This window comes from Apium graveolens, chromosome 7, assembly GCF_009905375.1.
Source record: "Apium graveolens cultivar Ventura chromosome 7, ASM990537v1, whole genome shotgun sequence".
NCBI lineage: Eukaryota > Viridiplantae > Streptophyta > Magnoliopsida > Apiales > Apiaceae > Apium > Apium graveolens.
The window spans coordinates 6,781,308-6,853,396 of record NC_133653.1 but is presented as its reverse complement, the minus strand read 5'-3'; positions in this window follow the sequence as shown (position 1 = coordinate 6,853,396).

Genomic DNA, 72,089 nt, shown 5'->3' with positions numbered 1-72,089 from the left:
TGAGGTCGCCCATTTTTTGGATTTCTTTTCATAATTCGTCCCTATGGATTTATGAAATTGCATTCACGTCCATTGGGGTTCATCCGGAAGTGAATCGGAGCTGATAGTAATGGCACTCGGTTTCCGAATAATCCTCGTAGGGGGTAGTACACGAGGTATGGAGCAAAAATTTAGGCGGCCCATTAATTCGATTTTTTTTCATAATTTGTCCCTATGGATTTATGAAATTGCATTCGCGTCCATTCGGAGTCGTCCGGAAGTGAATCGGAGCAAAAAGTAATGGAACTCGGTTTCCGAATAATCCTCGTAGGGGTTAGTACACGAGGTATGGAGCAAAAATTGAGGCATCCCATTTTTTGGATTTCTTTTCATAATTCGTCCCTATGGATTTATGAAATTGCATTCGCGTCCATTCGGGGTCGTCCGGAAGTGAATCGGAGCTGAAACGTATGGAACTCGGTTTCCGAATAATCCTCGTAGGGGGTAGTACACGAGGTATGGAGCGAAAATTGAGGCGGCCTGTTTTTTAGATATCATTTCATAATTTGTCCCTATGGATTTATGAAATTACATTCGCGTCCATTCGGGATCGTCCGACAGCGAATCAGAGTTGAAAGTAATGGCACTCGGTTTCGGAATAATCCTCGTAGGGGGTAGTACACGAGGTATGGAGCAAAAATTGAGGCTTCCCATTTTTTTGATTTCTTTTCATAATTTGTCCCTATGGATTTATGAAATTGCATTCGCTTCCATTCGGGGTCGTCCGGAAGCGAATCGGAGCTAAAACCGGTAGGAACTCCAGTTTCCGAATAATCCTCGTAGGGGGTAGTACACGAGGAATGGGGCGAAAATTGAGGCGGCCTATTTTTTGGATATCTTTTCATAATTTGTCCCTATGGATTTATGAAATTGCATTCGCGTCCATTCGGGGTCGTCCGGAAGTGAATCGGAGCTGAAACGTATGGAACTCAGTTTCCGAATAATCCTCGTAAGGGGTAGTACACGAGGTATGGAGAAAAAATTGAGGTGGCCTGTTTTTTAGATATCTTTTCATAATTTGCCCCTACGGATTTATGAAATTACATTCGCGTCCATTCAGGATCGTCCGGAAGCGAATCAGAGCTGAGAGTAATGGCACTCGGTTTCCGAATAATCCTCGTAGGGGGTAGTACACGAGGTAAGGAGCAAAAATTGAGGCGGCCCATTTTTTGGATATCTTTTCATAATTTGTCCCTATGGATATATGAAATTGCATTCGCTTCCATTCGGGGTCGTCCGGAAGCGAATCGGAGCTAAAACCGGTAGAAACTCCAGTTTCCGAATAATCCTCGTAGGAAGTAGTACACGAGGAATGGGGCGAAAATTAAGGCGGCCTATTTTTTGGATATCTTTTCATAATTTGTCCCTATGGATCTATGAAATTACATTCGTGTCCATTCGGGATCGTCCGGAAGCGAATCGGAGCTAAAAGCGATAGGAATTCGATTTCCGAATAATCCTCGTAAGGGGTAGTACACGAGGTATGGAGCAAAAATTGTGGCAGCTCGTTTTTTGTATTTCTTTTCTTAATTTGTCCCTATGGATTTATGAAATTGCGTTCGCGTCCATTGGGGTTCATCCGGAAGTGAATCGGAGCTGATAGTAATGGCACTCGGTTTCTGAATAATCCTCGTAGGGGTAGTACACGAGGTATGGAGCAAAAATTGAGGCTGCCCTTTTATTTGATTTCTTTTCATAATTTGTCCCTATGGATTTATGAAATTGCATTCAAGTCCATTCGGAGTCGTCCAGAAATGAATCTGAGCAAAAAGTAATGGAACTCGGTTTCCGAATAATCCTCATATGGGGTTGTACACGAGGTATGGAGCAAAAATTTAGGTGGCCCGTTTTTTGGATTTCTTTTCATAATTTGTCCCTATGGATTTATGAAATTGCATTCACGTCCATTCAGGGTCGGCCAGAAGTGAATCGGAGCTGAAACGAATGGAACTCGGTTTCCGAATAATCCTCGTAGGGGGTAGTACACGACATATGGAGCAAAAATTGAGGCGGCCCATTTTTTGGATTTCTTTTTATAATTCGTCCCTATGGATTTATGAAATTGCATTCACGTCCATTGGGGTTCATCCGGAAGTGAATCGAAGCTGATAGTAATGGCACTCGGTTTTCGAATAATCCTCGTAGGGGGTAGTACACGAGGTATGGAGCAAAAATTTAGGCGGCCCATTTTTTCGATTTTTTTTCATAATTTGTCCCTATGGATTTATGAAATTGCATTCGCGTCCATTCGGAGTCGTCCGGAAGTGAATCGGAGCAAAAAGTAATGGAACTTGGTTTCCGAATAATCCTCGTAGGGGTTAGTACACGAGGTATGGAGCAAAAATTGAGGCGGCCCATTTTTTGGATTTCTTTTCATAATTCGTCCCTATGGATTTATGAAATTGCATTCGCGTCCATTCGGGGTCGTCCGGAAGTGAATCGGAGCTGAAACGTATGGAACTCGGTTTCCGAATAATCCTCGTAGGGGGTAGTACACGAGGTATGGAGCGAAAATTGAGGTGGCCTATTTTTTAGATATCTTTTCATAATTTGTCCCTATGGATTTATGAAATTACATTCGCGTCCATTCGGTATCGTCCGGAAGTGAATCAGAGTTGAGAGTAATGGCACTCGGTTTCCGAATAATCCTCGTAGGGGGTAGTACACGAGGTATGGAGCAAAAATTGAGGCTTCCCATTTTTTTGATTTCTTTTCATAATTTGTCCCTATGGATTTATGAAATTGCATTCGCTTCCATTCGGGGTCGTCCGGAAGCGAATCGGAGCTAAAACCGATAGGAACTCCAGTTTCCGAATAATCCTCGTAGGGGGTAGTACACGAGGAATGGGGCGAAAATTGAGGCGGCCTATTTTTGGATATCTTTTCATAATTTGTCCCTATGGATTTATGAAATTGCATTCGCGTCCATTCGGGGTCGTCCGGAAGTGAATCGGAGCTGAAACGTATGGAACTCGTTTCCGAATAATCCTCGTAGGGGGTAGTACACGAGGTATGGAGAAAAAATTGAGGTGGCCTGTTTTTTAGATATCTTTTCATAATTTGTCCCTATGGATTTATGAAATTATATTCGCGTCCATTCGGGATCGTCCGGAAGCGAATCAGAGCTGTGAGTAATGGCACTCGGTTTCCGAATAATCCTCTTAGGGGTAGTACACGAGGTATGGAGTAAAAATTGAGGCTTCCCATTTTTTTGATTTCTTTTCATAATTTGTCCCTATGGATTTATGAAATTGCATTCGCGTCCATTCGGAGTCGTCTGGAAGTGAATCGGAGCAAAAAGTAATGGAACTCGGTTTTTGAATAATCCTCGTAGGGGGTAGTACACGAGGTTAGGAGCAAAAATTGAGGCGGCCCATTTTTTGGATATCTTTTCATAATTTGTCCCTATGGATATATGAAATTGTATTCGCTTCCATTCTGGGTCGTCCGGAAGCGAATCGGAGCTAAAACCGGTTGGAACTCCAGTTTCCGAATAATTCTCGTAGGGGGTAGTACACGAGGAATGGGGCGAAAATTAAGGCGGCCTATTTTTTGGATATCTGTTCAGAATTTGTCCCTATGGATCTATGAAATTACATTCGCGTCCATTCGGTATCGTCCGGAAGCGAATCGGAGCTAAAACCGATAGGAATTCGATTTCCGAATAATCCTCGTAGGGGGTAGTACACGAGGTATGGAGCAAAAATTGCGGTGGCTCTTTTTTTGTATTTCTTTTCACAATTTGTCCCTATGGATTTTTGAAATTGCGTTCGCGTCCATTGGGGTTCATCCAGAAGTGAATCGGAGCTGATAATAATGGCACTCGGTTTCCGAATAATCCTCGTAGGGGTAGTACACGAGGTATGGAGCAAAAATTGAGGCTGCCCTTTTATTTGATTTCTTTTCATAATTTGTCCCTATGGATTTATGAAATTGCATTCAAGTCCATTCGGAGTCGTCCGGAAATGAATCGGAGCAAAAAGTAATGGAACTCGGTTTCCGAATAATCCTCGTAGGGGTTAGTACACGAGGTATGGAGCAAAAATTGAGGCGGCCCATTTTTTGGATTTCTTTTCATAATTCGTCCCTATGGATTTATGAAATTGCATTCGCGTCCATTCGGGGTCGTCCGGAAGTGAATCGGAGCTGAAACGTATGGAACTCGGTTTCCGAATAATCCTCGTAGGGGGTAGTACACGAGGTATGGAGCAAAAATTGAGGCTGCCCTTTTATTTGATTTCTTTTCATAATTTGTCCCTATGGATTTATGAAATTGCATTCACGTCCATTCGGAGTCGTCCAGAAATGAATCTGAGCAAAAAGTAATGGAACTCGATTTCCGAATAATCCTCGTATGGGGTTGTACACGAGGTATGGAGCAAAAATTTAGACGGCCCGTTTTTTGGATTTCTTTTCATAATTTGTCCCTATGGATTTATGAAATTGCATTCACGTCCATTCAGGGTCGCCCAGAAGTGAATCGGAGCTGAAACGAATGAAACTCGGTTTCCGAATAATCCTCGTAGGGGGTAGTACACGACGTATGGAGCAAAAATTGAGGCGGCCCATTTTTTGGATTTCTTTTCATAATTCGACCCTATGGATTTATGAAATTGCATTCACGTCCATTGGGGTTCATCCGGAAGTGAATCGGAGCTGATAGTAATGGCACTCGGTTTCCGAATAATCCTCGTTGGGGGTAGTACACGAGGTATGGAGCAAAAATTTAGGCGGCCCATTTTTTCGATTTCTTTTCATAATTTGTCCCTATGGATTTATGAAATTGCATTCGCGTCCATTCGGAGTCGTCCGGAAGTGAATCGGAGCAAAAAGTAATGGAACTCGGTTTTCAAATAATCCTCGTAGGGGTTAGTACACGAGGTATGGAGCAAAAATTGAGGCGACCCATTTTTTGGATTTCTTTTCATAATTCGTCCCTATGGATTTATGAAATTGCATTCGCGTCCATTCGGGGTCGTCCGGAAGTGAATCGGAGCTGAAACGTATGGAACTCGGTTTCTGAATAATCCTCGTAGGGGGTAGTACACGAGGTATGGAGCGAAAATTGAGGCGGCCTGTTTTTTAGATATGTTTTCATAATTTGTCCCTATGGATTTATGAAATTACATTCACGTCCATTCGGTATCGTCCGGAAGCGAATCAGAGTTGAGAGTAATGGCACTCGGTTTCTGAATAATCCTCGTAGGGGGTAGTATACGAGGTATGAACAAAAATTGAGGCTTCCCATTTTTTTGATTTCTTTTCATAATTTGTCCCTATGGATTTATGAAATTGCATTCGCTTCCATTCGGGGTCGTCCGGAAGCGAATCGGAGCTAAAACCGGTAGGAACTCCAGTTTCCGAATAATCCTCGTAGGGGGTAGTACACGAGGAATGGGGCGAAAATTGAGGCGGCCTATTTTTTGGATATCTTTTCATAATTTGTCCCTATGGATTTATGAAATTGCATTCGCGTCCATTCGGGGTCGTCCGGAAGTGAATCGGAGCTTAAACGTATGGAACTCGGTTTCCGAATAATCCTCGTAGGGGGTAGTACACGAGGTATGGAGCAAAAATTGAGGTGGCCTGTTTTTTAGATATCTTTTCATAATTTGTCCCTATGGATATATGAAATTGCATTCGCTTCTATTCGGGGTCGTCCGGAAGCGAATCGGAGCTAAAACCGGTAGAAACTCCAGTTTCCGAATAATCCTCGTAGGGGGTAGTACACGAGGAATGGGGCTAAAATGAAGACGGCCTATTTTTTGGATATCTTTTCATAATTTTTCCCTATGGATCTATGAAATTACATTCGCGTCCATTCGGGATCGTCCGGAAGCGAATCGAAGCTAAAACCGATAGGAATTCGATTTCCGAATAATCCTCGTAGGGGGTAGTACACGAGGTATGGAGCAAAAATTGCGGCAGCTCGTTTTTTGTATTTCTTTTCATAATTTGTCCCTATGGATTTATGAAATTGTGTTCGCGTCCATTGGGGTTCATCCGGAAGTGAATCGGAGCTGATAGTAATGGCACTCGGTTTCCGAATAATCCTCGTAGGGGGTAGTACACGAGGTATGGAGCAAAAATTGAGGCTGCCCTTTTATTTGATTTCTTTTCATAATTTGTCCCTATGGATTTATGAAATTACATTCACGTCCATTCGGAGTCGTCCAGAAATGAATCTGAGCAAAAAGTAATGGAACTCGGTTTCCGAATAATCCTCGTATGGGGTTGTACACGAGGTATGGAGCAAAAATTTAGACGGCCCGTTTTTTGGATTTCTTTTCATAATTTGTCCCTATGGATTTATGAAATTGTATTCACGTCCATTCAGGGTCGCCCAGAAGTGAATCGGAGCTGAAATGAATGGAACTCGGTTTCCGAATAATCCTCGTAGGGGGTAGTACACGACGTATGGAGCAAAAATTGAGGCGGCCCATTTTTTGGATTTCTTTTCATAATTCGTCCCTATGGATTTATGAAATTGCATTCACGTCCATTGGGGTTCATCCGGAAGTGAATCGGAGCTGATAGTAATGGCACTCGGTTTTCGAATAATCCTCGTAGGGGGTAGTACACGAGGTATGGAGCAAAAATTTAGGCGGCCCATTTTTTCGATTTCTTTTCATAATTTGTCCCTATGGATTTATGAAATTGCATTCGCGTCCATTCGGAGTCGTCCGGAAGTGAATCGGAGCAAAAAGTAATGGAACTCGGTTTCCGAATAATCCTCGTAGGGGTTAGTACACGAGGTATGGAGCAAAAATTGAGGCGGCCCATTTTTTGGATATCTTTTCATAATTTCACCCTATGGATTTATGAAATTGCATTCGCGTCCATTCGGGGTCGTCCGGAAGTGAATCGGAGCTGAAACGTATGGAACTCGGTTTCCGAATAATCCTCGTAGGGGGTAGTACACGAGGTATGGAGCAAAAATTGAGGTGGCCTGTTTTTTAGATATCTTTTCATAATTTGTCCCTATGGATATATGAAATTGCATTCGCTTCCATTCGGGGTCGTCCGGAAGCGAATCGGAGCTAAAACCGGTAGAAACTCCAGTTTCCGAATAATCCTCGTAGGGGGTAGTAAACGAGGAATGGGGCGAAAATTAAGGTGGCCTATTTTTTGGATATCTTTTCATAATTTGTCCCTATGGATCTATGAAATTACATTCGCGTCCATTCGGGATCGTCCGGAAGCGAATCGGAGCTAAAACCGATAGGAATTCGATTTTCGAATAATCCTCGCAGGGGGTAGTACACGAGGTATGGAGCAAAAATTGCGGCGGCTCGTTTTTTGTATTTCTTTTCATAATTTGTCCCTATGGATTTATGAAATTGCGTTCGCGTCCATTGCGGTTCATCCGGAAGTGAATCGGAGCTGATAGTAATGGCACTCGGTTTCCGAATAATCCTCGTAGGGGGTAGTACACGAGGTATGGAGCAAAAATTGAGGCTGCCCTTTTATTTGATTTCTTTTCATAATTTGTCCCTATGGATTTATGAAATTGCATTCACGTCCATTCGGAGTCGTCCAGAAATGAATCTGAGCAAAAAGTAATGGAACTCGGTTTCCGAATAATCCTCGTATGGGGTTGTACACGAGGTATGGAGCAAAAATTTAGACGGCCCGTTTTTTGGATTTCTTTTCATAATTTGTCCCTATGGATTTATGAAATTGCATTCGCTTCCATTCGGGGTCGTCCGGAAGCGAATCGGAGCTGAAACGAATGGAACTCGGTTTCCGAATAATCCTCGGAGGGGGTAGTACACGACGTATGGAGCAAAAATTGAGGCGGCCCATTTTTTGGATTTCTTTTCATAATTCGTCCCTATGGATTTATGAAATTACATTCACGTCCATTGGGGTTCATCCGGAAGTGAATCGGAGCTGATAGTAATGGCACTCAGTTTCCGAATAATCCTCGTAGGGGGTAGTACACGAGGTATGGAGCAAAAATTTAGGCGGCCCATTTTTTCAATTTCTTTTCATAATTTGTCCCTATGGATTTATGAAATTGCATTCGCGTCCATTCGGAGTCGTCCGGAAGTGAATCGGAGCAAAAAGTAATGGAACTCAGTTTCCGAATAATCCTCGTAGGGGTTAGTACACGAGGTATGGAGCAAAAATTGAGGCATCCCATTTTTTGGATTTCTTTTCATAATTCGTCCCTATGGATTTATGAAATTGCATTCGCGTCCATTCGGGGTCGTCCGGAAGTGAATCGGAGCTGAAACGTATGGAACTCGGTTTCCGAATAATCCTCGTAGGGGGTAGTACACGAGGTATAGAGCGAAAATTGAGGCGGCCTATTTTTTAGATATCATTTCATAATTTGTCCCTATGGATTTATGAAATTACATTCGCGTCCATTCGGGATCGTCCGGCAGCGAATCAGAGTTGAAAGTAATGGCACTCGGTTTCCGAATAATCCTCGTAGGGGGTAGTACACGAGGTATGGAGCAAAAATTGAGGCTTCCCGTTTTTTTGATTTCTTTTCATAATTTGTCCCTATGGATTTATGAAATTGCATTCGCTTCCATTCGGGGTCGTCCGGAAGCGAATCGGAGCTAAAACCGGTAGGAACTCCAGTTTCCGAATAATCCTCGTAGGGGGTAGTACACGAGGAATGGGGCGAAAATTGAGGCGGCCTATTTTTTGGATATCTTTTCATAATTTGTCCCTATGGATTTATGAAATTGCATTCGCGTCCATTCGGGGTCGTCCGGAAGTGAATCGGAGCTGAAACGTATGGAACTCCGTTTCCGAATAATCCTCGTAGGGGGTAGTACACGAGGTATGGAGAAAAAATTGAGGTGGCCTGTTTTTTAGATATCTTTTCATAATTTGCCCCTACGGATTTATGAAATTACATTCGCGTCCATTCAGGATCGTCCGGAAGCGAATCAGAGCTGAGAGTAATGGCACCCGGTTTCCGAATAATCCTCGTAGGGGGTAGTACATGAGGTAAGGAGCAAAAATTGAGGCGGCCCATTTTTTGGATATCTTTTCATAATTTGTCCCTATGGATATATGAAATTGCATTCGCTTCCATTCGGGGTCGTCCGGAAGCGAATCGGAGCTAAAACCGGTAGAAACTCCAGTTTCCGAATAATCCTCGTAGGGGGTAGTACACGAGGAATGGGGCGAAAATTGAGGCGGCCTATTTTTTGGATATCTTTTCATAATTTGTCCCTATGGATCTATGAAATTACATTCGCGTCCATTCGGGATCGTCCGGAAGCGAATCGGAGCTCAAACCGATAGGAATTCGATTTCCGAATAATCCTCGTAGGGGGTAGTACACGAGGTATGGAGCAAAAATTGTGGCGACTCGTTTTTTGTATTTCTTTTCATAATTTGTCCCTATGGATTTATGAAATTACATTCACGTCCATTCGGTATCGTCCGGAAGCGAATCAGAGTTGAGAGTAATGGCACTCGGTTTCTGAATAATCCTCGTAGGGGGTAGTATACGAGGTATGAACAAAAATTGAGGCTTCCCATTTTTTTGATTTCTTTTCATAATTTGTCCCTATGGATTTATGAAATTGCATTCGCTTCCATTCGGGGTCGTCCGGAAGCGAATCGGAGCTAAAACCGGTAGGAACTCCAGTTTCCGAATAATCCTCGTAGGGGGTAGTACACGAGGAATGGGGCGAAAATTGAGGCGGCCTATTTTTTGGATATCTTTTCATAATTTGTCCCTATGGATTTATGAAATTGCATTCGCGTCCATTCGGGGTCGTCCGGAAGTGAATCGGAGCTTAAACGTATGGAACTCGGTTTCCGAATAATCCTCGTAGGGGGTAGTACACGAGGTATGGAGCAAAAATTGAGGTGGCCTGTTTTTTAGATATCTTTTCATAATTTGTCCCTATGGATATATGAAATTGCATTCGCTTCTATTCGGGGTCGTCCGGAAGCGAATCGGAGCTAAAACCGGTAGAAACTCCAGTTTCCGAATAATCCTCGTAGGGGGTAGTACACGAGGAATGGGGCTAAAATGAAGACGGCCTATTTTTTGGATATCTTTTCATAATTTTTCCCTATGGATCTATGAAATTACATTCGCGTCCATTCGGGATCGTCCGGAAGCGAATCGAAGCTAAAACCGATAGGAATTCGATTTCCGAATAATCCTCGTAGGGGGTAGTACACGAGGTATGGAGCAAAAATTGCGGCAGCTCGTTTTTTGTATTTCTTTTCATAATTTGTCCCTATGGATTTATGAAATTGCGTTCGCGTCCATTGCGGTTCATCCGGAAGTGAATCGGAGCTGATAGTAATGGCACTCGGTTTCCGAATAATCCTCGTAGGGGGTAGTACACGAGGTATGGAGCAAAAATTGAGGCTGCCCTTTTATTTGATTTCTTTTCATAATTTGTCCCTATGGATTTATGAAATTGCATTCACGTCCATTCGGAGTCGTCCAGAAATGAATCTGAGCAAAAAGTAATGGAACTCGGTTTCCGAATAATCCTCGTATGGGGTTGTACACGAGGTATGGAGCAAAAATTTAGACGGCCCGTTTTTTGGATTTCTTTTCATAATTTGTCCCTATGGATTTATGAAATTGCATTCGCTTCCATTCGGGGTCGTCCGGAAGCGAATCGGAGCTGAAACGAATGGAACTCGGTTTCCGAATAATCCTCGGAGGGGGTAGTACACGACGTATGGAGCAAAAATTGAGGCGGCCCATTTTTTGGATTTCTTTTCATAATTCGTCCCTATGGATTTATGAAATTACATTCACGTCCATTGGGGTTCATCCGGAAGTGAATCGGAGCTGATAGTAATGGCACTCAGTTTCCGAATAATCCTCGTAGGGGGTAGTACACGAGGTATGGAGCAAAAATTTAGGCGGCCCATTTTTTCAATTTCTTTTCATAATTTGTCCCTATGGATTTATGAAATTGCATTCGCGTCCATTCGGAGTCGTCCGGAAGTGAATCGGAGCAAAAAGTAATGGAACTCAGTTTCCGAATAATCCTCGTAGGGGTTAGTACACGAGGTATGGAGCAAAAATTGAGGCATCCCATTTTTTGGATTTCTTTTCATAATTCGTCCCTATGGATTTATGAAATTGCATTCGCGTCCATTCGGGGTCGTCCGGAAGTGAATCGGAGCTGAAACGTATGGAACTCGGTTTCCGAATAATCCTCGTAGGGGGTAGTACACGAGGTATAGAGCGAAAATTGAGGCGGCCTATTTTTTAGATATCATTTCATAATTTGTCCCTATGGATTTATGAAATTACATTCGCGTCCATTCGGGATCGTCCGGCAGCGAATCAGAGTTGAAAGTAATGGCACTCGGTTTCCGAATAATCCTCGTAGGGGGTAGTACACGAGGTATGGAGCAAAAATTGAGGCTTCCCGTTTTTTTGATTTCTTTTCATAATTTGTCCCTATGGATTTATGAAATTGCATTCGCTTCCATTCGGGGTCGTCCGGAAGCGAATCGGAGCTAAAACCGGTAGGAACTCCAGTTTCCGAATAATCCTCGTAGGGGGTAGTACACGAGGAATGGGGCGAAAATTGAGGCGGCCTATTTTTTGGATATCTTTTCATAATTTGTCCCTATGGATTTATGAAATTGCATTCGCGTCCATTCGGGGTCGTCCGGAAGTGAATCGGAGCTGAAACGTATGGAACTCCGTTTCCGAATAATCCTCGTAGGGGGTAGTACACGAGGTATGGAGAAAAAATTGAGGTGGCCTGTTTTTTAGATATCTTTTCATAATTTGCCCCTACGGATTTATGAAATTACATTCGCGTCCATTCAGGATCGTCCGGAAGCGAATCAGAGCTGAGAGTAATGGCACCCGGTTTCCGAATAATCCTCGTAGGGGGTAGTACATGAGGTAAGGAGCAAAAATTGAGGCGGCCCATTTTTTGGATATCTTTTCATAATTTGTCCCTATGGATATATGAAATTGCATTCGCTTCCATTCGGGGTCGTCCGGAAGCGAATCGGAGCTAAAACCGGTAGAAACTCCAGTTTCCGAATAATCCTCGTAGGGGGTAGTACACGAGGAATGGGGCGAAAATTGAGGCGGCCTATTTTTTGGATATCTTTTCATAATTTGTCCCTATGGATCTATGAAATTACATTCGCGTCCATTCGGGATCGTCCGGAAGCGAATCGGAGCTCAAACCGATAGGAATTCGATTTCCGAATAATCCTCGTAGGGGGTAGTACACGAGGTATGGAGCAAAAATTGTGGCGACTCGTTTTTTGTATTTCTTTTCATAATTTGTCCCTATGGATTTATGAAATTACATTCACGTCCATTCGGTATCGTCCGGAAGCGAATCAGAGTTGAGAGTAATGGCACTCGGTTTCTGAATAATCCTCGTAGGGGGTAGTATACGAGGTATGAACAAAAATTGAGGCTTCCCATTTTTTTGATTTCTTTTCATAATTTGTCCCTATGGATTTATGAAATTGCATTCGCTTCCATTCGGGGTCGTCCGGAAGCGAATCGGAGCTAAAACCGGTAGGAACTCCAGTTTCCGAATAATCCTCGTAGGGGGTAGTACACGAGGAATGGGGCGAAAATTGAGGCGGCCTATTTTTTGGATATCTTTTCATAATTTGTCCCTATGGATTTATGAAATTGCATTCGCGTCCATTCGGGGTCGTCCGGAAGTGAATCGGAGCTTAAACGTATGGAACTCGGTTTCCGAATAATCCTCGTAGGGGGTAGTACACGAGGTATGGAGCAAAAATTGAGGTGGCCTGTTTTTTAGATATCTTTTCATAATTTGTCCCTATGGATATATGAAATTGCATTCGCTTCTATTCGGGGTCGTCCGGAAGCGAATCGGAGCTAAAACCGGTAGAAACTCCAGTTTCCGAATAATCCTCGTAGGGGGTAGTACACGAGGAATGGGGCTAAAATGAAGACGGCCTATTTTTTGGATATCTTTTCATAATTTTTCCCTATGGATCTATGAAATTACATTCGCGTCCATTCGGGATCGTCCGGAAGCGAATCGAAGCTAAAACCGATAGGAATTCGATTTCCGAATAATCCTCGTAGGGGGTAGTACACGAGGTATGGAGCAAAAATTGCGGCAGCTCGTTTTTTGTATTTCTTTTCATAATTTGTCCCTATGGATTTATGAAATTGTGTTCGCGTCCATTGGGGTTCATCCGGAAGTGAATCGGAGCTGATAGTAATGGCACTCGGTTTCCGAATAATCCTCGTAGGGGGTAGTACACGAGGTATGGAGCAAAAATTGAGGCTGCCCTTTTATTTGATTTCTTTTCATAATTTGTCCCTATGGATTTATGAAATTGCATTCACGTCCATTCGGAGTCGTCCAGAAATGAATCTGAGCAAAAAGTAATGGAACTCGGTTTCCGAATAATCCTCGTATGGGGTTGTACACGAGGTATGGAGCAAAAATTTAGACGGCCCGTTTTTTGGATTTCTTTTCATAATTTGTCCCTATGGATTTATGAAATTGTATTCACGTCCATTCAGGGTCGCCCAGAAGTGAATCGGAGCTGAAATGAATGGAACTCGGTTTCCGAATAATCCTCGTAGGGGGTAGTACACGACGTATGGAGCAAAAATTGAGGCGGCCCATTTTTTGGATTTCTTTTCATAATTCGTCCCTATGGATTTATGAAATTGCATTCACGTCCATTGGGGTTCATCCGGAAGTGAATCGGAGCTGATAGTAATGGCACTCGGTTTTCGAATAATCCTCGTAGGGGGTAGTACACGAGGTATGGAGCAAAAATTTAGGCGGCCCATTTTTTCGATTTCTTTTCATAATTTGTCCCTATGGATTTATGAAATTGCATTCGCGTCCATTCGGAGTCGTCCGGAAGTGAATCGGAGCAAAAAGTAATGGAACTCGGTTTCCGAATAATCCTCGTAGGGGTTAGTACACGAGGTATGGAGCAAAAATTGAGGCGGCCCATTTTTTGGATATCTTTTCATAATTTCACCCTATGGATTTATGAAATTGCATTCGCGTCCATTCGGGGTCGTCCGGAAGTGAATCGGAGCTGAAACGTATGGAACTCGGTTTCCGAATAATCCTCGTAGGGGGTAGTACACGAGGTATGGAGCAAAAATTGAGGTGGCCTGTTTTTTAGATATCTTTTCATAATTTGTCCCTATGGATATATGAAATTGCATTCGCTTCCATTCGGGGTCGTCCGGAAGCGAATCGGAGCTAAAACCGGTAGAAACTCCAGTTTCCGAATAATCCTCGTAGGGGGTAGTAAACGAGGAATGGGGCGAAAATTAAGGTGGCCTATTTTTTGGATATCTTTTCATAATTTGTCCCTATGGATCTATGAAATTACATTCGCGTCCATTCGGGATCGTCCGGAAGCGAATCGGAGCTAAAACCGATAGGAATTCGATTTTCGAATAATCCTCGCAGGGGGTAGTACACGAGGTATGGAGCAAAAATTGCGGCGGCTCGTTTTTTGTATTTCTTTTCATAATTTGTCCCTATGGATTTATGAAATTGCGTTCGCGTCCATTGCGGTTCATCCGGAAGTGAATCGGAGCTGATAGTAATGGCACTCGGTTTCCGAATAATCCTCGTAGGGGGTAGTACACGAGGTATGGAGCAAAAATTGAGGCTGCCCTTTTATTTGATTTCTTTTCATAATTTGTCCCTATGGATTTATGAAATTGCATTCACGTCCATTCGGAGTCGTCCAGAAATGAATCTGAGCAAAAAGTAATGGAACTCGGTTTCCGAATAATCCTCGTATGGGGTTGTACACGAGGTATGGAGCAAAAATTTAGACGGCCCGTTTTTTGGATTTCTTTTCATAATTTGTCCCTATGGATTTATGAAATTGCATTCGCTTCCATTCGGGGTCGTCCGGAAGCGAATCGGAGCTGAAACGAATGGAACTCGGTTTCCGAATAATCCTCGGAGGGGGTAGTACACGACGTATGGAGCAAAAATTGAGGCGGCCCATTTTTTGGATTTCTTTTCATAATTCGTCCCTATGGATTTATGAAATTACATTCACGTCCATTGGGGTTCATCCGGAAGTGAATCGGAGCTGATAGTAATGGCACTCAGTTTCCGAATAATCCTCGTAGGGGGTAGTACACGAGGTATGGAGCAAAAATTTAGGCGGCCCATTTTTTCAATTTCTTTTCATAATTTGTCCCTATGGATTTATGAAATTGCATTCGCGTCCATTCGGAGTCGTCCGGAAGTGAATCGGAGCAAAAAGTAATGGAACTCAGTTTCCGAATAATCCTCGTAGGGGTTAGTACACGAGGTATGGAGCAAAAATTGAGGCATCCCATTTTTTGGATTTCTTTTCATAATTCGTCCCTATGGATTTATGAAATTGCATTCGCGTCCATTCGGGGTCGTCCGGAAGTGAATCGGAGCTGAAACGTATGGAACTCGGTTTCCGAATAATCCTCGTAGGGGGTAGTACACGAGGTATAGAGCGAAAATTGAGGCGGCCTATTTTTTAGATATCATTTCATAATTTGTCCCTATGGATTTATGAAATTACATTCGCGTCCATTCGGGATCGTCCGGCAGCGAATCAGAGTTGAAAGTAATGGCACTCGGTTTCCGAATAATCCTCGTAGGGGGTAGTACACGAGGTATGGAGCAAAAATTGAGGCTTCCCGTTTTTTTGATTTCTTTTCATAATTTGTCCCTATGGATTTATGAAATTGCATTCGCTTCCATTCGGGGTCGTCCGGAAGCGAATCGGAGCTAAAACCGGTAGGAACTCCAGTTTCCGAATAATCCTCGTAGGGGGTAGTACACGAGGAATGGGGCGAAAATTGAGGCGGCCTATTTTTTGGATATCTTTTCATAATTTGTCCCTATGGATTTATGAAATTGCATTCGCGTCCATTCGGGGTCGTCCGGAAGTGAATCGGAGCTGAAACGTATGGAACTCCGTTTCCGAATAATCCTCGTAGGGGGTAGTACACGAGGTATGGAGAAAAAATTGAGGTGGCCTGTTTTTTAGATATCTTTTCATAATTTGCCCCTACGGATTTATGAAATTACATTCGCGTCCATTCAGGATCGTCCGGAAGCGAATCAGAGCTGAGAGTAATGGCACCCGGTTTCCGAATAATCCTCGTAGGGGGTAGTACATGAGGTAAGGAGCAAAAATTGAGGCGGCCCATTTTTTGGATATCTTTTCATAATTTGTCCCTATGGATATATGAAATTGCATTCGCTTCCATTCGGGGTCGTCCGGAAGCGAATCGGAGCTAAAACCGGTAGAAACTCCAGTTTCCGAATAATCCTCGTAGGGGGTAGTACACGAGGAATGGGGCGAAAATTGAGGCGGCCTATTTTTTGGATATCTTTTCATAATTTGTCCCTATGGATCTATGAAATTACATTCGCGTCCATTCGGGATCGTCCGGAAGCGAATCGGAGCTCAAACCGATAGGAATTCGATTTCCGAATAATCCTCGTAGGGGGTAGTACACGAGGTATGGAGCAAAAATTGTGGCGGCTCGTTTTTTGTATTTCTTTTCATAATTTGTCCCTATGGATTTATGAAATTGCGTTCGCGTCCATTGGGGTTCATCCGGAAGTGAATCGGAGCTGATAGTAATGGCACTCGGTTTCTGAATAATCCTCGTAGGGGTAGTACACGAGGTATGGAGCAAAAATTGAGGCTGCCCTTTTATTTGATTTCTTTTCATAATTTGTCCCTATGGATTTATGAAATTGCATTCAAGTCCATTCGGAGTCGTCCAGAAATGAATCTGAGCAAAAAGTAATGGAATTCGGTTTCCGAATAATCCTCGTATGGGGTTGTACACGAGGTATGGAGCAAAAATTTAGGTGGCCCGTTTTTTGGATTTCTTTTCATAATTTGTCCCTATGGATTTATGAAATTGCATTCACGTCCATTCAGGGTCGGCCAGAAGTGAATCGGAGCTGAAACGAATGGAACTCGGTTTCCGAATAATCCTCGTAGGGGGTAGTACACGACATATGGAGCAAAAATTGAGGCGGCCCATTTTTTGGATTTCTTTTTATACTTCGTCCCTATGGATTTATGAAATTGCATTCACGTCCATTGGGGTTCATCCGGAAGTGAATCGAAGCTGATAGTAATGGCACTCGGTTTCCGAATAATCCTCGTAGGGGGTAGTACACGAGGTATGGAGCAAAAATTGAGGCTGCCCTTTTATTTGATTTCTTTTCATAATTTGTCCCTATGGATTTATGAAATTGCATTCAAGTCCATTCGGAGTCGTCCGGAAATGAATCGGAGCAAAAAGTAATGGAACTCGGTTTCCGAATAATCCTCGTAGGGGTTAGTACACGAGGTATGGAGCAAAAATTGAGGCGGCCCATTTTTTGGATTTCTTTTCATAATTCGTCCCTATGGATTTATGAAATTGCATTCGCGTCCATTCGGGGTCGTCCGGAAGTGAATCGGAGCTGAAACGTATGGAACTCGGTTTCCGAATAATCCTCGTAGGGGGTAGTACACGAGGTATGGAGCGAAAATTGAGGCGGCCTGTTTTTTAGATATCTTTTCATAATTTGTCCCTATGGATTTATGAAATTACATTCGCGTCCATTCGGTATCGTCCGGAAGTGAATCAGAGTTGAGAGTAATGGCACTCGGTTTCCGAATAATCCTCGTAGGGGGTAGTACACGAGGTATGGAGCAAAAATTGAGGCTTCCCGTTTTTTGATTTCTTTTCATAATTTGTCCCTATGGATTTATGAAATTGCATTCGCTTCCATTCGGGGTCGTCCGGAAGCGAATCGGAGCTAAAACCGGTAGGAACTCCAGTTTCCGAATAATCCTCGTAGGGGGTAGTACACGAGGAATGGGGCGAAAATTGAGGCGGCCTATTTTTGGATATCTTTTCATAATTTGTCCCTATGGATTTATGAAATTGCATTCGCGTCCATTCGGGGTCGTCCGGAAGTGAATCGGAGTTGAAACGTATGGAACTCGTTTCCGAATAATCCTCGTAGGGGGTAGTACACGAGGTATGGAGAAAAAATTGAGGTGGCCTGTTTTTTAGATATCTTTTCATAATTTGTCCCTATGGATTTATGAAATTACATTTGCGTCCATTCGGGATCGTCCAGAAGCGAATCAGAGCTGTGAGTAATGGCACTCGGTTTCCGAATAATCCTCTTAGGGGGTAGTACACGAGGTATGGAGTAAAAATTGAGGCTTCCCATTTTTTTGATTTCTTTTCATAATTTGTCCCTATGGATTTATGAAATTGCATTCGCGTCCATTCGGAGTCGTCTGGAAGTGAATCGGAGCAAAAAGTAATGGAACTCGGTTTTTGAATAATCCTCGTAGGGGGTAGTACACGAGGTTAGGAGCAAAAATTGAGGCGGCCCATTTTTTGGATATCTTTTCATAATTTGTCCCTATGGATATATGAAATTGCATTCGCTTCCATTCTGGGTCGTCCGGAAGCGAATCGGAGCTAAAACCGGTTGGAACTCCAGTTTCCGAATAATTCTCGTAGGGGGTAGTACACGAGGAATGGGGCGAAAATTAAGGCGGCCTATTTTTTGGATATCTTTTCAGAATTTGTCCCTATGGATCTATGAAATTACATTCGCGTCCATTCGGGATCGTCCGGAAGCGAATCGTAGCTAAAACCGATAGGAATTCGATTTCCGAATAATCCTCGTAGGGGGTAGTACACGAGGTATGGAGCAAAAATTGCGGCGGCTCGTTTTTTGTATTTTTTTCACAATTTGTCCCTATGGATTTATGAAATTGCGTTCGCGTCCATTGGGGTTCATCCAGAAGTGAATCGGAGCTGATAGTAATGGCACTCGGTTTCCGAATAATCCTCGTAGGGGTAGTACACGAGGTATGGAGCAAAAATTGAGGCTGCCCTTTTATTTGATTTCTTTTCATAATTTGTCCCTATGGATTTATGAAATTGCATTCAAGTCCATTCGGAGTCGTCCAGAAATGAATCTGAGCAAAAAGTAATGGAACTCGGTTTCCGAATAGTCCTCGTATGGGGTTGTACACGAGGTATGGAGCAAAAACTTAGGTGGCCCGTTTTTCGGATTTCTTTTCATAATTTGTCCCTATGGATTAATGAAATTGCATTCACGTCCATTCAGGGTCGGCCAGAAGTGAATCGGAGCTGAAACGAATGGAACTCGGTTTCCGAATAATCCTCGTAGGGGGTAGTACACGACATATGGAGCAAAAATTGAGGCGGCCCATTTTTTGGATTTCTTTTCATAATTCGTCCCTATGGATTTATGAAATTGCATTCACGTCCATTGGGGTTCATCCGGAAGTGAATCGGAGCTGATAGTAATGGCACTCGGTTTCCGAATAATTCTCGTAGGGGGTAGTACACGAGGTATGGAGCAAAAATTTAGGCGGCCCATTAATTCGATTTTTTTTCATAATTTGTCCCAATGGATTTATGAAATTGCATTCGCGTCCATTCGGAGTCGTCCGGAAGTGAATCGGAGCAAAAAGTAATGGAACTCGGTTTCCGAATAATCCTCGTAGGGGTTAGTACACGAGGTATGGAGCAAAAATTGAGGCATCCCATTTTTTGGATTTCTTTTCATAATTCGTCCCTATGGATTTATGAAATTGCATTCGCGTCCATTCGGGGTCGTCCGGAAGTGAATCGGAGCTGAAACGTATGGAACTCGGTTTCCGAATAATCCTCGTAGGGGGTAGTACACGAGGTATGGAGCGAAAATTGAGGCGGCCTGTTTTTTAGATATCATTTCATAATTTGTCCCTATGGATTTATGAAATTACATTCGCGTCCATTCGGGATCGTCCGGCAGCGAATCAGAGTTGAAAGTAATGGCACTCGGTTTCGGAATAATCCTCGTAGGGGGTAGTACACGAGGTATGGAGCAAAAATTGAGGCTTCCTATTTTTTTGATTTCTTTTCATAATTTGTCCCTATGGATTTATGAAATTGAATTCGCTTCCATTCGGGGTCGTCCGGAAGCGAATCGGAGCTAAAACCGGTAGGAACTCCAGTTTCCGAATAATCCTCGTAGGGGGTAGTACACGAGGAATGGGGCGAAAATTGAGGCGGCCTATTTTTTGGATATCTTTTCATAATTTGTCCCTATGGATCTATGAAATTACATTCGCGTCCATTCGGATCGTCCGGAAGCGAATCGGAGCTAAAACCGATAGGAATTCGATTTCCGAATAATCCTCGTAGGGGGTAGTACACGAGGTATGGAGCAAAAATTGTGGCGGCTCGTTTTTTGTATTTCTTTTCATAATTTGTCCCTATGGATTTATGAAATTGCATTCGCGTCCATTGGGGTTCATCCGGAAGTGAATCGGAGCTGATAGTAATGGCACTCGGTTTCTGAATAATCCTCGTAGGGGTAGTACACGAGGTATGGAGCAAAAATTGAGGCTGCCCTTTTATTTGATTTCTTTTCATAATTTGTCCCTATGGATTTATGAAATTGCATTCAAGTCCATTCGGAGTCGTCCAGAAATGAATCTGAGCAAAAAGTAATGGAACTCGGTTTCCGAATAATCCTCGTATGGGGTTGTACACGAGGTATGGAGCAAAAATTTAGGTGGCCCGTTTTTTGGATTTCTTTTCATAATTTGTCCCTATGGATTTATGAAATTGCATTCACGTCCATTCAGGGTCGGCCAGAAGTGAATCGGAGCTGAAACGAATGGAACTCGGTTTCCGAATAATCCTCGTAGGGGGTAGTACACGACATATGGAGCAAAAATTGAGGCGGCCCATTTTTTGGATTTCTTTTTATAATTCGTCCCTATGGATTTATGAAATTGCATTCACGTCCATTGGGGTTCATCCGGAAGTGAATCGAAGCTGATAGTAATGGCACTCGGTTTTCGAATAATCCTCGTAGGGGGTAGTACACGAGGTATGGAGCAAAAATTTAGGCGGCCCATTTTTTCGATTTTTTTTCATAATTTGTCCCTATGGATTTATGAAATTGCATTCGCGTCCATTCGGAGTCGTCCGGAAGTGAATCGGAGCAAAAAGTAATGGAACTCGGTTTCCGAATAATCCTCGTAGGGGTTAGTACACGAGGTATGGAGCAAAAATTGAGGTGGCCCATTTTTTGGATTTCTTTTAATAATTCGTCCCTATGGATTTATGAAATTGCATTCGCGTCCATTCGGGGTCGTCCGGAAGTGAATCGGAGCTGAAACGTATGGAACTCGGTTTCCGAATAATCCTCGTAGGGGGTAGTACACGAGGTATGGAGCGAAAATTGAGGCGGCCTGTTTTTTAGATATCTTTTCATAATTTGTCCCTATGGATTTATGAAATTACATTCGCGTCCATTCGGTATCGTCCGGAAGTGAATCAGAGTTGAGAGTAATGGCACTCGGTTTCCGAATAATCCTCGTAGGGGGTAGTACACGAGGTATGGAGCAAAAATTGAGGCTTCCCATTTTTTTGATTTCTTTTCATAATTTGTCCCTATGGATTTATGAAATTGCATTCGCTTCCATTCGGGGTCGTCCGGAAGCGAATCGGAGCTAAAACCGGAAGGAACTCCAGTTTCCGAATAATCCTCGTAGGGGGTAGTACACGAGGAATGGGGCGAAAATTGAGGCGGCCTATTTTTTGGATATCTTTTCATAATTTGTCCCTATGGATTTATGAAATTGCATTCGCGTCCATTCGGGGTCGTCCGGAAGTGAATCGGAGCTGAAACGTATGGAACTCGTTTCCGAATAATCCTCGTAGGGGGTAGTACACGAGGTATGGAGAAAAAATTGAGGTGGCCTGTTTTTTAGATATCTTTTCATAATTTGTCCCTATGGATTTATGAAATTACATTCGCGTCCATTCGGGATCGTCCGGAAGCGAATCAGAGCTGTGAGTAATGGCACTCGGTTTCCGAATAATCCTCTTAGGGGGTAGTACACGAGGTATGGAGTAAAAATTGAGGCTTCCCATTTTTTTGATTTCTTTTCATAATTTGTCCCTATGGATTTATGAAATTGCATTCGCGTCCATTCGGAGTCGTCTGGAAGTGAATCGGAGCAAAAAGTAATGGAACTCGGTTTTTGAATAATCCTCGTAGGGGGTAGTACACGAGGTTAGGAGCAAAAATTGAGGCGGCCCATTTTTTGGATATCTTTTCATAATTTGTCCCTATGGATATATGAAACTGTATTCGCTTCCATTCTGGGTCGTCCGGAAGCGAATCGGAGCTAAAACCGGTTGGAACTCCAGTTTCCGAATAATTCTCGTAGGGGGTAGTACACGAGGAATGGGGCGAAAATTAAGGCGGCCTATTTTTTGGATATCTTTTCAGAATTTGTCCCTATGGATCTATGAAATTACATTCGCGTCCATTCGGTATCGTCCGGAAGCGAATCAGAGCTAAAACCGATAGGAATTCGATTTCCGAATAATCCTCGTAGGGGGTAGTACACGAGGTAAGGAGCAAAAATTGCGGTGGCTCTTTTTTTGTATTTCTTTTCACAATTTGTCCCTATGGATTTTTGAAATTGCGTTCGCGTCCATTGGGGTTCATCCAGAAGTGAATCGGAGCTGATAGTAATGGCACTCGGTTTCCGAATAATCCTCGTAGGGGTAGTACACGAGGTATGGAGCAAAAATTGAGGCTGCCCTTTTATTTGATTTCTTTTCATAATTTGTCCCTATGGATTTATGAAATTGCATTCAAGTCCATTCGGAGTCGTCCGGAAATGAATCGGAGCAAAAAGTAATGGAACTCGGTTTCCGAATAATCCTCGTAGGGGTTAGTACACGAGGTATGGAGCAAAAATTGAGGCGGCCCATTTTTTGGATTTCTTTTCATAATTCGTCCCTATGGATTTATGAAATTGCATTCGCGTCCATTCGGGGTCGTCCGGAAGTGAATCGGAGCTGAAACGTATGGAACTCGGTTTCCGAATAATCCTCGTAGGGGGTAGTACACGAGGTATGGAGCGAAAATTGAGGCGGCCTGTTTTTTAGATATCTTTTCATAATTTGTCCCTATGGATTTATGAAATTACATTCGCGTCCATTCGGTATCGTCCGGAAGTGAATCAGAGTTGAGAGTAATGGCACTCGGTTTCCGAATAATCCTCGTAGGGGGTAGTACACGAGGTATGGAGCAAAAATTGAGGCTTCCCGTTTTTTGATTTCTTTTCATAATTTGTCCCTATGGATTTATGAAATTGCATTCGCTTCCATTCGGGGTCGTCCGGAAGCGAATCGGAGCTAAAACCGGTAGGAACTCCAGTTTCCGAATAATCCTCGTAGGGGGTAGTACACGAGGAATGGGGCGAAAATTGAGGCGGCCTATTTTTTGGATATCTTTTCATAATTTGTCCCTATGGATTTATGAAATTGCATTCGCGTCCATTCGGGGTCGTCCGGAAGTGAATCGGAGCTGAAACGTATGGAACTCGTTTCCGAATAATCCTCGTAGGGGGTAGTACACGAGGTATGGAGAAAAAATTGAGGTGGCCTGTTTTTTAGATATCTTTTCATAATTTGTCCCTATGGATTTATGAAATTACATTTGCGTCCATTCGGGATCGTCCAGAAGCGAATCAGAGCTGTGAGTAATGGCACTCGGTTTCCGAATAATCCTCTTAGGGGGTAGTACACGAGGTATGGAGTAAAAATTGAGGCTTCCCATTTTTTTGATTTCTTTTCATAATTTGTCCCTATGGATTTATGAAATTGCATTCGCGTCCATTCGGAGTCGTCTGGAAGTGAATCGGAGCAAAAAGTAATGGAACTCGGTTTTTGAATAATCCTCGTAGGGGGTAGTACACGAGGTTAGGAGCAAAAATTGAGGCGGCCCATTTTTTGGATATCTTTTCATAATTTGTCCCTATGGATATATGAAATTGCATTCGCTTCCATTCTGGGTCGTCCGGAAGCGAATCGGAGCTAAAACCGGTTGGAACTCCAGTTTCCGAATAATTCTCGTAGGGGGTAGTACACGAGGAATGGGGCGAAAATTAAGGCGGCCTATTTTTTGGATATCTTTTCAGAATTTGTCCCTATGGATCTATGAAATTACATTCGCGTCCATTCGGGATCGTCCGGAAGCGAATCGTAGCTAAAACCGATAGGAATTCGATTTCCGAATAATCCTCGTAGGGGGTAGTACACGAGGTATGGAGCAAAAATTGCGGCGGCTCGTTTTTTGTATTTCTTTTCACAATTTGTCCCTATAGATTTATGAAATTGCGTTCGCGTCCATTGGGGTTCATCCAGAAGTGAATCGGAGCTGATAGTAATGGCACTCGGTTTCCGAATAATCCTCGTAGGGGTAGTACACGAGGTATGGAGCAAAAATTGAGGCTGCCCTTTTATTTGATTTCTTTTCATAATTTGTCCCTATGGATTTATGAAATTGCATTCAAGTCCATTCGGAGTCGTCCGGAAATGTATCTGAGCAAAAAGTAATGGAACTCGATTTCCGAATAATCCTCGTATTGGGTTGTACACGAGGTATGGAGCAAAAATTTAGGTGGCCCGTTTTTTGGATTTCTTTTCATAATTTGTCCCTATGGATTTATGAAATTGCATTCACGTCCATTCAGGGTCGTCCAGAAGTGAATCGGAGCTGAAACGAATGGAACTCGGTTTCCGAATAATCCTCGTAGGGGGTAGTACACGACGTATGGAGCAAAAATTGAGGCGGTCCATTTTTTGGATTTCTTTTCATAATTCGTCCCTATGGATTTATGAAATTGCATTCACGTCCATTGGGGTTCATCCGGAAGTGAATCGGAGCTGATAGTAATGGCACTCGGTTTCCGAATAATCCTCGTAGGGGGTAGTACACGAGGTATAGAGCAAAAATTGAGGCGGCCTATTTATTCGATTTCTTTTCATAATTTGTCCCTATGGATTTATGAAATTGCATTCGCGTCCATTCGGAGTCGTCCGGAAGTGAATCGGAGCAAAAAGTAATGGAACTCGGTTTCCGAATAATCCTCGTAGGGGTTAGTACACGAGGTATGGAGCAAAAATTGAGACGGCCCATTTTTTGGATTTCTTTTCATAATTCGTCCCTATGGATTTATGAAATTGCATTCGCGTCCATTCGGGGTCGTCCGGAAGTGAATCGGAGCTGAAACGTATGGAACTCGGTTTCCGAATAATCCTCGTAGGGGGTAGTACACGAGGTATGGAGCGAAAATTGAGGTGACCTATTTTTTAGATATCTTTTCATAATTTGTCCCTATGGATTTAGGAAATTACATTCGCGTCCATTCGGGATCGTCCGGAAGCGAATCAGAGCTGAGAGTAATGGCACTCGGTTTCCGAATAATCCTCGGAGGGGCTAGTACACGAGGTATGGAGCAAAAATTGAGGCTTCCCATTTTTTTGAATTCTTTTCATAATTTGTCCCTATGGATTTATGAAATTGCATTCGCTTCCATTCAGAGTCGTCTGGAAGTGAATCGGAGCAAAAAGTAATGGAACTCGGTTTTTGAATAATCCTCGTAGGGGGTAGTACACGAGGTATGGAGCAAAAATTGAGGCGGCCCATTTTTTGGATATCTTTTCATAATTTGTCCCTATGGATATATGAAATTGCATTCGCTTCCATTCGGGGTCGTCCGGAAGCGAATCAGAGCTAAAACCGGTAGGAACTCCAGTTTCCGAATAATCCTCGTAAGGGGTAGTACACGAGGAATGGGGCAAAAATTGAGGTGGCCTATTTTTTGGATATCTTTTCATAATTTGTCCCTATGGATTTATGAAATTGCTTTCGCGTCCATTCGGGGTCGTCCGGAAGTGAATCGGAGCTGAAACGTATGGAACTCGGTTTCCGAATAATCCTCGTAGGGGGTAGTACACGAGGTATGGAGCAAAAATTGAGGCGGCCTGTTTTTTAGATATCTTTTCATAATTTGTCCCTATGGATTTATGAAATTACATTCGCGTCCATTCGGGATCGTCCGGAAGCGAATCAGAGCTGTGAGTAATGGCACTCGGTTTCCGAATAATCCTCGTAGAGGGTAGTACACGAGGTATGGAGTAAAAATTGAGGCTTCCCATTTTTTTGATTTCTTTTCATAATTTGTCCCTATGGATTTATGAAATTGCATTCGCTTCCATTCGGGGTCGTCCGGAAGCGAATCGGAGCTAAAACCGGTAGGAACTCCAGTTTCCGAATAATCCTCGTAGGGGGTAGTACACGAGGAATGGGGCGAAAATTGAGGCGGCCTATTTTTTGGATATCTTTTCATAATTTGTCCCTATGGATTTATGAAATTGCATTCGCGTCCATTCGGGGTCGTCCGGAAGTGAATCGGAGCTGAAACGTATGGAACTCAGTTTCCGAATAATCCTCGTAGGGGGTAGTACACGAGGTATGGAGAAAAAATTGAGGTGGCCTGTTTTTTAGATATCTTTTCATAATTTGCCCCTACGGATTTATGAAATTACATTCGCGTCCATTCAGGATCGTCCGGAAGCGAATCAGAGCTGAGAGTAATGGCACTCGGTTTCCGAATAATCCTCGTAGGGGGTAGTACACGAGGTAAGGAGCAAAAATTGAGGCGACCCATTTTTTGGATATCTTTTCATAATTTGTCCCTATGGATATATGAAATTGCATTCGCTTCCATTCGGGGTCGTCCGGAAGCGAATCGGAGCTAAAACCGGTGGAAACTCCAGTTTCCGAATAATCCTCGTAGGGGGTAGTACACGAGGAATGGGGCGAAAATTAAGGCGGCCTATTTTTTGGATATCTTTTCATAATTTGTCCCTATGGATCTATGAAATTACATTCGGGTCCATTCGGGATCGTCCGGAAGTGAATCGTAGCTAAAACCGATAGGAATTCGATTTCCGAATAATCCTCGTAGGGGGTAGTACACGAGGTATGGAGCAAAAATTGTGGCGGCTCGTTTTTTGTATTTCTTTTCATAATTTGTCCCTATGGATTTATGAAATTGCGTTCGCGTCCATTGGGGTTCATCCGGAAGTGAATCGGAGCTGATAGTAATGGCACTCGGTTTTTGAATAATCCTCGTAGGGGTAGTACACGAGGTATGGAGCAAAAATTGAGGCTGCCCTTTTATTTGATTTCTTTTCATAATTTGTCCCTATGGATTTATGAAATTGCATTCAAGTCCATTCGGAGTCGTCCAGAAATGAATCTGAGCAAAAAGTAATGGAATTCGGTTTCCGAATAATCCTCGTATGGGGTTGTACACGAGGTATGGAGCAAAAATTTAGGTGGCCCGTTTTTTGGATTTCTTTTCATAATTTGTCCCTATGGATTTATGAAATTGCATTCACGTCCATTCAGGGTCGGCCAGAAGTGAATCGGAGCTGAAACGAATGGAACTCGGTTTCCGAATAATCCTCGTAGGGGGTAGTACACGACATATGGAGCAAAAATTGAGGCGGCCCATTTTTTGGATTTCTTTTTATACTTCGTCCCTATGGATTTATGAAATTGCATTCACGTCCATTGGGGTTCATCCGGAAGTGAATCGAAGCTGATAGTAATGGCACTCGGTTTCCGAATAATCCTCGTAGGGGTAGTACACGAGGTATGGAGCAAAAATTGAGGCTGCCCTTTTATTTGATTTCTTTTCATAATTTGTCCCTATGGATTTATGAAATTGCATTCAAGTCCATTCGGAGTCGTCCAGAAATGAATCTGAGCAAAAAGTAATGGAACTCGGTTTCCGAATAGTCCTCGTATGGGGTTGTACACGAGGTATGGAGCAAAAATTTAGGTGGCCCGTTTTTTGGATTTCTTTTCATAATTTGTCCCTATGGATTTATGAAATTGCATTCACGTCCATTCAGGGTCGGCCAGAAGTGAATCGGAGCTGAAACGAATGGAACTCGGTTTCCGAATAATCCTCGTAGGGGGTAGTACACGACATATGGAGCAAAAATTGAGGCGGCCCATTTTTTGGATTTCTTTTCATAATTCGTCCCTATGGATTTATGAAATTGCATTCACGTCCATTGGGGTTCATCCGGAAGTGAATCGGAGCTGATAGTAATGGCATTCGGTTTCTGAATAATCCTCGTAGGGGGTAGTACACGAGGTATGGAGCAAAAATTTAGGCGGCCCATTAATTCGATTTTTTTTCATAATTTTTCCCTATGGATTTATGAAATTGCATTCGCGTCCATTCGGAGTCGTCCGGAAGTGAATCGGAGCAAAAAGTAATGGAACTCGGTTTCCGAATAATCCTCGTAGGGGTTAGTACACGAGGTATGGAGCAAAAATTGAGGCATCCCATTTTTTGGATTTCTTTTCATAATTCGTCCCTATGGATTTATGAAATTGCATTCGCGTCCATTCGGGGTCGTCCGGAAGTGAATCGGAGCTGAAACGTATGGAACTCGGTTTCCGAATAATCCTCGTAGGGGGTAGTACACGAGGTATGGAGCGAAAATTGAGGCGGCCTGTTTTTTAGATATCATTTCATAATTTGTCCCTATGGATTTATGAAATTACATTCGCGTCCATTCGGGATCGTCCGGCAGCGAATCAGAGTTGAAAGTAATGGCACTCGGTTTCGGAATAATCCTCGTAGGGGGTAGTACACGAGGTATGGAGCAAAAATTGAGGCTTCCCATTTTTTTGATTTCTTTTCATAATTTGTCCCTATGGATTTATGAAATTGCATTCGCTTCCATTCGGGGTCGTCCGGAAGCGAATTGGAGCTAAAACCGGTAGGAACTCCAGTTTCCGAATAATCCTCGTAGGGGGTAGTACACGAGGAATGGGGCGAAAATTGAGGCGGCCTATTTTTTGGATATCTTTTCATAATTTGTCCCTATGGATTTATGAAATTGCATTCGCGTCCATTCGGGGTCGTCCGGAAGTGAATCGGAGCTGAAACGTATGGAACTCAGTTTCCGAATAATCCTCGTAGGGGGTAGTACACGAGGTATGGAGAAAAAATTGAGGTGGCCTGTTTTTTAGATATCTTTTCATAATTTGCCCCTACGGATTTATGAAATTACATTCGCGTCCATTCAGGATCGTCCGGAAGCGAATCAGAGCTGAGAGTAATGGCACTCGGTTTCCGAATAATCCTCGTAGGGGGTAGTACACGAGGTAAGGAGCAAAAATTGAGGCGGCCCATTTTTTGGATATCTTTTCATAATTTGTCCCTATGGATATATGAAATTGCATTCGCTTCCATTCGGGGTCGTCCGGAAGCGAATCGGAGCTAAAACCGGTAGAAACTCCAGTTTCCGAATAATCCTCGTAGGGGGTAGTACACGAGGAATGGGGCGAAAATTAAGGCGGCCTATTTTTTGGATATCTTTTCATAATTTGTCCCTATGGATCTATGAAATTACATTCGCGTCCATTCGGGATCGTCCGGAAGCGAATCGGAGCTAAAACCGATAGGAATTCGATTTCCGAATAATCCTCGTAGGGGGTAGTACACGAGGTATGGAGCAAAAATTGTGGCGGCTCGTTTTTTGTATTTCTTTTCATAATTTGTCCCTATGGATTTATGAAATTGCGTTCGCGTCCATTGGGGTTCATCCGGAAGTGAATCGGAGCTGATAGTAATGGCACTCGGTTTCTGAATAATCCTCGTAGGGGTAGTACACGAGGTATGGAGCAAAAATTGAGGCTGCCCTTTTATTTGATTTCTTTTCATAATTTGTCCCTATGGATTTATGAAATTGCATTCAAGTCCATTCGGAGTCGTCCAGAAATGAATCTGAGCAAAAAGTAATGGAACTCGGTTTCCGAATAATCCTCGTATGGGGTTGTACACGAGGTATGGAGCAAAAATTTAGGTGGCCCGTTTTTTGGATTTCTTTTCATAATTTGTCCCTATGGATTTATGAAATTGCATTCACGTCCATTCAGGGTCGGCCAGAAGTGAATCGGAGCTGAAATGAATGGAACTCGGTTTCCGAATAATCCTCGTAGGGGGTAGTACACGACATATGGAGCAAAAATTGAGGCGGCCCATTTTTTGGATTTCTTTTTATAATTCGTCCCTATGGATTTATGAAATTGCATTCACGTCCATTGGGGTTCATCCGGAAGTGAATCGAAGCTGATAGTAATGGCACTCGGTTTCCGAATAATCCTCGTAGGGGGTAGTACACGAGGTATGGAGCAAAAATTTAGGCGGCCCATTTTTTTGATTTTTTTTCATAATTTGTCCCTATGGATTTATGAAATTGCATTCGCGTCCATTCGGAGTCGTCCGGAAGTGAATCGGAGCAAAAAGTAATGGAACTCGGTTTCCGAATAATCCTCGTAGGGGTTAGTACACGAGGTATGGAGCAAAAATTGAGGCGGCCCATTTTTTGGATTTCTTTTCATAATTCGTCCCTATGGATTTATGAAATTGCATTCGCGTCCATTCGGGGTCGTCCGGAAGTGAATCGGAGCTGAAACGTATGGAACTCAGTTTCCGAATAATCCTCGTAGGGGGTAGTACACGAGGTATGGAGCGAAAATTGAGGCGGCCTGTTTTTTAGATATCTTTTCATAATTTGTCCCTATGGATTTATGAAATTACATTCGCGTCCATTCGGTATCGTCCGGAAGTGAATCAGAGTTGAGAGTAATGGCACTCGGTTTCCGAATAATCCTCGTAGGGGGTAGTACACGAGGTATGGAGCAAAAATTGAGGCTTCCCATTTTTTTGATTTCTTTTCATAATTTGTCCCTATGGATTTATGAAATTGCATTCGCTTCCATTCGGGGTCGTCCGGAAGCGAATCGGAGCTAAAACCGGTAGGAACTCCAGTTTCCGAATAATCCTCGTAGGGGGTAGTACACGAGGAATGGGGCGAAAATTGAGGCGGCCTATTTTTTGGATATCTTTTCATAATTTGTCCCTATGGATTTATGAAATTGCATTCGCGTCCATTCGGGGTCGTTCGGAAGTGAATCGGAGCTGAAACGTATGGAACTCGTTTCCGAATAATCCTCGTAGGGGGTAGTACACGAGGTATGGAGAAAAAATTGAGGTGGCCTGTTTTTTAGATATCTTTTCATAATTTGTCCCTATGGATTTATGAAATTACATTCGCGTCCATTCGGGATCGTCCGGAAGCGAATCAGAGCTGTGAGTAATGGCACTCGGTTTCCGAATAATCCTCTTAGGGGGTAGTACACGAGGTATGGAGTAAAAATTGAGGCTTCCCATTTTTTTGATTTCTTTTCATAATTTGTCCCTATGGATTTATGAAATTGCATTCGCGTCCATTCGGAGTCGTCTGGAAGTGAATCGGAGCAAAAAGTAATGGAACTCGGTTTTTGAATAATCCTCGTAGGGGGTAGTACACGAGGTTAGGAGCAAAAATTGAGGCGGCCCATTTTTTGGATATCTTTTCATAATTTGTCCCTATGGATATATGAAATTGTATTCGCTTCCATTCTGGGTCGTCCGGAAGCGAATCAGAGCTAAAACCGGTTGGAACTCCAGTTTCCGAATAATTCTCGTAGGGGGTAGTACACGAGGAATGGGGCGAAAATTAAGGCGGCCTATTTTTTGGATATCTTTTCAGAATTTGTCCCTATGGATCTATGAAATTACATTCGCGTCCATTCGGTATCGTCCGGAAGCGAATCGGAGCTAAAACCGATAGGAATTCGATTTCCGAATAATCCTCGTAGGGGGTAGTACACGAGGTATGGAGCAAAAATTGCGGTGGCTCTTTTTTTGTATTTCTTTTCACAATTTGTCCCTATGGATTTTTGAAATTGCGTTCGCGTCCATTGGGGTTCATCCAGAAGTGAATCGGAGCTGATAGTAATGGCACTCGGTTTCCGAATAATCCTCGTAGGGGTAGTACACGAGGTATGGAGCAAAAATTGAGGCTGCCCTTTTATTTGATTTCTTTTCATAATTTGTCCCTATGGATTTATGAAATTGCATTCAAGTCCATTCGGAGTCGTCCGGAAATGAATCGGAGCAAAAAGTAATGGAACTCGGTTTCCGAATAATCCTCGTAGGGGTTAGTACACGAGGTATGGAGCAAAAATTGAGGCGGCCCATTTTTTGGATTTCTTTTCATAATTCGTCCCTATGGATTTATGAAATTGCATTCGCGTCCATTCGGGGTCGTCCGGAAGTGAATCGGAGCTGAAACGTATGGAACTCGGTTTCCGAATAATCCTCGTAGGGGGTAGTACACGAGGTATGGAGCGAAAATTGAGGCGGCCTGTTTTTTAGATATCTTTTCATAATTTGTCCCTATGGATTTATGAAATTACATTCGCGTCCATTCGGTATCGTCCGGAAGTGAATCAGAGTTGAGAGTAATGGCACTCGGTTTCCGAATAATCCTCGTAGGGGGTAGTACACGAGGTATGGAGCAAAAATTGAGGCTTCCCGTTTTTTTGATTTCTTTTCATAATTTGTCCCAATGGATTTATGAAATTGCATTCGCTTCCATTCGGGGTCGTCCGGAAGCGAATCGGAGCTAAAACCGGTAGGAACTCCAGTTTCCGAATAATCCTCGTAGGGGGTAGTACACGAGGAATGGGGCGAAAATTGAGGCGGCCTATTTTTTGGATATCTTTTCATAATTTGTCCCTATGGATTTATGAAATTGCATTCGCGTCCATTCGGGGTCGTCCGGAAGTGAATCGGAGCTGAAACGTATGGAACTCGATTTCCGAATAATCCTCGTAGGGGGTAGTACACGAGGTATGGAGAAAAAATTGAGGTGGCCTGTTTTTTAGATATGTTTTCATAATTTGTCCCTATGGATTTATGAAATTACATTCGTGTCCATTCGGGATCGTCCGGAAGCGAATCAGAGCTGTGAGTAATGGCACTCGGTTTCCGAATAATCCTCTTAGGGGGTAGTACACGAGGTATGGAGTAAAAATTGAGGCTTCCCATTTTTTTGATTTCTTTTCATAATTTGTCCCTATGGATTTATGAAATTGCATTCGCGTCAATTCGGAGTCGTCTGGAAGTGAATCGTAGCAAAAAGTAATGGAACTCGGTTTTTGAATAATCCTCGTAGGGGGTAGTACACGAGGTTAGGAGCAAAAATTGAGGCGGCCCATTTTTTGGATATCTTTTCATAATTTGTCCCTATGGATATATGAAATTGCATTCGCTTCCATTCTGGGTCGTCCGGAAGCGAATCGGAGCTAAAACCGGTTGGAACTCCAGTTTCCGAATAATTCTCGTAGGGGGTAGTACACGAGGAATGGGGCGAAAATTAAGGCGGCCTATTTTTTGGATATCTTTTCAGAATTTGTCCCTATGGATCTATGAAATTACATTCGCGTCCATTCGGGATCGTCCGGAAGCGAATCGGAGCTAAAACCGATAGGAATTCGATTTCCGAATAATCCTCGTAGGGGGTAGTACACGAGGTATGGAGCAAAAATTGCGGCAGCTCGTTTTTTGTATTTCTTTTCACAATTTGTCCCTATGGATTTATGAAATTGCGTTCGCGTCCATTGGGGTTCATCCAGAAGTGAATCGGAGCTGATAGTAATGGCACTCGGTTTCCGAATAATCCTCGTAGGGGTAGTACACGAGGTATGGAGCAAAAATTGAGGCTGCCCTTTTATTTGATTTCTTTTCATAATTTGTCCCTATGGATTTATGAAATTGCATTCAAGTCCATTCGGAGTCGTCCGGAAATGTATCTGAGCAAAAAGTAATGGAACTCGATTTCCGAATAATCCTCGTATGGCGTTGTACACGAGGTATGGAGCAAAAATTTAGGTGGCCCGTTTTTTGGATTTCTTTTCATAATTTGTCCCTATGGATTTATGAAATTGCATTCACGTCCATTCAGGGTCGTCCAGAAGTGAATCGGAGCTGAAACGAATGGAACTCGGTTTCCGAATAATCCTCGTAGGGGGTAGTACACGACGTATGGAGCAAAAATTGAGGCGGTCCATTTTTTGGATTTCTTTTCATAATTCGTCCCTATGGATTTATGAAATTGCATTCACGTCCATTGGGGTTCATCCGGAAGTGAATCGGAGCTGATAGTAATGGCACTCGGTTTCCGAATAATCCTCGTAGGGGGTAGTACACGAGGTATAGAGCAAAAATTGAGGCGGCCTATTTATTCGATTTCTTTTCATAATTTGTCCCTATGGATTTATGAAATTGCATTCGCGTCCATTCGGAGTCGTCCGGAAATGAATCGGAGCAAAAAGTAATGGAACTCGGTTTCCGAATAATCCTCGTAGGGGTTAGTACACGAGGTATGGAGCAAAAATTGAGACGGCCCATTTTTTGGATTTCTTTTCATAATTCGTCCCTATGGATTTATGAAATTGCATTCGCGTCCATTCGGGGTCGTCCGGAAGTGAATCGGAGCTGAAACGTATGGAACTCGGTTTCCGAATAATCCTCGTAGGGGGTAGTACACGAGGTATGGAGCGAAAATTGAGGTGACCTATTTTTTAGATATCTTTTCATAATTTGTCCCTATGGATTTATGAAATTACATTCGCGTCCATTCGGGATCGTCCGGAAGCGAATCAGAGCTGAGAGTAATGGCACTCGGTTTCCGAATAATCCTCGTAGGGGGTAGTACACGAGGTATGGAGCAAAAATTGAGGCTTCCCATTTTTTTGAATTCTTTTCATAATTTGTCCCTATGGATTTATGAAATTGCATTCGCTTCCATTCAGAGTCGTCTGGAAGTGAATCGGAGCAAAAAGTAATGGAACTCGGTTTTTGAATAATCCTCGTAGGGGGTAGTACACGAGGTATGGAGCAAAAATTGAGGCGGCCCATTTTTTGGATATCTTTTCATAATTTGTCCCTATGGATATATGAAATTGCATTCGCTTCCATTCGGGGTCGTCCGGAAGCGAATCGGAGCTAAAACCGGTAGGAACTCCAGTTTCCGAATAATCCTCGTAAGGGGTAGTACACGAGGAATGGGGCAAAAATTGAGGTGGCCTATTTTTTGGATATCTTTTCATAATTTGTCCCTATGGATTTATGAAATTGCATTCGCGTCCATTCGGAGTCGTCCGGAAGTGAATCGGAGCTGAAACGTATGGAACTCGGTTTCCGAATAATCCTCGTAGGGGGTAGTACACGAGGTATGGAGCAAAAATTGAGGCGGCCTGTTTTTTAGATATCTTTTCATAATTTGTCCCTATGGATTTATGAAATTACATTCGCGTCCATTCGGGATCGTCCGGAAGCGAATCAGAGCTGTGAGTAATGGCACTCGGTTTCCGAATAATCCTCGTAGGGGGTAGTACACGAGGTATGGAGTAAAAATTGAGGCTTCCCATTTTTTTGATTTCTTTTCATAATTTGTCCCTATGGATTTATGAAATTGCATTCGCTTCCATACGGGGTCGTCCGGAAGCGAATCGGAGCTAAAACCGGTAGGATCTCCAGTTTCCGAATAATCCTCGTAGGGGGTAGTACACGAGGAATGGGGCGAAAATTGAGGCGGCCTATTTTTTGGATATCTTTTCATAATTTGTCCCTATGGATTTATGAAATTGCATTCGCGTCCATTCGGGGTCGTCCGGAAGTGAATCGGAGCTGAAACGTATGGAACTCAGTTTCCGAATAATCCTCGTAGGGGGTAGTACACGAGGTATGGAGAAAAAATTGAGGTGGCCTGTTTTTTAGATATCTTTTCATAATTTGCCCCTACGGATTTATGAAATTACATTCGCGTCCATTCAGGATCGTCCGGAAGCGAATCAGAGCTGAGAGTAATGGCACTCGGTTTCCGAATAATCCTCGTAGGGGGTAGTACACGAGGTAAGGAGCAAAAATTGAGGCGGCCCATTTTTTGGATATCTTTTCATAATTTGTCCCTATGGATATATGAAATTGCATTCGCTTCCATTCGGGGTCGTCCGGAAGCGAATCGGAGCTAAAACCGGTGGAAACTCCAGTTTCCGAATAATCCTCGTAGGGGGTAGTACACGAGGAATGGGGCGAAAATTAAGGCGGCCTATTTTTTGGATATCTTTTCATAATTTGTCCCTATGGATCTATGAAATTACATTCGCGTCCATTCGGGATCGTCCGGAAGTGAATCGTAGCTAAAACCGATAGGAATTCGATTTCCGAATAATCCTCGTAGGGGGTAGTACACGAGTTATGGAGCAAAAATTGTGGCGGCTCGTTTTTTGTATTTCTTTTCATAATTTGTCCCTATGGCTTTATGAAATTGCGTTCGCGTCCATTGGGGTTCATCCGGAAGTGAATCGGAGCTGATAGTAATGGCACTCGGTTTCTGAATAATCCTCGTAGGGGTAGTACACGAGGTATGGAGCAAAAATTGAGGCTGCCCTTTTATTTGATTTCTTTTCATAATTTGTCCCTATGGATTTATGAAATTGCATTCAAGTCCATTCGGAGTCGTCCAGAAATGAATCTGAGCAAAAAGTAATGGAACTCGGTTTCCGAATAATCCTCGTATGGGGTTGTACACGAGGTATGGAGCAAAAATTTAGGTGGCCCGTTTTTTGGATTTCTTTTCATAATTTGTCCCTATGGATTTATGAAATTGCATTCACGTCCATTCAGGGTCGGCCAGAAGTGAATCGGAGCTGAAACGAATGGAACTCGGTTTCCGAATAATCCTCGTAGGGGGTAGTACACGACATATGGAGCAAAAATTGAGGCGGCCCATTTTTTGGATTTCTTTTCATAATTCGTCCCTATGGATTTATGAAATTGCATTCACGTCCATTGGGGTTCATCCGGAAGTGAATCGGAGCTGATAGTAATGACACTAGGTTTCCGAATAATCCTCGTAGGGGGTAGTACACGAGGTATGGAGCAAAAATTTAGGCGGCCCATTTTTTCGATTTTTTTTCATAATTTGTCCCTATGGATTTATGAAATTGCATTCGCGTCCATTCGGAGTCGTCCGGAAGTGAATCGGAGCAAAAAGTAATGGAACTCGGTTTCCGAATAATCCTCGTAGGGGTTAGTACACGAGGTATGGAGCAAAAATTGAGGCGGCCCATTTTTTGGATTTCTTTTCATAATTCGTCCCTATGGATTTATGAAATTGCATTCGCGTCCATTCGGGGTCGTCCGGAAGTGAATCGGAGCTGAAACGTATGGAACTCGGTTTCCGAATAATCCTCGTAGGGGGTAGTACACGAGGTATGGAGCGAAAATTGAGGCGGCCTGTTTTTTAGATATCTTTTCATAATTTGTCCCTATGGATTTATGAAATTACATTCGCGTCCATTCGGTATCGTCCGGAAGTGAATCAGAGTTGAGAGTAATGGCACTCGGTTTCCGAATAATCCTCGTAGGGGGTAGTACACGAGGTATGGAGCAAAAATTGAGGCTTCCCGTTTTTTTGATTTCTTTTCATAATTTGTCCCAATGGATTTATGAAATTGCATTCGCTTCCATTCGGGGTCGTCCGGAAGCGAATCGGAGCTAAAACCGGTAGGAACTCCAGTTTCCGAATAATCCTCGTAGGGGGTAGTACACGAGGAATGGGGCGAAAATTGAGGCGGCCTATTTTTTGGATATCTTTTCATAATTTGTCCCTATGGATTTATGAAATTGCATTCGCGTCCATTCGGGGTCGTCCGGAAGTGAATCGGAGCTGAAACGTATGGAACTCGATTTCCGAATAATCCTCGTAGGGGGTAGTACACGAGGTATGGAGAAAAAATTGAGGTGGCCTGTTTTTTAGATATCTTTTCATAATTTGTCCCTATGGATTTATGAAATTACATTCGTGTCCATTCGGGATCGTCCGGAAGCGAATCAGAGCTGTGAGTAATGGCACTCGGTTTCCGAATAATCCTCTTAGGGGGTAGTACACGAGGTATGGAGTAAAAATTGAGGCTTCCCATTTTTTTGATTTCTTTTCATAATTTGTCCCTATGGATTTATGAAATTACATTCGCGTCCATTCGGGATCGTCCGGCAGCGAATCAGAGTTGAAAGTAATGGCACTCGGTTTCGGAATAATCCTCGTAGGGGGTAGTACACGAGGTTAGGAGCAAAAATTGAGGCGGCCCATTTTTTGGATATCTTTTCATAATTTGTCCCTATGGATATATGAAATTGCATTCGCTTCCATTCTGGGTCGTCCGGAAGCGAATCGGAGCTAAAACCGGTTGGAACTCCAGTTTTCGAATAATCCTCGTAGGGGGTAGTACACGAGGAATGGGGCGAAAATTAAGGCGGCCTATTTTTTGGATATCTTTTAATAATTTGTCCCTATGGATCTATGAAATTACATTCGCGTCCATTCGGGATCGTCCGGAAGCGAATCGGAGCTAAAACCGATAGGAATTCGATTTCAGAATAATCCTCGTAGGGGGTAGTACACGAGGTATGGAGCAAAAATTGCGGCGGCTCGTTTTTTGTATTTCTTTTCACAATTTGTCCCTATGGATTTATGAAATTGCGTTCGCGTCCATTGGGGTTCATCCGGAAGTGAATCGGAGCTGATAGTAATGGCACTCGGTTTCCGAATAATCCTCGTAGGGGTAGTACACGAGGTATGGAGCAAAAATTGAGGCTGCCCTTTTATTTGATTTCTTTTCATAATTTGTCCCTATGGATTTATGAAATTGCATTCAAGTCCATTCGGAGTCGTCCGGAAATGAATCTGAGCAAAAAGTAATGGAAGTCGATTTCCGAATAATCCTCGTATGGGGTTGTACACGAGGTATGGAGCAAAAATTTAGGTGGCCCGTTTTTTGGATTTCTTTTCATAATTTGTCCCTATGGATTTATGAAATTGCATTCACGTCCATTCAGGGTCGTCCAGAAGTGAATCGGAGCTGAAACGAATGGAACTCGGTTTCCGAATAATCCTCGTAGGGGGTAGTACACGACATATGGAGCAAAAATTGAGGCGGCCCATTTTTTGGATTTCTTTTCATAGTTCGTCCCTATGGATTTATGAAATTGCATTCACGTCCATTGGGGTTCATCCGGAAGTGAATCGGAGCTGATAGTAATGGCACTCGGTTTCCGAATAATCCTCGTAGGGGGTAGTACACGAGGTATGGAGCAAAAATTTAGGCGGCCCATTTTTTCGATTTTTTTTCATAATTTGTCCCTATGGATTTATGAAATTGCATTCGCGTCCATTCGGAGTCGTCCGGAAGTGAATCGGAGCAAAAAGTAATGGAACTCGGTTTCCGAATAATCCTCGTAGGGGTTAGTACACGAGGTATGGAGCAAAAATTGAGGCGGCCCATTTTTTGGATTTCTTTTCATAATTCGTCCCTATGGATTTATGAAATTGCATTCGCGTCCATTCGGGGTCGTCCGGAAGTGAATCGGAGCTGAAACGTATGGAACTCGGTTTCCGAATAATCCTCGTAGGGGGTAGTACACGAGGAATGGAGCGAAAATTGAGGCGGCCTGTTTTTTAGATATCTTTTCATAATTTGTCCCTATGGATTTATGAAATTACATTCACGTCCATTCGGTATCGTCCGGAAGTGAATCAGAGTTGAGAGTAATGGCACTCGGTTTCCGAATAATCCTCGTAGGGGGTAGTACACGAGGTATGGAGCAAAAATTGAGGCTTCCCGTTTTTTTGATTTCTTTTCATAATTTGTCCCTATGGATTTATGAAATTGCATTCGCTTCCATTCGGGGTCGTCCGGAAGCGAATCGGAGCTAAAACCGGTAGGAACTCCAGTTTCCGAATAATCCTCGTAGGGGGTAGTACACGAGGAATGGGGCGAAAATTGAGGCGGCCTATTTTTTGGATATCTTTTCATAATTTGTCCCTATGGATTTATGAAATTGCATTCGCGTCCATTCGGGGTCGTCCGGAAGTGAATCGGAGCTGAAACGTATGGAACTCGGTTTCCGAATAATCCTCGTAGGGGGTAGTACACGAGGTATGGAGAAAAAATTGAGGTGGCCTGTTTTTTAGATATCTTTTCATAATTTGTCCCTATGGATTTATGAAATTACATTCGCGTCCATTCGGGATCGTCCGGAAGCGAATCAGAGCTGTGAGTAATGGCACTCGGTTTCCGAATAATCCTCTTAGGGGTAGTACACGAGGTATGGAGTAAAAATTGAGGCTTCCCATTTTTTTGATTTCTTTTCATAATTTGTCCCTATGGATTTATGAAATTGCATTCGCGTCAATTCGGAGTCGTCTGGAAGTGAATCGGAGCAAAAAGTAATGGAACTCGGTTTTTGAATAATCCTCGTAGGGGGTAGTACACGAGGTTAGGAGCAAAAATTGAGGCGGCCCATTTTTTGGATATCTTTTCATAATTTGTCCCTATGGATATATGAAATTGCATTCGCTTCCATTCTGGGTCGTCCGGAAGCGAATCGGAGCTAAAACCGGTTGGAACTCCAGTTTTCGAATAATCCTCGTAGGGGGTAGTACACGAGGAATGGGGCGAAAATTAAGGCGGCCTATTTTTTGGATATCTTTTCATAATTTGTCCCTATGGATCTATGAAATTACATTCGCGTCCATTCGGGATCGTCCGGAAGCGAATCGGAGCTAAAACCGATAGGAATTCGATTTCCGAATAATCCTCGTAGGGGGTAGTACACGAGGTATGGAGCAAAAATTGCGGCGGCTCCTTTTTTGTATTTCTTTTCACAATTTGTCCCTATGGATTTATGAAATTGCGTTCGCGTCCATTGGGGTTCATCCGGAAGTGAATCGGAGCTGATAGTAATGGCACTCGGTTTCCGAATAATCCTCGTAGGGGTAGTACACGAGGTATGGAGCAAAAATTGAGGCTGCCCTTTTATTTAATTTCTTTTCATAATTTGTCCCTATGGATTTATGAAATTGCATTCAAGTCCATTCGGAGTCGTCCGGAAATGAATCTGAGCAAAAAGTAATGGTACTCGATTTCCGAATAATCCTCGTATGGGGTTGTACACGAGGTATGAAGCAAAAATTTAGGTGGCCCGTTTTTTGGATTTCTTTTCATAATTTGTCCCTATGGATTTATGAAATTGCATTCATTTCCATTCAGGGTCGTCCAGAAGTGAATCGGAGCTGAAACGAATGGAACTCGGTTTCCGAATAATCCTCGTAGGGGGTAGTACACGACATATGGAGCAAAAATTGAGGCGGCCCATTTTTTGGATTTCTTTTCATAATTCGTCCCTATGGATTTATGAAATTGCATTCACGTCCATTGGGGTTCATCCGGAAGTGAATCGGAGCTGATAGTAATGGCACTCGGTTTCCGAATAATCCTCGTAGGGGGTAGTACACGAGGTATGGAGCAAAAATTTAGGCGGCCCATTTTTTCGATTTTTTTTCATAATTTGTCCCTATGGATTTATGAAATTGCATTCGCGTCCATTCGGAGTCGTCCGGAAGTGAATCGGAGCAAAAAGTAATGGAACTCGGTTTCCGAATAATCCTCGTAGGGGTTAGTACACGAGGTATGGAGCAAAAATTGAGGCGGCCCATTTTTTGGATTTCTTTTCATAATTCGTCCCTATGGATTTATGAAATTGCATTCGCGTCCATTCGGGGTCGTCCGGAAGTGAATCGGAGCTGAAACGTATGGAACTCGGTTTCCGAATAATCCTCGTAGGGGGTAGTACACGAGGTATGGAGCGAAAATTGAGGCGGCCTGTTTTTTAGATATCTTTTCATAATTTGTCCCTATGGATTTATGAAATTACATTCGCGTCCATTCGGTATCGTCCGGAAGTGAATCAGAGTTGAGAGTAATGGCACTCGGTTTCCGAATAATCCTCGTATGGGGTAGTACACGAGGTATGGAGCAAAAATTGAGGCTTCCCGTTTTTTTGATTTCTTTTCATAATTTGTCCCTATGGATTTATGAAATTGCATTCGCTTCCATTCGGGGTCGTCCGGAAGCGAATCGGAGCTAAAACCGGTAGGAACTCCAGTTTCCGAATAATCCTCGTAGGGGGTAGTACACGAGGAATGGGGCGAAAATTGAGGCGGCCTATTTTTTGGATATCTTTTCATAATTTGTCCCTATGGATTTATGAAATTGCATTCGCGTCCATTCGGGGTCGTCCGGAAGTGAATCGGAGCTGAAACGTATGGAAGTCGGTTTCCGAATAATCCTCGTAGGGGGTAGTACACGAGGTATGGAGAAAAAATTGAGGTGGCCTGTTTTTTAGATATCTTTTCATAATTTGTCCCTATGGATTTATGAAATTACATTCGCGTCCATTCGGGATCGTCCGGAAGCGAATCAGAGCTTTGAGTAATGGCACTCGGTTTCCGAATAATCCTCTTAGGGGGTAGTACACGAGGTATGGAGTAAAAATTGAGGCTTCCCATTTTTTTGATTTCTTTTCATAATTTGTCCCTATGGATTTATGAAATTGCATTCGCGTCCATTCGGAGTCGTCTGGAAGTGAATCGGAGCAAAAAGTAATGGAACTCGGTTTTTGAATAATCCTCGTAGGGGGTAGTACACGAGGTTAGGAGCAAAAATTGAGGCGGCCCATTTTTTGGATATCTTTTCATAATTTGTCCCTATGGATATATGAAATTGCATTCGCTTCCATTCTGGGTCGTCCGGAAGCGTATCGGAGCTAAAACCGGTTGGAACTCCAGTTTCCGAATAATCCTCGTAGGGGGTAGTACACGAGGAATGGGGCGAAAATTAAGGCGGCCTATTTTTTGGATATCTTTTCATAATTTGTCCCTATGGATCTATGAAATTACATTCGCGTCCATTCGGGATCGTCCGGAAGCGAATCGGAGCTAAAACCGATAGGAATTCGATTTCCGAATAATCCTCGTAGGGGGTAGTACACGAGGTATGGAGCAAAAATTGCGCCGGCTCGTTTTTTGTATTTCTTTTCACAATTTGTCCCTATGGATTTATGAAATTGCGTTCGCGTCCATTGGGGTTCATCCAGAAGTGAATCGGAGCTGATAGTAATGGCACTCGGTTTCCGAATAATCCTCGTAGGGGTAGTACACGAGGTATGGAGCAAAAATTGAGGCTGCCCTTTTATTTGATTTCTTTTCATAATTTGTCCCTATGGATTTATGAAATTGCATTCAAGTCCATTCGGAGTCGTCCGGAAATGAATCTGAGCAAAAAGTAATGGAACTCGATTTCCGAATAATCCTCATATGGGGTTGTACACGAGGTATGGAGCAAAAATTTAGGTGGCCCGTTTTTTGGATTTCTTTTCATAATTTGTCCCTATGGATTTATGAAATTGCATTCACGTCCATTCATGGTCGTCCAGAAGTGAATCGGAGCTGAAACGAATGGAACTCGGTTTCCGAATAATCCTCGTATACACGACGTATGGAGCAAAAATTGAGGCGGTCCATTTTTTGGATTTCTTTTCATAATTCGTCCCTATGGATTTATGAAATTGCATCCACGTCCATTGGGGTTCATCCGGAAGTGAATCGGAGCTGATAGTAATGGCACTCGGTTTCCGAATAATCCTCGTAGGGGGTAGTACACGAGGTATGGAGCAAAAATTTAGGCGGCCCATTTTTTCGATTTTTTTTCATAATTTGTCCCTATGGATTTATGAAATTGCATTCGCGTCCATTCGGAGTCGTCCGGAAGTGAATCGGAGCAAAAAGTAATGGAACTCGGTTTCCGAATAATCCTCGTAGGGGTTAGTACACGAGGTATGGAGCAAAAATTGAGGCGGCCCATTTTTTGGATTTCTTTTCATAATTCGTCCCTATGGATTTATGAAATTGCATTCGCGTCCATTCGGAGTCGTCCGGAAGTGAATCGGAGCTGAAACGTATGGAACTCGGTTTCCGAATAATCCTCGTAGGGGGTAGTACACGAGGTATGGAGCGAAAATTGAGGCGGCCTGTTTTTTAGATATCTTTTCATAATTTGTCCCTATGGATTTATGAAATTACATTCGCGTCCATTCGGTATCGTCCGGAAGTGAATCAGAGTTGAGAGTAATGGCACTCGGTTTCCGAATAATCCTCGTAGGGGGTAGTACACGAGGTATGGAGCAAAAATTGAGGCTTCCCGTTTTTTTGATTTCTTTTCATAATTTGTCCCTATGGATTTATGAAATTGCATTCGCTTCCATTCGGGGTCGTCCGGAAGCGAATCGGAGCTAAAACCGGTAGGAACTCCAGTTTCCGAATAATCCTCGTAGGGGGTAGTACACGAGGAATGGGGCGAAAATTGAGGCGGCCTATTTTTTGGATATCTTTTCATAATTTGTCCCTATGGATTTATGAAATTGCATTCGCGTCCATTCGGGGTCGTCCGGAAGTGAATCGGAGCTGAAACGTATGGAACTCGGTTTCCGAATAATCCTCGTAGGGGGTAGTACACGAGGTATGGAGAAAAAATTGAGGTGGCCTGTTTTTTAGATATCTTTTCATAATTTGTCCCTATGGATTTATGAAATTACATTCGCGTCCATTCGGGATCGTCCGGAAGCGAATCAGAGCTTTGAGTAATGGCACTCGGTTTCCGAATAATCCTCTTAGGGGGTAGTACACGAGGTATGGAGTAAAAATTGAGGCTTCCCATTTTTTTGATTTCTTTTCATAATTTGTCCCTATGGATTTATGAAATTGCATTCGCGTCCATTCGGAGTCGTCTGGAAGTGAATCGGAGCAAAAAGTAATGGAACTCGGTTTTTGAATAATCCTCGTAGGGGGTAGTACACGAGGTTAGGAGCAAAAATTGAGGCGGCCCTATTTTTGGATATCTTTTCATAATTTGTCCCTATGGATATATGAAATTGCATTCGCTTCCATTCTGGGTCGTCCGGAAGCGAATCGGAGCTAAAACCGGTTGGAACTCCAGTTTCCGAATAATCCTCGTAGGGGGTAGTACACGAGGAATGGGGCGAAAATTAAGGCGGCCTATTTTTTGGATATCTTTTCATAATTTGTCCCTATGGATCTATGAAATTACATTCGCGTCCATTCGGGATCATCCGGAAGCGAATCGGAGCTAAAACCGATAGGAATTCGATTTCCGAATAATCCTCGTAGGGGGTAGTACACGAGGTATGGAGCAAAAATTGCGCCGGCTCATTTTTTGTATTTCTTTTCACAATTTGTCCCTATGGATTTATGAAATTGCGTTCGCGTCCATTGGGGTTCATCCAGAAGTGAATCGGAGCTGATAGTAAAGGCACTCGGTTTCCGAATAATCCTCGTAGGGGTAGTACACGAGGTATGGAGCAAAAATTGAGGCTGCCCTTTTATTTGATTTCTTTTCATAATTTGTCCCTATGGATTTATGAAATTGCATTCAAGTCCATTCGGAGTCGTCCGGAAATGAATCTGAGCAAAAAGTAATGGAACTCGATTTCCGAATAATCCTCATATGGGGTTGTACACGAGGTATGGAGCAAAAATTTAGGTGGCCCGTTTTTTGGATTTCTTTTCATAATTTGTCCCTATGGATTTATGAAATTGCATTCACGTCCATTCATGGTCGTCCAGAAGTGAATCGGAGCTGAAACGAATGGAACTCGGTTTCCGAATAATCCTCGTAGGGGGTAGTACACGACGTATGGAGCAAAAATTGAGGCGGTCCATTTTTTGGATTTCTTTTCATAATTCGTCCCTATGGATTTATGAAATTGCATCCACGTCCATTGGGGTTCATCCGGAAGTGAATCGGAGCTGATAGTAATGACACTCGGTTTCCGAATAATCCTCGTAGGGGGTAGTACACGAGGTATAGAGCAAAAATTGAGGCGGCCTATTTATTCGATTTCTTTTCATAATTTGTCCCTATGGATTTATGAAATTGCATTCGCGTCCATTCGGAGTCGTCCGGAAGTGAATCGGAGCAAAAAGTAATGGAACTCGGTTTCCGAATAATCCTCGTAGGGGTTAGTACACGAGGTATGGAGCAAAAATTGAGACGGCCCATTTTTTGGATTTCTTTTCATAATTCGTCCCTATGGATTTATGAAATTGCATTCGCGTCCATTCGGGGTCGTCCGGAAGTGAATCGGAGCTGAAACGTATGGAACTCGGTTTCCGAATAATCCTCGTAGGGGGTAGTACACGAGGTATGGAGCGAAAATTGAGGCGACCTATTTTTTAGATATCTTTTCATAATTTGTCCCTATGGATTTATGAAATTACATTCGCGTCCATTCGGGATCGTCCGGAAGCGAATCAGAGCTGAGAGTAATGGCACTCGGTTTCCGAATAATCCTCGTAGGGGGTAGTACACGAGGTATGGAGCAAAAATTGAGGCTTCCCATTTTTTTGATTTCTTTTCATAATTTGTCCCTATGGATTTATGAAATTGCATTCGCTTCCATTCAGAGTCGTCTGGAAGTGAATCGGAGCAAAAAGTAATGGAACTCGGTTTTTGAATAATCCTCGTAGGGGGTAGTACACGAGGTATGGAGCAAAAATTGAGGCGGCCCATTTTTTGGATATCTTTTCATAATTTGTCCCTATGGATATATGAAATTGCTTTCGCTTCCATTCGGGGTCGTCCGGAAGCGAATCGGAGCTAAAACCGGTAGGAACTCCAGTTTCCGAATAATCCTCGTAAGGGGTAGTACACGAGGAATGGGGCAAAAATTGAGGCGGCCTATTTTTTGGATATCTGTTCATAATTTGTCCCTATGGATTTATGAAATTGCATTCGCGTCCATTCGGGGTCGTCCGGAAGTGAATTGGAGCTGAAACGTATGGAACTCGGTTTCCGAATAATCCTCGTAGGGGGTAGTACACGAGGTATGGAGCAAAAATTGAGGCGGCCTGTTTTTTAGATATCTTTTCATAATTTGTCCCTATGGATTTATGAAATTACATTCGCGTCCATTCGGGATCGTCCGGAAGCGAATCAGAGCTGTGAGTAATGGCACTCGGTTTCCGAATAATCCTCGTAGGGGGTAGTACACGAGGTATGGAGTAAAAATTGAGGCTTCCCATTTTTTTGATTTCTTTTCATAATTTGTCCCTATGGATTTATGAAATTGCATTCGCGTCCATTCGTAGTCGTCTGGAAGTGAATCAGAGCAAAAAGTAATGGAACTCGGTTTTTGAATAATCCTCGTAGGGGGTAGTACACGAGGTATGGAGCAAAAATTGAGGCGGCCCATTTTTTGGATATCTTTTCATAATTTGTCCCTATGGATATATGAAATTGCATTCGCTTCCATTCGGGGTCGTCCGGAAGCGAATCGGAGCTAAAACCGGTAGGAACTCCAGTTTCCGAATAATCTTCGTAGGGGGTAGTACACGAGGAATGGGGCAAAAATTAAGGCGGCCTATTTTTTGGATATCTTTTCATAATTTGTCCCTATGGATCTATGAAATTACATTCGCGTCCATTCGGGATCGTCCGGAAGCGAATCGGAGCTAAAACCGATAGGAATTCGATTTCCGAATAATCCTCGTAGGGGGTAGTACACGAGGTATGGAGCAAAAATTGCGGCGGCTCGTTTTTTTGATTTCTTTTCATAATTTGTCCTTATGGATTTATGAAATTGCATTCGCTTCCATTCGGGGTCGTCCGGAAGCGAATCGGAGCTAAAACCGGTAGGAACTCCAGTTTCCGAATAATCCTCGTAGGGGGTAGTACACGAGGAATGGGGCGAAAATTGAGGTGGCCTATTTTTTTGGATATCTTTTCATAATTTGTCCCTATGGATTTATGAAATTGCATTCGCGTCCATTCGGGGTCGTCCGGAAGTGAATCGGAGCTGAAACGTATGGAACTCGGTTTCCGAAAAATCCTCGTAGGGGGTAGTACATGAGGTATGGAGCGAAAATTGAGGCGGCCTATTTTTTAGATATCTTTTCATAATTTGTCCCTATGGATTTATGAAATTACATTCGCGTCCATTCGGGATCGTCCGGAAGCGAATCAGAGCTGAGAGTAATGGCACTCGATTTCCGAATAATCCTCGTAGGGGGTAGTAAACGAGGTATGAGCAAAAATTGAGGCTTCCCATTTTTTTGATTTCTTTTCATAATTTGTCCCTATGGATTTATGAAATTGCATTCGCTTCCATTCAGAGTCGTCTGGAAGTGAATCGGAGCAAAAAGTAATGGAACTCGGTTTTTGAATAATCCTCGTAGAGGGTAGTACATGAGGTATGGAGCAAAAATTGAGGCGGCCTATTTTTTGGATATCTTTTCATAATTTGTCCCTATGGATATATGAAATTGCATTCGCTTCCATTCGGGGTCGTCCGGAAGCGAATCGGAGCTAAAACCGGTAGGAACTCCAGTTTCCGAATAATCCTCGTAGGGGGTAGTACACGAGGTATGGAGTAAAAATTGAGGCTTCCCATTTTTTTGATTTCTTTTCATAATTTGTCCCTATGGATTTATGAAATTGCATTCGCGTCCATTCGTAGTCGTCTGGAAGTGAATCAGAGCAAAAAGTAATGGAACTCGGTTTTTGAATAATCCTCGTAGGGGGTAGTACACGAGGTATGGAGCAAAAATTGAGGCGGCCCATTTTTTGGATATCTTTTCATAATTTGTCCCTATGGATATATGAAATTGCATTCGCTTCCATTCGGGGTCGTCCGGAAGCGAATCGGAGCTAAAACCGGTAGGAACTCCAGTTTCCGAATAATCTTCGTAGGGGGTAGTACACGAGGAATGGGGCAAAAATTAAGGCGGCCTATTTTTTGGATATCTTTTCATAATTTGTCCCTATGGATCTATGAAATTACATTCGCGTCCATTCGGGATCGTCCGGAAGCGAATCGGAGCTAAAACCGATAGGAATTCGATTTCCGAATAATCCTCGTAGGGGGTAGTACACGAGGTATGGAGCAAAAATTGCGGCGGCTCGTTTTTTTGATTTCTTTTCATAATTTGTCCTTATGGATTTATGAAATTGCATTCGCTTCCATTCGGGGTCGTCCGGAAGCGAATCGGAGCTAAAACCGGTAGGAACTCCAGTTTCCGAATAATCCTCGTAGGGGGTAGTACACGAGGAATGGGGCGAAAATTGAGGTGGCCTATTTTTTTGGATATCTTTTCATAATTTGTCCCTATGGATTTATGAAATTGCATTCGCGTCCATTCGGGGTCGTCCGGAAGTGAATCGGAGCTGAAACGTATGGAACTCGGTTTCCGAAAAATCCTCGTAGGGGGTAGTACATGAGGTATGGAGCGAAAATTGAGGCGGCCTATTTTTTAGATATCTTTTCATAATTTGTCCCTATGGATTTATGAAATTACATTCGCGTCCATTCGGGATCGTCCGGAAGCGAATCAGAGCTGAGAGTAATGGCACTCGATTTCCGAATAATCCTCGTAGGGGGTAGTAAACGAGGTATGAGCAAAAATTGAGGCTTCCCATTTTTTTGATTTCTTTTCATAATTTGTCCCTATGGATTTATGAAATTGCATTCGCTTCCATTCAGAGTCGTCTGGAAGTGAATCGGAGCAAAAAGTAATGGAACTCGGTTTTTGAATAATCCTCGTAGAGGGTAGTACATGAGGTATGGAGCAAAAATTGAGGCGGCCTATTTTTTGGATATCTTTTCATAATTTGTCCCTATGGATATATGAAATTGCATTCGCTTCCATTCGGGGTCGTCCGGAAGCGAATCGGAGCTAAAACCGGTAGGAACTCCAGTTTCCGAATAATCCTCGTAGGGGGTAGTACACGAGGAATGGGGCGAAAATTGAGGCGGCCTATTTTTTGGATATCTTTTCATAATTTGTCCCTATGTATTTATGAAATTGCATTCGCGTCCATTCGGGGTCGTCCGGAAGTGAATCGGAGATGAAATGTATGGAACTTGGTTTCAGAATAATCCTCGTAGGGGGTAGTACACGAGGTATGGAGCAAAAATTGAGGCGGCCTGTTTTTTAGATTTCTTTTCATAATTTGTCCCTATGGATTTATGAAATTACATTCGCGTCCATTCGGGATCGTCCGGAAGCGAATCAGAGCTGTGAGTAATGGCACTCGGTTTCCGAATAATCCTCGTAGGGGTAGTACACGAGGTATGGAGTAAAAATTGAGGCTTCCCGTTTTTTTGATTTCTTTTCATAATTTGTCCCTATGGATTTATGAAATTGCATTCGCGTCCATTCGGAGTCGTCTGGAAGTGAATCAGAGCAAAAAGTAATGGAACTCGGTTTTTGAATAATCCTCGTAGGGGGTAGTACACGAGGTATGGAGCAAAAATTGAGGCGGCCCATTTTTTGGATATCTTTTCATAAATTGTTCCTATGGATATATGAAATTGCATTCGCTTCCATTCGGGGTCGTCCGGAAGCGAATCGGAGCTAAAACCGGTAGGAACTCCAGTTTCCGAATAATCTTCATAAGGGGTAGTACATGAGGAATGGGGCAAAAATTAAGGCGGCCTATTTTTTGGATATCTTTTCATAATTTGTCCCTATGGATCTATGAAATTACATTCGCGTCCATTCGGGATCGTCCGAAAGCGAATCGGAGCTAAAACCGATAGGAATTCGATTTCCGAATAATCCTCGTAGGGGGTAGTACACGAGGTATGGAGCAAAAATTGCGGAGGCTCGTTTTTTTGATTTCTTTTCATAATTTGTCCCTATGGATTTATGAAATTGCATTCGCTTCCATTCGGGGTCGTCCGGAAGCGAATCGGAGCTAAAACCGGTAGGAACTCCAGTTTCCGAATAATCCTCGTAGGGGGTAGTACACGAGGAATGGGGCAAAAATTGAGGCGGCCTATTTTTTGGATATCTTTTCATAATTTGTCCCTATGGATTTATGAAATTGCATTCGCGTCCATTCGGGGTCGTCCGGAAGTGAATCGGAGGTGAAACGTATGGAACTCGGTTTCCGAATAATCCTCGTAGGGGGTAGTACACGAGGTATGGAGCAAAAATTGAGGTGGCCTGTTTTTTCGATATCTTTTCATAATTTGTCCCTATGGATTTATGAAATTACATTCGCGTCCATTCGGGATCGTCCGGAAGCGAATCAGAGCTGAGAGTAATGGCACTCGGTTTCCGAATAATCCTCGTAGGGGGTAGTACACGAGGTAAGGAGCAAAAATTGAGGCGGCCCATTTTTTGGATATCTTTTCATAATTTGTCCCTATGGATATATGAAATTGCATTCGCTTCCATTCGGGGTCGTCCGGAAGCGAATCGGAGCTAAAACCGGTAGGAACTCCAGTTTCCGAATATTCCTCGTAGGGGGTAGTACACGAGGAATGGGGCGAAAATTAAGGCGGCCTATTTTTTGGATATCTTTTCATAATTTGTCCCTATGGATCTATGAAATTACATTCGCGTCCATTCGGGATCGTCCGGAAGCGAATCGGAGCTAAAACCGATAGGAATTCGATTTCCGAATAATCCTCGTAGGGGGTAGTACACGAGGTATGGAGCAAAAATTGCGGCGGCTCGTTTTTTTGATTTCTTTTCATAATTTGTCCCTATGGATTTATGAAATTGTATTCGCTTCCATTCGGGGTCGTCCGGAAGCGAATCGGAGCTAAAACCGGTAGGAACTCCAGTTTCCGAATAATCCTCGTAGGGGGTAGTACACGAGGAATGGGGCGAAAATTGAGGTGGCCTATTTTTTTGGATATCTTTTCATAATTTTTCCCTATGGATTTATGAAATTGCATTCGCGTCCATTCGGGGTCGTCCAGAAGTGAATCGGAGCTGAAACGTATGGAACTCGGTTTCCGAATAATCCTCGTAGGGGGTAGTACATGAGGTATGGAGCGAAAATTGAGGCGGCCTATTTTTTAGATATCTTTTCATAATTTGTCCCTATGGATTTATGAAATTACATTCGCGTCCATTCGGGATCGTCCGGAAGCGAATCAGAGCTGAGAGTAATGGCACTCGATTTCCGAATAATCCTCGTAGGGGGTAGTACACGAGGTATGGAGCAAAAATTGAGGCTTCCCATTTTTTTGATTTCTTTTCATAATTTGTCCCTATGGATTTATGAAATTGCATTCGCTTCCATTCAGAGTCGTCTGGAAGTGAATCGGAGCAAAAAGTAATGGAACTCGGTTTTTGAATAATCCTCGTAGGGGGTAGTACATGAGGTATGGAGCAAAAATTGAGGCGGCCTATTTTTTGGATATCTTTTCATAATTTGTCCCTATGGATATATGAAATTGCATTCGCTTCCATTCGGGGTCGTCCGGAAGCGAATCGGAGCTAAAACCGGTAGGAACTCCAGTTTCCGAATAATCCTCGTAGGGGGTAGTACTCGAGGAATGGGGCGAAAATTGAGGCGGCCTATTTTTTGGATATCTTTTCATAATTTGTCCCTATGTATTTATGAAATTGCATTCGCGTCCATTCGGGGTCGTCCGGAAGTGAATCGGAGATGAAACGTATGGAACTCGGTTTTCGAATAATCCTCGTAGGGGGTAGTACACGAGGTATGGAGCAAAAATTGAGGCGGCCTGTTTTTTAGATTTCTTTTCATAATTTGTCCCTATGGATTTATGAAATTACATTCGCGTCCATTCGGGATCGTCCGGAAGCGAATCAGAGCTGTGAGTAATGGCACTCGGTTTCCGAATAATCCTCGTAGGGGTAGTACACGAGGTATGGAGTAAAAATTGAGGCTTCCCGTTTTTTTGATTTCTTTTCATAATTTGTCCCTATGGATTTATGAAATTGCATTCGCGTCCATTCGGAGTCGTCTGGAAGTGAATCAGAGCAAAAAGTAATGGAACTCGGTTTTTGAATAATCCTCGTAGGGGGTAGTACACGAGGTATGGAGCAAAAATTGAGGCGGCCCATTTTTTGGATATCTTTTCATAAATTGTTCCTATGGATATATGAAATTGCATTCGCTTCCATTCGGGGTCGTCCGGAAGCGAATCGGAGCTAAAACCGGTAGGAACTCCAGTTTCCGAATAATCTTCATAAGGGGTAGTACATGAGGAATGGGGCAAAAATTAAGGCGGCCTATTTTTTGGATATCTTTTCATAATTTGTCCCTATGGATCTATGAAATTACATTCGCGTCCATTCGGGATCGTCCGAAAGCGAATCGGAGCTAAAACCGATAGGAATTCGATTTCCGAATAATCCTCGTAGGGGGTAGTACACGAGGTATGGAGCAAAAATTGCGGAGGCTCGTTTTTTTGATTTCTTTTCATAATTTGTCCCTATGGATTTATGAAATTGCATTCGCTTCCATTCGGGGTCGTCCGGAAGCGAATCGGAGCTAAAACCGGTAGGAACTCCAGTTTCCGAATAATCCTCGTAGGGGGTAGTACACGAGGAATGGGGCAAAAATTGAGGCGGCCTATTTTTTGGATATCTTTTCATAATTTGTCCCTATGGATTTATGAAATTGCATTCGCGTCCATTCGGGGTCGTCCGGAAGTGAATCGGAGGTGAAACGTATGGAACTCGGTTTCCGAATAATCCTCGTAGGGGGTAGTACACGAGGTATGGAGCAAAAATTGAGGTGGCCTGTTTTTTCGATATCTTTTCATAATTTGTCCCTATGGATTTATGAAATTACATTCGCGTCCATTCGGGATCGTCCGGAAGCGAATCAGAGCTGAGAGTAATGGCACTCGGTTTCCGAATAATCCTCGTAGGGGGTAGTACACGAGGTAAGGAGCAAAAATTGAGGCGGCCCATTTTTTGGATATCTTTTCATAATTTGTCCCTATGGATATATGAAATTGCATTCGCTTCCATTCGGGGTCGTCCGGAAGCGAATCGGAGCTAAAACCGGTAGGAACTCCAGTTTCCGAATATTCCTCGTAGGGGGTAGTACACGAGGAATGGGGCGAAAATTAAGGCGGCCTATTTTTTGGATATCTTTTCATAATTTGTCCCTATGGATCTATGAAATTACATTCGCGTCCATTCGGGATCGTCCGGAAGCGAATCGGAGCTAAAACCGATAGGAATTCGATTTCCGAATAATCCTCGTAGGGGGTAGTACACGAGGTATGGAGCAAAAATTGCGGCGGCTCGTTTTTTTGATTTCTTTTCATAATTTGTCCCTATGGATTTATGAAATTGTATTCGCTTCCATTCGGGGTCGTCCGGAAGCGAATCGGAGCTAAAACCGGTAGGAACTCCAGTTTCCGAATAATCCTCGTAGGGGGTAGTACACGAGGAATGGGGCGAAAATTGAGGTGGCCTATTTTTTTGGATATCTTTTCATAATTTGTCCCTATGGATTTATGAAATTGCATTCGCGTCCATTCGGGGTCGTCCAGAAGTGAATCGGAGCTGAAACGTATGGAACTCGGTTTCCGAATAATCCTCGTAGGGGGTAGTACATGAGGTATGGAGCGAAAATTGAGGCGGCCTATTTTTTAGATATCTTTTCATAATTTGTCCCTATGGATTTATGAAATTACATTCGCGTCCATTCGGGATCGTCCGGAAGCGAATCAGAGCTGAGAGTAATGGCACTCGATTTCCGAATAATCCTCGTAGGGGGTAGTACACGAGGTATGGAGCAAAAATTGAGGCTTCCCATTTGTTTGATTTCTTTTCATAATTTGTCCCTATGGATTTATGAAATTGCATTCGCTTCCATTCAGAGTCGTCTGGAAGTGAATCGGAGCAAAAAGTAATGGAACTCGGTTTTTGAATAATCCTCGTAGGGGGTAGTACATGAGGTATGGAGCAAAAATTGAGGCGGCCTATTTTTTGGATATCTTTTCATAATTTGTCCCTATGGATATATGAAATTGCATTCGCTTCCATTCGGGGTCGTCCGGAAGCGAATCGGAGCTAAAACCGGTAGGAACTCCAGTTTCCGAATAATCCTCGTAGGGGGTAGTACTCGAGGAATGGGGCGAAAATTGAGGCGGCCTATTTTTTGGATATCTTTTCATAATTTGTCCCTATGTATTTATGAAATTGCATTCGCGTCCATTCGGGGTCGTCCGGAAGTGAATCGGAGATGAAACGTATGGAACTCGGTTTTCGAATAATCCTCGTAGGGGGTAGTACACGAGGTATGGAGCAAAAATTGAGGCGGCCTGTTTTTTAGATATCTTTTCATAATTTGTCCCTATGGATTTATGAAATTACATTCGCGTCCATTCGGGATCGTCCGGAAGCGAATCAGAGCTGTGAGTAATGGCACTCGGTTTCCGAATAATCCTCGTAGGGGGTAGTACACGAGGTATGGAGTAAAAATTGAGGCTTCCCGTTTTTTTGATTTCTTTTCATAATTTGTCCCTATGGATTTATGAAATTGCATTCGCGTCCATTCGGAGTCGTCTGGAAGTGAATCAGAGCAAAAAGTAATGGAACTCGGTTTTTGAATAATCCTCGTAGGGGGTAGTACACGAGGTATGGAGCAAAAATTGAGGCGGCCCATTTTTTGGATATCTTTTCATAAATTGTTCCTATGGATATATGAAATTGCATTCGCTTCCATTCGGGGTCGTCCGGAAGCGAATCGGAGCTAAAACCGGTAGGAACTCCAGTTTCCGAATAATCTTCGTAAGGGGTAGTACATGAGGAATGGGGCAAAAATTAAGGCGGCCTATTTTTTGGATATCTTTTCATAATTTGTCCCTATGGATCTATGAAATTACATTCGCGTCCATTCGGGATCGTCCGAAAGCGAATCGGAGCTAAAACCGATAGGAATTTGATTTCCGAATAATCCTCGTAGGGGGTAGTACACGAGGTATGGAGCAAAAATTGCGGAGGCTTGTTTTTTTGATTTCTTTTCATAATTTATCCCTATGGATTTATGAAATTGCATTCGCTTCCATTCGGGGTCGTCCGGAAGCGAATCGGAGCTAAAACCGGTAGGAACTCCAGTTTTCGAATAATCCTCGTAGGGGGTAGTACACGAGGAATGGGGCAAAAATTGAGGCGGCCTATTTTTTGGATATCTTTTCATAATTTGTCCCTATGGATTTATGAAATTGCATTCGCGTCCATTCGGGGTCGTCCGGAAGTGAATCGGAGCTGAAACGTATGGAACTCGGTTTCCGAATAATCCTCGTAGGGGGTAGTACACGAGGTATGGAGCAAAAATTGAGGTGGCCTGTTTTTTCGATATCTTTTCATAATTTGTCCCTATGGATTTATGAAATTACATTCGCGTCCATTCGGGATCGTCCGGAAGCGAATCAGAGCTGAGAGTAATGGCACTCGGTTTCCGAATAATCCTCGTAGGGGGTAGTACACGAGGTAAGGAGCAAAAATTGAGGCGGCCCATTTTTCGGATATCTTTTCATAATTTATCCCTATGGATATATGAAATTGTATTCGCTTCCATTCGGGGTCGTCCGGAAGCGAATCGGAGCTAAAACCGGTAGGAACTCCAGTTTCCGAATAATCCTCGTAGGGGGTAGTACACGAGGAATGGGGCGAAAATTAAGGCGGCCTATTTTTTTGATATCTTTTCATAATTTGTCTCTATGGATCTATGAAATTACATTCGCGTCCATTCGGGATCGTCCGGAAGCGAATCGGAGCTAAAACCGATAGGAATTCGATTTCCGAATAATCCTCGTAGGGGGTAGTACACGAGGTATGGAGCAAAAATTGCGGCGGCTCGTTTTTTTGATTTCTTTTCATAATTTGTCCCTATGGATTTATGAAATTGCATTCGCTTCCATTCGGGGTCGTCCGGAAGCGAATCGGAGCTAAAACCGGTAGGAACTCCAGTTTCCGAATAATCCTCGTAGGGGGTAGTACACGAGGAATGGGGCGAAAATTGAGGTGGCCTATTTTTTTGGATATCTTTTCATAATTTGTCCCTATGGATTTATGAAATTGCATTCGCGTCCATTCGGTATCGTCCGGAAGCGAATCGGAGCTAAAACCGATAGGAATTCGATTTCCGAATAATCGTCGTAGGGGGTAGTACACGAGGTATGGAGCAAAAATTGAGGCGGCCCATTTTTTGGATATCTTTTCATAATTTGTCCCTATGGATATATGAAATTGCATTCGCTTCCATTCGGGGTCGTCCGGAAGCGAATCGGAGCTAAAACCGGTAGGAACTCCAGTTTCCGAATATTCCTCGTAGGGGGTAGTACACGAGGAATGGGGCGAAAATTAAGGCGGCCTATTTTTTGGATATCTTTTCATAATTTGTCCCTATGGATCTATGAAATTACATTCGCGTCCATTCGGGATCGTCCGGAAGCGAATCGGAGCTAAAACCGATAGGAATTCGATTTCCGAATAATCCTCGTAGGGGGTAGTACACGAGGTATGGAGCAAAAATTGCGGCGGCTCGTTTTTTTGATTTCTTTTCATAATTTGTCCCTATGAATTTATGAAATTGTATTCGTTTCCATTCGGGGTCGTCTGGAAGCGAATCGGAGCTAAAACCGGTAGGAACTCCAGTTTCCGAATAATCCTCGTAGGGGGTAGTACACGAGGAATGGGGCGAAAATTGAGGTGGCCTATTTTTTTGGATATCTTTTCATAATTTGTCCCTATGGATTTATGAAATTGCATTCGCGTCCATTCGGGGTCGTCCGGAAGTGAATCGGAGCTGAAACGTATGGAACTCGGTTTCCGAATAATCCTCGTAGGGGGTAGTACATGAGGTATGGAGCGAAAATTGAGGCGGCCTATTTTTTAGATATCTTTTCATAATTTGTCCCTATGGATTTATGAAATTACATTCGCGTCCATTCGGGATCGTCCGGAAGCGAATCAGAGCTGAGAGTAATGGCACTCGATTTCCGAATAATCCTCATAGGGGGTAGTACACGAGGTATGGAGCAAAAATTGAGGCTTCCCATTTTTTTGATTTCTTTTCATAATTTGTCCCTATGGATTTATGAAATTGCCTTCGCTTCCATTCAGAGTCGTCTGGAAGTGAATCGGAGCAAAAAGTAATGGAACTCGGTTTTTGAATAATCCTCGTAGGGGGTAGTACATGAGGTATGGAGCAAAAATTGAGGCGGCCTATTTTTTGGATATCTTTTCATAATTTGTCCCTATGGATATATGAAATTGCATTCGCTTCCATTCGGGGTCGTCCGGAAGCGAATCGGAGCTAAAACCGGTAGGAACTCCAGTTTCCGAATAATCCTCGTAGGGGGTAGTACACGAGGAATGGGGCGAAAATTGAGGTGGCCTATTTTTTGGATATCTTTTCATAATTTGTCCCTATGTATTTATGAAATTGCATTCGCGTCCATTCGGGGTCGTCCGGAAGTGAATCGGAGATGAAACGTATGGAACTCGGTTTCCGAATAATCCTCGTAGGGGGTAGTACACGAGGTATGGAGCAAAAATTGAGGCGGCCTGTTTTTTAGATATCTTTTCATAATTTGTCCCTATGGATTAATGAAATTACATTCGCGTCCATTCGGGATCGTCCGGAAGCGAATCAGAGCTGTGAGTAATGGCACTCGGTTTCCGAATAATCCTCGTAGGGGGTAGTACACGAGGTATGGAGTAAAAATTGAGGCTTCCCATTTTTTTGATTTCTTTTCATAATTTGTCCCTATGGATTTATGAAATTGCATTCGCGTCCATTCAGAGTCGTCTCGAAGTGAATCAGAGCAAAAAGTAATGGAACTCGGTTTTTGAATAATCCTCGTAGGGGGTAGTACACGAGGTATGGAGCAAAAATTGAGGCGGCCCATTTTTTGGATATCTTTTCATAAATTGTTCCTATGGATATATGAAATTGCATTCGCTTCCATTCGGGGTCGTCCGGAAGCGAATCGGAGCTAAAACCGGTAGGAACTCCAGTTTCCGAATAATCTTCGTAAGGGGTAGTACATGAGGAATGGGGCAAAAATTAAGGCGGCCTATTTTTTGGATATCTTTTCATAATTTGTCCCTATGGATCTATGAAATTACATTCGCGTCCATTCGGGATCGTCCGAAAGCGAATCAGAGCTAAAACCGATAGGAATTCGATTTCCGAATAATCCTCGTAGGGGGTAGTACACGAGGTATGGAGCAAAAATTGCGGAGGCTCGTTTTTTTGATTTCTTTTCATAATTTGTCCCTATGGATTTATGAAATTGCATTCTCTTCCATTCGGGGTCGTCCGGAAGCGAATCGGAGCTAAAACCGGTAGGAACTCCAGTTTCCGAATAATCCTCGTAGGGGGTAGTACACGAGGAATGGGGCAAAAATTGAGGCGGCCTATTTTTTGGATATCTTTTCATAATTTGTCCCTATGGATTTATGAAATTGCATTCGCGTCCATTCGGGGTCGTCCGGAAGTGAATCGGAGCTGAAACGTATGGAACTCGGTTTCCGAATAATCCTCGTAGGGGGTAGTACACGAGGTATGGAGCAAAAATTGAGGTGGCCTGTTTTTTCGATATCTTTTCATAATTTGTCCCTATGGATTTATGAAATTACATTCGCGTCCATTCGGGATCGTCTGGAAGCGAATCAGAGCTGAGAGTAATGGCACTCGGTTTCCGAATAATCCTCGTATGGGGTAGTACACGAGGTAAGGAGCAAAAATTGAGGCGGCCCATTTTTTGGATATCTTTTCATAATTTGTCCCTATGGATATATGAAATTGCATTCGCTTCCATTCGGGGTCGTCCGGAAGCGAATCGGAGCTAAAACCGGTAGGAACTCCAGTTTCCGAATAATCCTCGTAGGGGGTAGTACACGAGGAATGGGGCGAAAATTAAGGCGGCCTATTTTTTGGATATCTTTTCATAATTTGTCCCTATGGATCTATGAAATTACATTCGCGTCCATTCGGGATCGTCCGGAAGCGAATCGGAGCTAAAACCGATAGGAATTCGATTTCCGAATAATCCTCGTAGGGGGTAGTACACGAGGTATGGAGCAAAAATTGCGGCGGCTCGTTTTTTGTATTTCTTTTCATAATTTGTCCCTATGGATTTATGAAATTGCGTTCGCGTCCATTGGGGTTCATCCGGAAGTGAATCAGAGCTGATAGTAGTGGCACTCGGTTTCCGAATAATCCTCGTAGGGGGTAGTACACGAGGTATGGAGCAAAAATTAAGGCTGCCCTTTTATTTGATTTCTTTTCATAATTTGTCCCTATGGATTTATAATGGAACTCGGTTTTCGAATAATCCTCGTATGGGGTTGTACACGAGGTATGGAGCAAAAATTTAGGCGGCCCGTTTTTTGGATTTCTTTTCATAATTTATCTCTATGGATTTATGAAATTGCATTCACGTCCATTCAGGGTCGCCCAGAAGTGAATCGGAACTAAAACGAATGGAACTCGGTTTCCGAATAATCCTCGTAGGGGGTAGTACACGACGTATGGAGCAAAAATTGAGGCGGCCCATTTTTTGGATTTCTTTTCATAATTCGTCCCTATGGATTTATGAAATTGCATTCACGTCCATTGGGGTTCATCCGGAAGTGAATCAGAGCTGATAGTAATGGCACTCGGTTTCCGAATAATCCTCGTAGGGGGTAGTACACGAGGTATGGAGAAAAATTTAGGCGGCCCATTTTTTCGATTTCTTTTCATAATTTGTCCTTATGGATTTATGAAATTGCATTCGCCTCCATTCGGAGTCGTCCGGAAGTGAATCGGAGCAAAAAGTAATGGAACTCGGTTTCCGAATAATCCTCGTAGGGGTTAGTACATGAGGTATGGAGCAAAAATTGAGGCGGCCCATTTTTTGGATGTCTTTTCATAATTCGTCCCTATGGATTGATGAAATTGCATTCGCGTCCATTCGGGGTCGTCCAGAAGTGAATCGGAGCTGAAACGTATGGAACTCGGTTTCCGAATAATCCTCGTAGGGGGTAGTATACGAGGTATGGAGCGAAAATTGAGGCGGCCTATTTTTTAGATATCTTTTTATAATTTGTCCCTATGGATTTATAAAATTACATTCGCGTCCATTCGGGATCGTCCGGAAGCGAATCAGAGTTGAGAGTAATGGCACTCGGTTTCCGAATAATCCTCGTAGGGGGTAGTACACGAGGTATGGAGCAAAAATTGAGGATTCCCATTTTTTTGATTTCTTTTCATAATTTGTCCCTATGGATTTATGAAATTGCATTCGCTTCCATTCGGGGTCGTCCGGAAGCGAATCGGAGCTAAAACCGGTAGGAACTCCAGTTTCCGAATAATCCTCGTAGGGGGTAGTACACGAGGAATGGGGCAAAAATTGAGGCGGTCTATTTTTTGGATATCTTTTCATAATTTGTCCCTATGGATTTATGAAATTGCATTCGCGTCCATTCGGGGTCGTCCGGAAGTGAATCGGAGCTGAAACGTATGGAACTCGGTTTCCGAATAATCCTCGTAGGGGGTAGTACACGAGGTATGGAGCAAAAATTGAGGCGGACCGTTTTTTAGATATCTTTTCATAATTTGTCCCTATGGATTTATGAAATTACATTCGCATCCATTCGGGATCGTCCGGAAGCGAATCAGAGCTGTGAGTAATGGCACTCGGTTTCCGAATAATCCTCGTAGGGGGTAGTACACGAGGTATGGAGTAAAAATTGAGGCTTCCCATTTTTTTGATTTCTTTTCATAATTTGTCCCTATGGATTTATGAAATTGCATTCGCGTCCATTCGGAGTCGTCTGGAAGTGAATCTGAGCAAAAAGTAATGGAACTCGGTTTTTGAATAATCCTCATAGGGGGTAGTACACGAGGTATGGAGCAAAAATTGAGGCGGCCCATTTTTTGGATATCTTTTCATAATTTGTCCCTATGGATATATGAAATTGCATTCGCTTCCATTCGGGGTCGTCCGGAAGCGAATCGGAGCTAAAACCGGTAGGAACTCCAGTTTCCGAATAATCTTCGTAGGGGGTAGTACACGAGGAATGGGGCGAAAATTAAGGCGGCCTATTTTTTAGATATCTTTTCATAATTTGTCCCTATGGATCATTGAAATTACATTCGCGTCTATTCGGGATCGTTCGGAAGCGAATCGGAGCTAAAACCGATAGGAATTCGATTTCCGAATAATCCTCGTAGGGGGTACTACATGAGGTATGGAGCAAAAATTGCGGCGGCTCGTTTTTTTGATTTCTTTTCATAATTTGTCCCTATGGATTTATGAAATTGCATTCGCTTCCATTCGGGGTCGTCCGGAAGTGAATCGGAGCTAAAACCGGTAGGAACTCCAGTTTCCGAATAATCCTCGTAGGGGGTTGTACACGAGGAATGGGGCGAAAATTGAGGCGGCCTATTTTTTGGATATCTTTTCATAATTTTTCCCTATGGATTTATGAAATTGCATTCGCGTCCATTCGGGGTCGTCCGGAAGTGAATCGGAGCTGAAACGTATGGAACTCGGTTTCCGAATAATCCTCGTAGGGGGTAGTACACGAGGTATGGAGCAAAAATTGAGGCTTCCCATTTTTTTGATTTCTTTTCATAATTTGTCCCTATGGATTTATGAAATTGCATTCGCTTCCATTCAGAGTCGTCTAGAAGTGAATCGGAGCAAAAAGTAATGGAACTCGGTTTTTGAATAATCCTCGTAGGGGGTAGTACATGAGGTATGGAGCAAAAATTGAGGCGGCCTATTTTTTGGATATCTTTTCATAATTTGTCCCTATGGATATATGAAATTGCATTCGCTTCCATTCGGGGTCGTCCGGAAGCGAATCGGAGCTAAAACCGGTAGGAACTCCAGTTTCCGAATAATCCTCGTAGGGGGTAGTACACGAGGAATGGGGCGAAAATTGAGGCGGCCTATTTTTTGGATATCTTTTCATAATTTGTCCCTATGTATTTATGAAATTGCATTCGCGTCCATTCGGGGTCGTCCGGAAGTGAATCGGAGATGAAACGTATGGAACTCGGTTTCCGAATAATCCTCGTAGGGGGTAGTACACGAGGTATGGAGTAAAAATTGAGGCTTCCCGTTTTTTTTGATTTATTTTCATAATTTGTCCCTATGGATTTATGAAATTGCATTCGCGTCCATTCGGAGTCGTCTGGAAGTGAATCAGAGCAAAAAGTAATGGAACTCGGTTTTTGAATAATCCTCTTAGGGGGTAGTACACGAGGTATGGAGCAAAAATTGAGGCGGCCCATTTTTTGGATATCTTTTCATAAATTGTTCCTATGGATATATGAAATTGCATTCGCTTCCATTCGGGGTCGTCCGGAAGCGAATCGGAGCTAAAACCGGTATAAACTCCAGTTTTCGAATAATCTTCGTAAGGGGTAGTACATGAGGAATGGGGCAAAAATTAAGGCGGCCTATTTTTTGGATATATTTTCATAATTTGTCCCTATGGATCTATGAAATTACATTCGCGTCCATTCGGGATCGTCCGAAAGCGAATCGGAGCTAAAACCGATAGGAATTTGATTTCCGAATAATCCTCGTAGGGGGTAGTACACGAGGTATGGAGTAAAAATTGTGGAGGCTCGTTTTTTTGATTTCTTTTCATAATTTGTCCCTATGGATTTATGAAATTGCATTCGCTTCCATTCGGGGTCGTCCGGAAGCGAATCGGAGCTAAAACCGGTAGGAACTCCAGTTTCCGAATAATCCTCGTAGGGGGTAGTACACGAGGAATGGGGCAAAAATTGAGGCGGCCTATTTTTTGGATATCTTTTCATAATCTGTCCCTATGGATCTATGAAATTGCATTCGCGTCCATTCGGGGTCGTCCGGAAGTGAATCGGAGCTGAAACGTATGGAACTCGGTTTCCGAATAATCCTCGTAGGGGGTAGTACACGAGGTATGGAGCAAAAATTGAGGTGGCCTGTTTTTTCGATATCTTTTCATAATTTGTCCCTATGGATTTATGAAATTACATTCGCGTCCATTCGGGATCGTCCGGAAGCGAATCAGAGCTGAGAGTAATGGCACTCGGTTTCCGAATAATCCTCGTATGGGGTAGTACACGAGGTAAGGAGCAAAAATTGAGGCGGCCCATTTTTTGGATATCTTTTCATAATTTGTCCCTATGGATATATGAAATTGCATTCGCTTCCATTCGGGGTCGTCCGGAAGCGAATCGGAGCTAAAACCGGTAGGAACTCCAGTTTCCGAATAATCCTCGTAGGGGGTAGTACACGAGGAATGGGGCGAAAATTAAGGCGGCCTATTTTTTGGATATCTTTTCATAATTTGTCCCTATGGATCTATGAAATTACATTCGCGTCCATTCGGGATCGTCCGGAAGCGAATCGGAGCTAAAACCGATAGGAATTCGATTTCCGAATAATCCTCGTAGGGGGTAGTACACGAGGTATGGAGCAAAAATTGCGGCGGCTCGTTTTTTGTATTTCTTTTCATAATTTGTCCCTATGGATTTATGAAATTGCGTTCGCGTCCATTGGGGTTCATCCGGAAGTGAATCGGAGCTGATAGTAGTGGCACTCGGTTTCCGAATAATCCTCGTAGGGGGTAGTACACGAGGTATGGAGCAAAAATTAAGGCTGCCCTTTTATTTGATTTCTTTTCATAATTTGTCCCTATGGATTTATAATGGAACTCGGTTTTCGAATAATCCTCGTATGGGGTTGTACACGAGGTATGGAGCAAAAATTTAGGCGGCCCGTTTTTTGGATTTCTTTTTATAATTTATCTCTATGGATTTATGAAATTGCATTCACGTCCATTCAGGGTCGCCCAGAAGTGAATCGGAACTGAAACGAATGGAACTCGGTTTCCGAATAATCCTCGTAGGGGGTAGTACACGACGTATGGAGCAAAAATTGAGGCGGCCCATTTTTTGGATTTCTTTTCATAATTCGTCCCTATGGATTTATGAAATTGCATTCACGTCCATTGGGGTTCATCCGGAAGTGAATCGGAGCTGATAGTAATGGCACTCGGTTTCCGAATAATCCTCGTAGGGGGTAGTACACGAGGTATGGAGAAAAATTTAGGCGGCCCATTTTTTCGATTTCTTTTCATAATTTGTCCTTATGGATTTATGAAATTGCATTCGCCTCCATTCGGAGTCGTCCGGAAGTGAATCGGAGCAAAAAGTAATGGAACTCGGTTTCCGAATAATCCTCGTAGGGGTTAGTACATGAGGTATGGAGCAAAAATTGAGGCGGCCCATTTTTTGGATGTCTTTTCATAATTCGTCCCTATGGATTTATGAAATTGCATTCGCGTCCATTCGGGGTCGTCCAGAAGTGAATCGGAGCTGAAACGTATGGAACTCGGTTTCCGAATAATCCTCGTAGGGGGTAGTATACGAGGTATGGAGCGAAAATTGAGGCGGCCTATTTTTTAGATATCTTTTTATAATTTGTCCCTATGGATTTATAAAATTACATTCGCGTCCATTCGGGATCGTCCGGAAGCGAATCAGAGTTGAGAGTAATGGCACTCGGTTTCCGAATAATCCTCGTAGGGGGTAGTACACGAGGTATGGAGCAAAAATTGAGGATTCCCATTTTTTTGATTTCTTTTCATAATTTGTCCCTATGGATTTATGAAATTGCATTCGCTTCCATTCGGGGTCGTCCGGAAGCGAATCGGAGCTAAAACCGGTAGGAACTCCAGTTTCCGAATAATCCTCGTAGGGGGTAGTACACGAGGTATGGAGCAAAAATTAAGGCTGCCCTTTTATTTGATTTCTTTTCATAATTTGTCCCTATGGATTTATAATGGAACTCGGTTTTCGAATAATCCTCGTATGGGGTTGTACACGAGGTATGGAGCAAAAATTTAGGCGGCCCGTTTTTTGGATTTCTTTTCATAATTTATCTCTATGGATTTATGAAATTGCATTCACGTCCATTCAGGGTCGCCCAGAAGTGAATCGGAACTGAAACGAATGGAACTCGGTTTCCGAATAATCCTCGTAGGGGGTAGTACACGACGTATGGAGCAAAAATTGAGGCGGCCCATTTTTTGGATTTCTTTTCATAATTCGTCCCTATGGATTTATGAAATTGCATTCACGTCCATTGGGGTTCATCCGGAAGTGAATCGGAGCTGATAGTAATGGCACTCGGTTTCCGAATAATCCTCGTAGGGGGTAGTACACGAGGTATGGAGAAAAATTTAGGCGGCCCATTTTTTCGATTTCTTTTCATAATTTGTCCTTATGGATTTATGAAATTGCATTCGCCTCCATTCGGAGTCGTCCGGAAGTGAATCGGAGCAAAAAGTAATGGAACTCGGTTTCCGAATAATCCTCGTAGGGGTTAGTACATGAGGTATGGAGCAAAAATTGAGGCGGCCCATTTTTTGGATGTCTTTTCATAATTCGTCCCTATGGATTTATGAAATTGCATTCGCGTCCATTCGGGGTCGTCCAGAAGTGAATCGGAGCTGAAACGTATGGAACTCGGTTTCCGAATAATCCTCGTAGGGGGTAGTATACGAGGTATGGAGCGAAAATTGAGGCGTCCTATTTTTTAGATATCTTTTTATAATTTGTCCCTATGGATTTATAAAATTACATTCGCGTCCATTCGGGATCGTCCGGAAGCGAATCAGAGTTGAGAGTAATGGCACTCGGTTTCCGAATAATCCTCGTAGGGGGTAGTACACGAGGTATGGAGCAAAAATTGAGGATTCCCATTTTTTTGATTTCTTTTCATAATTTGTCCCTATGGATTTATGAAATTGCATTCGCTTCCATTCGGGGTCGTCCGGAAGCGAATCGGAGCTAAAACCGGTAGGAACTCCAGTTTCCGAATAATCCTCGTAGGGGGTAGTACACGAGGAATGGGGCAAAAATTGAGGCGGTCTATTTTTTGGATATCTTTTCATAATTTGTCCCTATGGATTTATGAAATTGCATTCGCGTCCATTCGGGGTCGTCCGGAAGTGAATCGGCGCTGAAACGTATGGAACTCGGTTTCCGAATAATCCTCGTAGGGGGTAGTACACGAGGTATGGAGCAAAAATTGAGGCGGCCTGTTTTTTAGATATCTTTTCATAATTTGTCCCTATGGATTTATGAAATTACATTCGCATCCATTCGGGATCGTCCGGAAGCGAATCAGAGCTGTGAGTAATGGCACTCGGTTTCCGAATAATCCTCGTAGGGGGTAGTACACGAGGTATGGAGTAAAAATTGAGGCTTCCCATTTTTTTGATTTCTTTTCATAATTTGTCCCTATGGATTTATGAAATTGCATTCGCGTCCATTCGGAGTCGTCTGGAAGTGAATCTGAGCAAAAAGTAATGGAACTCGGTTTTTGAATAATCCTCATAGGGGGTAGTACACGAGGTATGGAGCAAAAATTGAGGCGGCCCATTTTTTGGATATCTTTTCATAATTTGTCCCTATGGATATATGAAATTGCATTCGCTTCCATTCGGGGTCGTCCGGAAGCGAATCGGAGCTAAAACCGGTAGGAACTCCAGTTTCCGAATAATCTTCGTAGGGGGTAGTACACGAGGAATGGGGCGAAAATTAAGGCGGCCTATTTTTTAGATATCTTTTCATAATTTGTCCCTATGGATCATTGAAATTACATTCGCGTCTATTCGGGATCGTTCGGAAGCGAATCGGAGCTAAAACCGATAGGAATTCGATTTCCGAATAATCCTCGTAGGGGGTAGTACATGAGGTATGGAGCAAAAATTGCGGCGGCTCGTTTTTTTGATTTCTTTTCATAATTTGTCCCTATGGATTTATGAAATTGCATTCGCTTCCATTCGGGGTCGTCCGGAAGTGAATCGGAGCTAAAACCGGTAGGAACTCCAGTTTCCGAATAATCCTCGTAGGGGGTTGTACACGAGGAATGGGGCGAAAATTGAGGCGGCCTATTTTTTGGATATCTTTTCATAATTTTTCCCTATGGATTTATGAAATTGCATTCGCGTCCATTCGGGGTCGTCCGGAAGTGAATCGGAGCTGAAACGTATGGAACTCGGTTTCCGAATAATCCTCGTAGGGGGTAGTACACGAGGTATGGAGCAAAAATTGAGGCTTCCCATTTTTTTGATTTCTTTTCATAATTTGTCCCTATGGATTTATGAAATTGCATTCGCTTCCATTCAGAGTCGTCTAGAAGTGAATCGGAGCAAAAAGTAATGGAACTCGGTTTTTGAATAATCCTCGTAGGGGGTAGTACATGAGGTATGGAGCAAAAATTGAGGCGGCCTATTTTTTGGATATCTTTTCATAATTTGTCCCTATGGATATATGAAATTGCATTCGCTTCCATTCGGGGTCGTCCGGAAGCGAATCGGAGCTAAAACCGGTAGGAACTCCAGTTTCCGAATAATCCTCGTAGGGGGTAGTACACGAGGAATGGGGCGAAAATTGAGGCGGCCTATTTTTTGGATATCTTTTCATAATTTGTCCCTATGTATTTATGAAATTGCATTCGCGTCCATTCGGGGTCGTCCGGAAGTGAATCGGAGATGAAACGTATGGAACTCGGTTTCCGAATAATCCTCGTAGGGGGTGGTACACGAGGTATGGAGTAAAAATTGAGGCTTCCCGTTTTTTTTGATTTATTTTCATAATTTGTCCCTATGGATTTATGAAATTGCATTCGCGTCCATTCGGAGTCGTCTGGAAGTGAATCAGAGCAAAAAGTAATGGAACTCGGTTTTTGAATAATCCTCTTAGGGGGTAGTACACGAGGTATGGAGCAAAAATTGAGGCGGCCCATTTTTTGGATATCTTTTCATAAATTGTTCCTATGGATATATGAAATTGCATTCGCTTCCATTCGGGGTCGTCCGGAAGCGAATCGGAGCTAAAACCGGTAGAAACTCCAGTTTTCGAATAATCTTCGTAAGGGGTAGTACATGAGGAATGGGGCAAAAATTAAGGCGGCCTATTTTTTGGATATATTTTCATAATTTGTCCCTATGGATCTATGAAATTACATTCGCGTCCATTCGGGATCGTCCGAAAGCGAATCGGAGCTAAAACCGATAGGAATTCGATTTCCGAATAATCCTCGTAGGGGGTAGTACACGAGGTATGGAGTAAAAATTGCGGAGGCTCGTTTTTTTGATTTCTTTTCATAATTTGTCCCTATGGATTTATGAAATTGCATTCGCTTCCATTCGGGGTCGTCCGGAAGCGAATCGGAGCTAAAACCGGTAGGAACTCCAGTTTCCGAATAATCCTCGTAGGGGGTAGTACACGAGGAATGGGGCAAAAATTGAGGCGGCCTATTTTTTGGATATCTTTTCATAATCTGTCCCTATGGATTTATGAAATTGCATTCGCGTCCATTCGGGGTCGTCCGGAAGTGAATCGGAGCTGAAACGTATGGAACTCGGTTTCCGAATAATCCTCGTAGGGGGTAGTACACGAGGTATGGAGCAAAAATTGAGGTGGCCTGTTTTTTCGATATCTTTTCATAATTTGTCCCTATGGATTTATGAAATTACATTCGCGTCCATTCGGGATCGTCCGGAAGCGAATCAGAGCTGAGAGTAATGGCACTCGGTTTCCGAATAATCCTCGTATGGGGTAGTACACGAGGTAAGGAGCAAAAATTGAGGCGGCCCATTTTTTGGATATCTTTTCATAATTTGTCCCTATGGATATATGAAATTGCATTCGCTTCCATTCGGGGTCGTCCGGAAGCGAATCGGAGCTAAAACCTGTAGGAACTCCAGTTTCCGAATAATCCTCGTAGGGGGTAGTACACGAGGAATGGGGCGAAAATTAAGGCGGCCTATTTTTTGGATATCTTTTCATAATTTGTCCCTATGGATCTATGAAATTACATTCGCGTCCATTCGGGATCGTCCGGAAGCGAATCGGAGCTAAAACCGATAGGAATTCGATTTCCGAATAATCCTCGTAGGGGGTAGTACACGAGGTATGGAGCAAAAATTGCGGCGGCTCGTTTTTTGTATTTCTTTTCATAATTTGTCCCTATGGATTTATGAAATTGCGTTCGCGTCCATTGGGGTTCATCCGGAAGTGAATCGGAGCAGATAGTAGTGGCACTCGGTTTCCGAATAATCCTCGTAGGGGGTAGTACACGAGGTATGGAGCAAAAATTAAGGCTGCCCTTTTATTTGATTTCTTTTCATAATTTGTCCCTATGGATTTATAATGGAACTCGGTTTTCGAATAATCCTCGTATGGGGTTGTACACGAGGTATGGAGCAAAAATTTAGGCGGCCCGTTTTTTGGATTTCTTTTCATAATTTATCTCTATGGATTTATGAAATTGCATTCACGTCCATTCAGGGTCGCCCAGAAGTGAATCGGAACTGAAACGAATGGAAATCGGTTTCCGAATAATCCTCGTAGGGGGTAGTACACGACGTATGGAGCAAAAATTGAGGCGGCCCATTTTTTGGATATCTTTTCATAATTCGTCCCTATGGATTTATGAAATTGCATTCACGTCCATTGGGGTTCATCCGGAAGTGAATCGGAGCTGATAGTAATGGCACTCGGTTTCCGAATAATCCTCGTAGGGGGTAGTACACGAGGTATGGAGAAAAATTTAGGCGGCCCATTTTTTCGATTTCTTTTCATAATTTGTCCTTATGGATTTATGAAATTGCATTCGCCTCCATTCGGAGTCGTCCGGAAGTGAATCGGAGCAAAAAGTAATGGAACTCGGTTTCCGAATAATCCTCGTAGGGGTTAGTACATGAGGTATGGAGCAAAAATTGAGGCGGCCCATTTTTTGGATGTCTTTTCATAATTCGTCCCTATGGATTTATGAAATTGCATTCGCGTCCATTCGGGGTCGTCCAGAAGTGAATCGGAGCTGAAACGTATGGAACTCGGTTTCCGAATAATCCTCGTAGGGGGTAGTATACGAGGTATGGAGCGAAAATTGAGGCGGCCTATTTTTTAGATATCTTTTTATAATTTGTCCCTATGGATTTATAAAATTACATTCGCGTCCATTCGGGATCGTCCGGAAGCGAATCAGAGTTGAGAGTAATGGCACTCGGTTTCCGAATAATCCTCGTAGGGGGTAGTACACGAGGTATGGAGCAAAAATTGAGGATTCCCATTTTTTTGATTTCTTTTCATAATTTGTCCCTATGGATTTATGAAATTGCATTCGCTTCCATTCGGGGTCGTCCGGAAGCGAATCGGAGCTAAAACCGGTAGGAACTCCAGTTTCCGAATAATCCTCGTAGGGGGTAGTACACGAGGTATGGAGCAAAAATTAAGGCTGCCCTTTTATTTGATTTCTTTTCATAATTTGTCCCTATGGATTTATAATGGAACTCGGTTTTCGAATAATCCTCGTATGGGGTTGTACACGAGGTATGGAGAAAAAATTTAGGCGGCCCGTTTTTTGGATTTCTTTTCATAATTTATCTCTATGGATTTATGAAATTGCATTCACGTCCATTCAGGGTCGCCCAGAAGTGAATCGGAACTGAAACGAATGGAACTCGGTTTCCGAATAATCCTCGTAGGGGGTAGTACACGACGTATGGAGCAAAAATTGAGGCGGCCCATTTTTTGGATTTCTTTTCATAATTCGTCCCTATGGATTTATGAAATTGCATTCACGTCCATTGGGGTTCATCCGGAAGTGAATCGGAGCTGATAGTAATGGCACTCGGTTTCCGAATAATCCTCGTAGGGGGTAGTACACGAGGTATGGAGAAAAATTTAGGCGGCCCATTTTTTCGATTTCTTTTCATAATTTGTCCTTATGGATTTATGAAATTGCATTCGCCTCCATTCGGAGTCGTCCGGAAGTGAATCGGAGCAAAAAGTAATGGAACTCGGTTTCCGAATAATCCTCGTAGGGGTTAGTACATGAGGTATGGAGCAAAAATTGAGGCGGCCCATTTTTTGGATGTCTTTTCATAATTCGTCCCTATGGATTTATGAAATTGCATTCGCGTCCATTCGGGGTCGTCCAGAAGTGAATCGGAGCTGAAACGTATGGAACTCGGTTTCCGAATAATCCTCGTAGGGGGTAGTATACGAGGTATGGAGCGAAAATTGAGGCGTCCTATTTTTTAGATATCTTTTTATAATTTGTCCCTATGGATTTATAAAATTACATTCGCGTCCATTCGGGATCGTCCGGAAGCGAATCAGAGTTGAGAGTAATGGCACTCGGTTTCCGAATAATCCTCGTAGGGGGTAGTACACGAGGTATGGAGCAAAAATTGAGGATTCCCATTTTTTTGATTTCTTTTCATAATTTGTCCCTATGGATTTATGAAATTGCATTCGCTTCCATTCGGGGTCGTCCGGAAGCGAATCGGAGCTAAAACCGGTAGGAACTCCAGTTTCCGAATAATCCTCGTAGGGGGTAGTACACGAGGAATGGGGCAAAAATTGAGGCGGTCTATTTTTTGGATATCTTTTCATAATTTGTCCCTATGGATTTATGAAATTGCATTCGCGTCCATTCGGGGTCGTCCGGAAGTGAATCGGAGCTGAAAC